Source organism: Pinus tabuliformis, chromosome Q (assembly GCF_031772625.1).
Source record: "Pinus tabuliformis cultivar Carrire ecotype Pingquan chromosome Q, CPIR1, whole genome shotgun sequence".
Taxonomy (NCBI): Eukaryota; Viridiplantae; Streptophyta; class Pinopsida; order Pinales; family Pinaceae; genus Pinus; species Pinus tabuliformis.
This window is the reverse complement of record NC_142296.1, coordinates 695,889,498-695,961,586: the sequence shown is the minus strand read 5'-3', so window position 1 is coordinate 695,961,586 and position 72,089 is coordinate 695,889,498. Positions and strand designations below refer to the sequence as shown.

At 35.6% G+C, this 72,089-nt stretch overlaps 2 protein-coding genes across 2 annotated transcripts; both read right to left on the bottom strand.

The window, feature by feature from the left end:
- Positions 1-53,174: 53,174 nt before the first annotated feature.
- LOC149221445 (small heat shock protein, chloroplastic-like) lies at positions 53,175-54,839 on the bottom strand. Its single transcript, XM_089385115.1, has 3 exons — positions 54,673-54,839; positions 54,227-54,523; positions 53,175-53,805 (listed from the first exon to the last, which is right to left on the bottom strand). Exons 2-3 carry the CDS (start codon positions 54,501-54,503, stop codon positions 53,363-53,365), a joined length of 720 nt encoding a protein of 239 aa, XP_089241241.1. The 5' UTR covers positions 54,504-54,523; positions 54,673-54,839; the 3' UTR covers positions 53,175-53,362.
- Positions 54,840-58,196: 3,357 nt separating this feature from the next.
- On the bottom strand, positions 58,197-60,011 carry LOC149221444 (uncharacterized). The gene is made up of 2 exons (XM_089387381.1): positions 59,456-60,011; positions 58,197-58,939 (listed from the first exon to the last, which is right to left on the bottom strand). Exons 1-2 carry the CDS (start codon positions 60,009-60,011, stop codon positions 58,197-58,199), a joined length of 1,299 nt encoding a protein of 432 aa, XP_089243507.1.
- Between the last annotated feature and the right edge of the window lie 12,078 nt (positions 60,012-72,089).

Below are 72,089 nucleotides of genomic sequence, written 5' to 3'. Positions count from 1 at the left end.
TGTTGGGCTAAATAAATAATAAAAACAAGGACATAATAATAATAATAATAACACATACTTACAACTTTGTAACAATGATATGTAGTCTGCGTATATTATTTTTGCAAAATTTTGGAAACTTGGTGTGGCATATGACAATTTCATTTATCTGGTGGTTGTTTTGTGCTTACTTTTGGTCCAACGTTCACCACCCTACAAGTCTAACAAAAGTATCCCTAGGGTTCAAGCTGGTGCCTACCATGGATTAATGGAGTGACCATAGTTTTCTTATGCCTTTTCTTCTTGTTGTGAAGATTTGCATCTTGTGCCATTAAATTAGCCAGACAGAGCCAAGGGAACTACAAAGGACTCGACTCGATAGGTTTTAACCCAAGACCTTTATCCCCATGTTTTCTATACATGTACAAATAAACACCAAATGAATGCCTATCCAATTTGGAATAGATTTCATTAATTGGGTGCAAAATTTTAGTGATATCTTGAATTTCACAAGATTGAAGTTCTATGTATTGCAAGAGCTTCTTCCTATGAATTTTACCCCATTTTTAATAGACCCATAGGTTCAAAAAATCAACGGAGTTTGGGATTGATATAAAATTTGACTAGTAAAGTTGTCCAACTCAAGTAGGGAGGAAGGAGTGCTACAAGTTTAGCCTAATCCCTAAAGGTAGAGCGTGAGAACTTCCTAAACAACAGTTACATCATATAAAATTTAACATGTTTAGATATCAGAGCCATTTATTATCCCACCTAGTAAAACCCTAGGAACTAGAGATTGTAACAGATACGTGAGAATTAAATGCTCTAAAACCCTAGATCATGTCAACAGACGGGAAGGGGATTTCTATATTAAAGGCATTCAGTATCCTATCTAGTAAATCTCTAAGAACTAGGGATTGTAACAAACACATGAGAATTGAATGCTCTAAAACCCCACATCATGTCAACAAACTGGAAGGGGGTTTCTAGATATGGGCGACTTAGAAAGCCATGTGTGGCATAAATGAAATGTGATACATGCAGTGTGAGGTTTAAGACCTAATAATGTTACCATGACAACATGTCATGCTTATATATGAGACTCTCAAAGCAACATGTCATGCTTATATATGAGACTCTCAAAGTTTTGAAATGAAAATTATAGTTTTTTAATACAATTGTAGAAATGTAAAGATGTTGATGTAGTGAGTTTTGATTTTTCTATGGAGCATAAAGAACCTTATGCTTGCCTAGTAAAATAATGCATTAATTATTCACAGAAAGATTGATTTATAGATACTACCATTAAATGGTTTGCAAAATTAATAGCTTCAGTCATTGAGGTTTTTTTAAAACATGCATTTGTAGGTTTTTTAAAAATGTGTTATTTTGACAAAAGGGTTGGGATGAATCCACAAAATAAAATAAAATTACGAACAAATTGTGACAGACATTCATTGGGATGTTTTCTAAAATAACCTGAATATTTAATATCGAAATGCGAGGATAAGAATAATTAAGCATGCATACATAGTAGTCATTTTCTTTCAATTATATCCATTTCATCTAGTAGATGCATCATTACCCAACAACTTTTCTTCCACCATCTGTACAGAGAAAGTAAAAATTAATTTTGATTATGGAAAAAAAACATTATCCAACATTTATGCCTGTAAAATAATTCTAAGTATGATAAAAGCCAAGAAAAGGACAATTTGTTGGTAATCTTTCCTTAAATATTTTTCTTATTTATATATGCTTATATAACTAATTAATTATTTCTTAATTTTATTGTAAAGACATCTAATTATATATAGTTATAAAATCAATAATTCTTTCTAGATTTTATTATAGAATCAGTTGATTGTATGTACTTATAAAATCAATTAATTTTTTTTCTTACTTTATTGTAATATCATCTAATTGGATTTAAGCATTAATTTTAATTATAGTGCTATTTACTTTTTAAAAGTTATAAATATGTTGACGGTGCTAGAAATCTGTCAAATAAGGGGATCTCCTCGATGTGAAGTCCCAATTAGACCTCACACCATTTGGAATAGGATCATCTGGGATATCGACCTAGCTAACATGTATTCTTATAGGTTTTCCTTGGCTACAAATTTCAACACAAGAGAGTTATGCACAGGTAATCTTGGATCAGCAAGTGAGTATGCCTGGTGAGTGTTTGGTTGTATGTGTGTCAATATTCTTCTACTGTGGAGGGAGAGGAAAGTGAGCCTCTAGGAGAGAGGTAATAGTACCACCCTAGTAGGCACACACACACACACAAAATATGTGTCTAACATCCAACGGAATAGTCCACAAAGATGCGACAGTCATTGCAACCATTATAAACAAGAAAGACATATCTAACATCTAGCGAAATAGTCCATAAGGATGTGACAATTATAACAACCATTACAGGACATTCTCAATATGATAAGTACTAAAATAACCGAAATAGTTAAACTACTTTAGCACATATGAAAGAAAACATGAATTACAAACATCCATGGAATAGCCTTAGAAATATTCATAATCCATGCAAGAATAACGTGTTGGCCATGAGGCTTCCTATATTAAGTAAAAGTCACAAGCCACATGTATACAACAAACACCACTAGCCCCAATAGTGGAGTGTTGGAGCCACTCCTTGCTCCCCAAAAGAACTAGTTTGTCTCTCTAATGCCTTGCAGGAGGAGCCAATGTGCAAAGTGCTTTTCTCATACAATGAGGGTGTATATATAACCAATGGGGAGGTGATGCTTCACCTTCCTTATGACTCTTTGACTACCCTCATGACTGTGTGAATTCCTATGAATCTTCAACTTTACATGACTCTTCATATTTTGTACATGTCCTTTGGACATTCACTTTACAATACATTTTAGAATCATAAATTACATAATCCAAAATAATGATGTGGCATGTGACGACTCATGACATGACATGACACTGCTGACATGTATTTCTTGATGATATGGAAATGTCAAGCCATTCTTGTTGCTCCTTGCTATGTTTCTTCTTAAGGATGCTCTTATATCCACCTCCATATTGCTTAGAGGTAAGAAGTCTTCAATGATATCAAGTCTTGAGTTGTGGTCACAAACTGGTGTCCCTTTGCTTTCTCTTGATTGATAAGCTTTCATAATCAACTACAAAGATGCATTTCAATATGTTTCCCTCCTTCATCTCCTTCTTCATCATCTTGTCATGGTATGATCGGGTACCTAAACCTCTAGTTCACTCATGATGAGACGAGATCAGTCTGATAAGTCCCTAGTCTAAGATGGAGCATGTTGATCCACTAACTGAGTCGAAACCTGGTGGAAGGATGAGGGAGAGGATTAGAGATTGAAAAATTGTGCAGCTCAAGCAGTCAGGGGTGAAGCTTGAGCCTTGATACTGTGTAATGCGCAGTCTAGGATGGACTGAGGAAGAAAATTACACAGTCTGGGAGCTCAGTGAGCTAGGCTGAGGGGTTGGGAATTGATTCAGCCTATTGCATAGTTCTAGAAGGCACATGAGGATGGGTGATTGCTAAATTGTGCAAATCAGAATCTCAAGGGCTGAGATTGAGGTAATATATTGTGCAGTGCACAGTTGATGCCAGGCTGGAGGGTTGAATTGCGCAATTTTGGAGGCCAAGGTCTAGGATTGAGCACTAAAACTGTGCAGTGCACAGTCCTGGGAGGCAGGAACTACACATTAATTAGTGTCAAAAGGCAAGGTCATATCTAGAGGGCTAAGACTTCACAATTCACAGTTCAGGAGGGCCAAATGAGACTAGGTTTCTTGATTAGAGAGCTTTCATACATTGGCTAAGTGTAGGATCGGTGAGGCTGATGTGAATAGTGATAAGAATAGATTGTGATCAAACACTTAGAATACTTGATGACACAACAAAATAGATAATCTAAGACACATGAATACCATACTTCCCTCAGTGTGACAACTTTGTGACAACTTACAACAAGTGCAACACTAAAGATACACTTTGTGACGACCGTGACTACACTTGTGTGACAACACTTACAACTTTGGGAATGAGTGCGTCAAATGTTTACATGGTAGGATTAACTAAGTTTCAAAAATATAACCCCTTGAAACCACCAAAAAAAGCTTATATACATCGTGTGACATTTAACATGCGAAGAGACGACATTTTTCTTTTCTCGCAAAAGGGACCAAAACACTTATAGAAAACACGAAATGGATTTCAATATTTGTGACGACAATATACAAGACCAAGGTATGATCTGAAATTTTGTGCAAGCCAACATTTTGGAGGGTGTTGTAGCAGCGACAACAATATCATTTATAATTAAAATTACTTTTTCATTAAATTACATTACATATGCTTAATGCATTAGCATTAATACATTATGCTCAATAGATTAGTGTTTATTAGTTAATTCTATTGTTAATTAAGTAATTTCCTTTTTCCAAGAAGTAACTGTCTGACTATTTCACCTTTATTTTGATGTTTTATGTTTTGTGTAAAAAATAATAATGTGCAACATTGCTCATGGTATCTTATTGCTTTTGTCCCATCACAAGTGCAACTACTTTTTTTCGTTTTCTTTGAGGAAGGGGGATATCATTACCACGTTCCGAATAGTCAATTATACTGGCTTTTAACATTTATTGCTATTTTATTCGCTTCTTTTAAAAACAACATAGTTCTAAACCTTCTTTTCATAAAACATATTTGTAGTGAAACAATTTACCATAGTAATATAATAGAATCTAGGATATGCAAACAAAAAATACGTTTGCATTAAGTGAGCCAAATATTCAAGAAATTGATTTGGTGCTTTCTACCTTCAATCTATTTTGGTTGAAACATTTCCACTACTATCCAAGAGATTGTCTATTTGATTAATTTTTTGTTCTTTTACAATTTTTACATAGATCGACAAAAATATTAGAAGGCATAATCAACCACTTATGATATTGCTTAAGCTGTGAAGATTATTCGATTATTTATTCAATGCAAAGTGAACTAGTTCCCAGTTATTTGCAACGCCTTCACAATGTTGATAACATCGAAGCATATTTGCAAGGATTGTCTACTCCTTCTTCCATTGCACAAGGTTCATCTACACTTAGCTTAAGATGCTTTTTGCATAGAATGATTCTCCAAGTGGTTGTCAGTCCCTGTCAACATTTGGTTATACACAACCAGAAAAAAATACCTTTGTTTTAATGATGACATCCCTAGTTATGTGTATACTATTTTGTTCCACAACGAAAATCTTGCATGTGGCCACTTTGAACCATTGCTAGTATATCAATCAATAAGGATTGCAACAATGATTCCTAGGCCAATTGTTATGTACCAATGTACATATCATTGTCTATCCAGAAACTTTGACAGGTTTTCTATTTGATAATCGTTGTTTGAACAATTATTTTTAGTCAATGGCATAATTACCAATGATTTCCATGATTCATTGTTCTAATCCATTTGCAAATTTGCAAAAGGGTTTGTCACATATTTTATGATAAAGACAATTGCACAAACCTTTTACAATTGCTATGTTGCTAATGACAATAAAGAAATAGGATATTTGGAATTGCATTCATATACTGAATTCATTCAAGAAGAAGTAGCATTGTCAATTGGCAAACTTACATTATTAATTTGGCAATTCCATATGAAACTGGGCATGTAGAAGGAAAATATTTTTCAATCCAATGGTTTTCTAAAATGCTTGACATCAATATATGTGTTTTGTCTATTGAAATAAAGAACATATCTAAAATATTTCATCCATCAAGTGCTACAAACAATGTACTATACCTGATGCATTTTCCCATATGTTCATCGGATGGGCATTACCAATTGCTTTCACATATTGGCAGTATGGACAACAACAAATGTTTTCATTCTATTTCTGCAATTATTACATGTAGACAAGATATAAAAAACTTCAATAAAATTCATGTCGCTCAAAATCACAAGATAATTGATAATGAGCATGGTCTTGTTGCATCTTACTTTGTTCCATGTCTCCAACTGTCCAAATCCAAAAAATGCAAAACATGAAAAAAACTATTTGAAATACAAAAAACATATACACTATTAAACCAAAATGTAGAAATATCCCCCCCCAACCCCCCACCAACCAAAGTGCAAGGAAAATCAATGTCAGGTACTTGCAACAATGATGACAAATCTTGCATTTGGTTGTGGTGATTAAAAACAAAATATGCATGCATGGCTCTTTATTGCATCAAAAAAAAAAAAAAAAACATGTAAACTCAATCAAATCAACTAAGGCATATTTTCAATCATTTCAAGGAACTCCTACATTTGCATGCTCTATTTGTGAGATATTGCACTTTGTAAAAGATATAAGATCCATCTCCAATAGCACATTGTCCACTTTTATATCCCTTGTTCCTTGCCCAGGCTCAAAGGATATCAATATCAATGATCAAATTTGCCTATCTTGTAACAATGCTATTACTCATGAAAAAAACTTGCTTTTGCATCATCTTTGCATATTCTCCAAAATCAAAGAATTGAATATGTGGCATTAATCACACCTCTAGAAGAAAGGCTAGTTGCACCAAGAATGGATTTTGCACAAATACGCCAACTTGGTTATAAAAGATCCCAAATAGGGCTAACTGGCACAATTATAAATGTGCTTGTTAACTTAGAAAAAATTCAAACAACATTACCTAGAGATATAAATGAAACAATGACTATTGCAATCATGATAAAAAGGAAAATGGAGTACAAGAATGCTTACTTGTCTAGTAACATTCGACCAAATCATGTCATGCTTGCTTTAAGTGACTTGTGCAACACATCACTTTACCAAAGTGAAGGCATAATCATTGATAAGAAATGGGAAAATAATTTCAACCAACATGAAGAAGAATGTAGCAACCAACTAACAAATATACAATAAATTGAGTCAATTTATGATGACAATGATGTTGAACCAGTATCTAAGACTCTTGTGCAAGGATATTCAGAATCACCCTTGATCAATGACCTTCAGACTAAAATATCGCAAGTTGCGCCTTCTAAAGGATTTCATCCGATCCAAGATAGGTTTTCTAAATAGCTAAACTTCCCCACATTATTTTATGGATGTTCTCTACCAACCGACATGATCAAACACTTTCCTTATCAAAAAATAACATAATGGGAACTCTTACATAACTTTAAATACTTTTCGACATATATTACCAACAATTGTTTCAAAGCAATACATGTATTAATAAACCAAGTTTTGATTTTTTCATGGATTTCTATTTGCAAAGGTGAAATGAAGGGAAAACAACTACTTTCTAGAGATGTTAAGAATAGACAAAATCTTCACAAAATATTGCAATCATCAATTTTATATCGCTATTTAAAAGAAATGCATACATCACCTGATTATTTTGAAAGCCTTAGAAAATACATTTTCACAATGATACACCAAATTGGACCACCTACATTTTTTTGTGACTTTCAAAAGTGTCGACCATCTTTGGTGTCCATTGATAGATGCATTCAAAAAACATGGATCCAATAACATGTGTCCAATTAACAATGTTATTCTTCAAACCTCAATTAACACATTTATCATAAATCATTTGTTCATTTGTAGTTGTTACTATAGGCATAGAATCTCAACACTACACAATTTGATCTCCAAGAATGATGAATTCTTTGGAAAAGTACAAGAATTTATTTTCATTACAGAATTCCAAAGTAGACGAAATGAACATGACCATGGCTTGCTTTGGATACAAAATGTACCATTTTTTTGACATTCTTTTGGTCATGGTGTTGTTGCATTTATTGATCAATAGCTATCTTCTTATCTTCTTATTCATATTTGTTGTCTGAAGAAATAAAATCTATACACATCATCATACTACAACTTGCGAAAAATATCATCACTCTACCTATATGTTTAATATCCCATTTCCTCCCATGAATAAAACTATTATCTTAGAAACACTTGAACAAAGTGCTAATAAAAATAAACAATTGAAAAATAACTTTATTTTCGCATGGAAAACAGGACCTATGTTAGAAACAAAACATTTGATATTTTCTTGACAAACCTTGGAGTATCAGAACCTGAATACATTTCCCTTCTTCCTCTTGTGTTTCATGCCCTTTCACATTGCTACAAAGGAAACCATCTGATATTTAGATAAATTCCTTTGCAAAAAAAATCTCGTCATTATGGCAGACAAATACAGATGCACAACTCATCCTAGATGCATACGCTGCAACATCATATTATAGTTCCTATATGAAAAAAATGGATCAGATAACGACATTTGCATTCAAAAAAATTAGGAAAGAGTGTTCTTACAATGAAAATAAAAAAAAAATGAAACTATTTGTATTCATCGTCTCAAAAAGTGATGGTTATTAACACATCTCCAGTTGAAAAGCAAATATGTATCCTCAAAAGACCTATTCTCTTGGAACAAGAGCCCGATGATTATGAAGATATTATGTGCTCATCAACCATTAACAAGTACATTGCATGTCCTCCCGAATTTGAAGATATTTGCTTAGAAGAATATACTTCAAAGAACTTAACTAGAAAACCATATTCTAGTAGAAAGAAGTGTGCCTGTATCATACGATTCATACATTAGAACCAACACAAATACATTGAAAACTATTATAGAGAAAAAATCACGCTATACATTCCATATAGAGAAATTGAAAACAACATAAAAGCAAACCATGCAACATGGACTGAGGCATATTTCACTCAGAAACATGTTATTGACTCCATCGAAAAAAAAATCTTTGTTGCAATTGCGTCATGGGGTGACATTGATGTTATGGCAACTAAAATTGAAATAAAAAATGACAAACTTTTTTCATTTGGAATTTCTACTAATAATCATACTGTCCTCGAGAAAAATGAAAAACATGATATTCAGTATGACATAAAACATACGATGTGTTCTACCTCCATTTCAACAACAATTGAAGACCCCAGGCAACCTTTTGTTTTGGACACAATAACCTATTATGGATATTAGAAGAAAACTTAATGAAGAACAACATGCAATAACAAAATATATTATTATATGTAAAAATAAAAAAATTCATCAATATCAATTTATGTATCTTTAACTGGAGGTGTAGGAATAGGGACAACATTTACTGCGCAAGAAATCTATTATGCATTGTTGCACTATTACAATAAAGCATTGCAAAGTGATCCTCTAAAATAAAAAAATACTCCTTATTGCATTTACTGGCAAGGCTGCATATATTGCAAATGGTCTTACAATGCATTCACATTGCATTTGCCATTTTCATCATGGAGCATGGTTCCATTAAGTTCTAATACATTGGTTGTACTAACCAAGACTTTTTCTCATATATGAGTCGTCATTCATAGGATCTCAAATGCTGACGAAAGGCTTCATGAAATCATGCATACACCAACAACATGATTGAATCTTGATACTATATATGCGGTGATCATTGTTAGGAACAACTTGTGCATGATCAATGAATATTTGAGTAGATAGGTTGTAAGGCTATGACACTTGTTAAATTTTTTGAGCTATGCAAAGTCATGCGACAAGAAACAAATGCTTCATATGAATTCTAAAGAGAACTAGAACATGTTTGCAAACCATTGACGACATTTCTTATTTAAATAAACATTGTTACGGACACCAAATGACCCAACATTCCCATATCTCTTCTATTTAAACAAATATGTCCAAGAACACAATGAAAAATGTTATCTCTCATTGACTTAGAAACAATCACTTTGAAAACAATTGACAAGAAAATAGATTCAACGAAAAAGAATAACCACAAAAACATTAGAATGGATTTTCCTTCTACTATTCTCCTTAAAAAAGGAATCTTGGTCAAACTAATAGGTGGCAGTTATGACATAAAAGATGGATTGGCCAATGGTGCTAAAGGAAATTTTAAGACATACACAAATGATGACAATGACATTGTTTGGATTGAATTTGCGGATCCAATGATAAAAAAAATACAATGAAACAAAATGTATTTCTATTTCAAAAACAATATACCTACTACTTGGACACAGGTGAAAGCACATTGGAGATGGGTTACACTTTTTGGTGAAATAGGGTGCGTTTGTATGGAAAAAAAAGGGCTCGATCAAGCTCCTTGGGTGCTAAGAAAGTAGCATTATCGAGGGTTAAAAACAAACCCTTGATTGAGTTATAATGCTCGATCAAGCTATAATGCTTGATCGAGCTATAACGCTTGATTGAGCATTATGGATTGATCGATATTTAAGGATCGATCGAGCCCTTTTTTATTTATATACCTCTCTTGTGGTCTGCACATGCCATTTTCACAGAGTGCAGGTAAACTAAGAGCTCGACCGAGAGTGTGACAATAACTCGACCAAGAGTATTGGAGCTCGATCGAGCATTTGGAGCATGGAGCATTCAAATCAATCTCACCAATGACTCCACCAACGTCCCAAAATCTCAAACGAAGGTAGGTATTCTATCTTTTTTGTCCTTCTTATTTATTTATTTTTTGCAAAGAAAAAGAAAACATGAAATCCAAATAATTTAAAAAGAAGAAACAACCATACAAAAACCATGAAAACCACAAAAAAAAACCCTTCAAAAGAACTTAGAAAATCACAAAACCAACCAAGAAAAAAAAAAAAAAAAAACCTTCAAAACAACTTAGAAAACCATAAAAAAAACCCTTCAAAACAACCTAGAAAAGCATAAAAAAAAACCCTTCAAAACAACCTAGAAAACACTTTGAAACCACCAAAAAAACTTTAATTTAGGTTTATTATTATTATTATTATTATTTTAATTTAATTTTATTTAATTTTTTAATTTTTAATTTTTGTTGTTGTTTATTAAATGCATATTTGCTAATTTTGAATGGTAAAAACATTTATTTCATAATTATTTTAGGTTTTAAAATTTTACATTAGGAATTTAGTGATTTTTTTTTTTTAATGCATTTTAAATTTCTAGCAAATTTGACCGAAAATATACCCCAAAAAAATCCAAAACAGAAAACAACGAAACTATAACCAATATAATGAGTTAACTAGGAGCTTGAGATTTCCAAGATGAATATGGTTGCTCACAGTGAACCTCTATTTGTAAAATAATAAAGTTTATTTATTTTATTATTTTAAATTTAAATCAATTTATATTTTAAATATTTTTTAAATAATAAATATAGTACGATTCTAATTTTAAAAATAAAATATTAATCTTTAAAGTTAAAAATCTAAAAAAAAAATTGTTATATATATTCATTTATTTTAAATAATTTTATGTTACGTTAAATGGTTATAAAACTATGTTATGTTATATATATACATATATATATATATATATATCAAGTCAGTAGTAGCATAGATGCAACATCAGAGTTGCGTAGCGGTTGGTGGGAAGCAGCAGTCAAACATCAGCAACGTGACAAAGGATGATACAAAGGCAGGGTGTGTTACACAGTATTTTGTCACACTTTCTGCACTTCCCTGTGACATACCTCGAAGTGCCCGAAACATGACCATTATACAGTATACTCATCCATGTATATAGCTCAAATCCCTCCTAAGACTTTATCTGGAAAATACCTTGAGCTTTCCCTAAAGAAATAACTCTTAAAACCTAAAATGAGGATCATCGCTATTATGAGGCTTAAAACAATGATTGTCGCCTGTTGCACTATACTTGACCAGCAATGGCATCGCTGTGTTCCCTTGCATACCCACGATGATCCCAAAAAGGTAATTTTCCCAAAGAAGATGAGAATATTCGTGATCTAGAAGCTTCCAGAGCGGCGATTTGGAGGTTGTTTCGCATAGATGAGGTCGAATTCTCCCAACTTGGCCTCTTTGTCTTATCTCTATGAGCTACCTCCTTGAGATGAGGGACTAATCCTATCTTTGGAGAAGTCCTAACTCCCTTTCCCAACCTATAAATTCATCGTCTCCCATTACCAAATGGTTGGTCTATGTCTATTTGCACCCTTATGCTAAGATTATGCCTAGAGGATATTCATTTGACTTGGAGGAGTGCTTGGAGAGTTCTTGGCTTGGACTTGGATTACCACTCAAGGAGAGCCTATCAACATTAAGACTTTGGTTGTAAGATTCCCCTTATTTTCTAATTATGCACAACTGTTGGTTCATCTTCCCAAAATGTATATGTTCATGTATCATTTAGCTTGACATTCCTTGATCAGTTAAGTAGGTTTCTATTGGATTTTCTATTTGTTTTTCCATGCCTTTTTGTGTCTTGATCATTTGTGCAGGTGCATAAACACTGAGAGATGCAGGAACAAGGCCGTGACACAAGCGGTTTAGGGTCCTTAGCAAAGGAAATTGGAATAACATCAAAACAAGGTAGGCCATCTCCTTCGTTCTTCTTTTCAATTATAACCTAGGAAGGTGTCTAGTTGATTGTCACTTTAGTTTCTAGACCCACTCATTGGGCTAGAGGGATCGTCTCTGTCCACAGAGAGGATTAACCTTGTCAACAAAATGGCGACTCTGCTGGGACCAGAGAGACCACCAGGCATGATGCTAATAGCATGACGAGTTGCTCATTAGATAGTGGGCGCAGACTATGAAGAAGGGGGAGACCCCTTAGCTGAGATGGAGCGTAACCTGGAGGCAATAACTCGAGGAGTCCCAGAGTATGCCACTATTGATGAGGTTCTACTACATTGGAAGAGACACACAGTGGGAGTATCTGCGAAACTGCGTTGGTTGTTAGGTTGAGTAATCAGAGCAGTCTCATGCTGTCATGAGCACCGTGTAGGCTGGTAGCCTTTCTAGCTCTTTTACACATTTTGTAGGCTTAGTTTACACTTTTACAAAAAATCATAAAACTTGAAAAAATACAAAAAACAAGTTTTTACCTATATCGGTCCACTATTCTCCTAGTGGCAGAGGTAGATCTGGATCCCACTTGAAATCTATGCCAACGTAAGCATAATTGTCTACCATGAGTAGTTGGCGTTCTAGCCAAGAGAAAAATTGTGGTGGGTAATGCATATGCTGACCCGTTCCTCCTTGAGGCATGAGTTGACTCCATCTCACTAGTCTCGGATCTCAGGGGGCAGGATTTGGTACGTTTGCCCACTGATATTAGAATAAGGGCACTCACTCTAAAAACAAGGTCACCAGTATCGATCCGAACCCAAATTGCTTCAGGTGTCCATGCTTCCCCTTGGTTAGTTGCCTTTTCATATTTGTCAGAAGGCCTCCACACTAGTTAAATATGGTGGGAGTCAAACATGCAATAACATATTGGAATTGGGATTTTGAAGCCTCATGCAAGGCTTGTGTGTCAGATACACGCGCCATAGTGAGTAAGATCGTTCTTAAGACAAGGTTGTTGGTGATTGTTGCTATCTTCACCTTCCCTCCATTGGTCATTTCAGCACCTAGACAATGTCTCTGGACTAGAGTCCTCATACTTTAACCTCTTGGGCGAGATCCAAAGAGTTGAATCGCTTCCCCTAGCCGGGACAATACCGTGATGAAGTAGATATCCACCTCCTCAAGTTCTAGTTCCTAGCCTTTTATGATGAAGATCTCTCGATATACATCCCAAAGACTGATTAAGTAAGGTAACAATTCCATCTAGGTCCTTAACCCTGTGGTCCTGAAGAACTTTAGCAACCCACAATTCCTCAGAGCATTTGTGCATTCAGGATTCTAATTTGGTTGGTGGTCTTTGGCCTCATGGCCTCTTTCTTTCCATTCCAAGACCATGATCTCCTACAAAACATCATTTAATATCATTTAACGCCAATTAATGCTTTTTTCATGGATTAAAATCATAAATTTTTGCCTAAAAAGAGGCTTTTCCTTCCAAAAATCCACCTTGGCACCATCATGCCTATTTTTACAAACAGAGCGATGTCATCACGTGAGCCTTTGGGCTTGAGCGTGATCATCGCGGGTTCGATGACCATACCCGCGATGATTGCGGTGCCCTAAAAATTGAAAATCCTCCTTTATAGCATATAAATTACCATTTAAAATGCATAAAAAGGTGATAAAATGCAAGAGCAGGGATGGGCCTCTTACCTATTGCAGATGGTTCGTGAAATGGCACCCTGGATCTCCTGTAACAACCACTTGAAAATCGAGAAAATTAGGGCACAAATGCACTTTTAGAGCTTACTATGGTAAAATGGTAAAAAATATATTTACTTTTGGTTATTTATAAGTTTTGCAAATCATTTTTGTCAATATTTTAATAATATTTTAATGTTTTTTCTCGATATCAGTGATGGGTGCATTTCTTTGTGCAGTTACAAGTACCTTCGAATGAACATTGATCATTATTGACTGATTCTTGCGATTTTTATTTGATCTCTTTTTCGAACTCATTAAATAAACAAAAAGGAACCCCCTTGGAGTCATTTTTGAGCTCTTTTCTGACTCTCGAAAACTAAAAAGATTGTCGAGTACTTGTCGTTTTGAACTTGTTAAAGTAAATGAATCAACGCCACCTCAGTATATGTTTACCCCTTTTCGGGCTGAGATTGACTATTTACGAAAAAGTTACAGTTTGATCGACATGGTCAAGAGGATCTCCCAAATATTATTTTCTACCTTTTTGCATTCGAGAGACAAATTACGAAAAGGGACATGATGGAGTTTTCTTTTTCGTCTCCTTTTCAAACTCTCTAAATATGAAAAAGATAACAAGTTATTCTTACGTCGGACTTGCTAAAATTTTACGATGAAAGACTCGTCACCATGATCAGACCGAGCTTCTCCTTCCTAGGGATCATACAACTTAATAGGATGGATCCATTCAAAGAATGAACTTACATGACCAACATATGTTATCCCCTTCAAGATTGTGATAAAAATAATTGGGGTACTCGCTAGAAATAGCAGGGAAAAATGAATATGAAACATCCTTTGTATCGACAACATGTCGCTCTTGAACATGACACTCTTTTGCTCTCGTGTCAGGTTTGGGATATCCTCACCCAGTCACTTGTCCTCCTAGGTTTGGGTGATCCATTTTACCTCTCATTTGACTATTCCATATTGTCATCATGACCTTTAGTCATATGTCGAGTCAGATGCTGCCACACTCCGGAGTCATATCGCCAGCGCTCAAGAGAAGCCCAATCTATAGTTATTTACCTATACACTGTTTGAGTCGCTGTTACAGTCATGAAAATTATTCCACTTTATTCCTTATTTCGTGTCGATGATGGGGGATCCATCATCGCCCTCCTTCGAAGGGTCACTTCTTGTCGACTTCAGCTCGTTATCCAGGAAGATGACTTAGAAACTCACTTTTAGTACCTTAGAGCTTGCATGCCTTAATGGAAATTTCTTCGCATTCGACGACAGGTCTTCATCGTTGGCTTTCGATCGAGTGATTCCACGAATGTTCAACTTCAACTTCATTATCACTTTCACGGATTGTATTGTTGTACCTTGAGGGCCATTGTCATTATTGGTGGTTTCTCTCATACCTGTTATTGGTCTACATCATTGCTTGGTAATCAGGTGGTGTTATAGCATGTTCAACTTCAACACATTCATTCGCATGTTAGAATTCGTACTTTGATTGGGTCAGGATGGAGCGCAAGACCCTAGGTCTTGTCTAATATGACTCAAGTTGCATTGAGTTATATGTTGTTCATGATTGTACACATGTTTCTACTATACAGATGGTTGTGACCATACCGTGGGACTTTATATTTATGATGATCCTCGTTATCTGGATGGCTGTGCCCATACCATGGATCTTTTCATATAGTCTTCATCATCTGGATGGCTGCATCAATGTCATAGATTCATGTCTTGATCTCAGATATGTATGTGTACATGCGTCCTTGATTTGCAGGTCTTTCGACAGTGCGTGTCCTCGTCCTTGCAAGAGCTCGTAAAGCATCTAAGCCATTACTCTTCATTCTGTCTTCATGCTTTAGGGGGCATCTATTACATAGTATTTTGTCACACTTCTTTCACTTCCCTGTGACATACCTCGAAGTGCCCGAAACATAACCATTATATAGTATACCCATCCATGTATACAACTGAGATCCCTCCTAGGACTTTGTTTGGAAAATTCCTTGAGCTTTCCCTAAAGAAATAGCTCTTAAAACCGTAAAATGAGGATCATCACTCTTATGAGGCTTAAAACAACGATGGTCGCCTATTGCACTGTACTTGACCAATGATGGCATCACTCTGTTCCCCTGCATACTTGTGATGATCCCAAAAAGGTAATTTTCCCAAAGAAGATGAGAAGCTTCGTGATCTAGAAGCTTCCAGAGTTGCGAGCTGGAGGTTGTTTCGCGTAGATGAGGTCGAATTCTCCCAACTTGGCCCCTTTTTCTTATCCTTATGAGCTACCTCCTTGAGATGAGGGCCTAATCCTATCTTTGGAGAAGTCCTAACTCCCTTTCCCGGCCTATAAATTCATCCTCTCCCATTCCCACATGGTTGGTCTATGTCTATTTGCACCCTTATCCTAAAATTGTGCCTAGAGGTTATTTCAATTGACTTGGAGAATGAGTGCTTGGAGATATCTTGGCTTGGACTTAGATTACCACTCAAGGAGAGCCTATTAACATCAAGGCTTTGGTTGTAAGCTTCCCTTTATTTTCTAATAATACACAACTGTTGGTTCATCTTCCCAAAATGTATATGTTCATGTATCATTTAGCTTGACATTCCTTGATTAGTTAAGTAGGTTGCTATTGGATTTGCTATTTGTTTTGACATGCATTGTTGTGTCTTGATCATTTATGTAGGTGCATAAACACTCAGAGAAGCATGAACAAGTCCGCGACACAAGCGGTTCAGGGTCCTCAACAAAGGAAATCTGAATATCATCAGAACGAAGTGGGCCATCTTCTTCATTCTTCTTTTCAATTGGGAAGATGTCTAGTTGATTGTCACTTTAATTGTTAGACCCACTCATTGGGCTAGAGGGATCGTCTCTGTCCGCAGAGAGGATTGACCTTGTCAATAGGGTGTTGTAACAAGGTATGTAACACTAAGACATAGTCCTCACTAAGACAAAGTGTTAAATTTTGTAGCATTGATTGTATTCTAGTCACGAAACTTGGTGGAGAGACTAGAATACATGAGATATCCATAATTCATAAATCATTTTTAGAAATTCCACCTAGATATGGTTTAATTAGATTATTAACCTATTTTTTAATGTTTCCTAAGTCTAAACTTATGAAAACTAGTTAATTAATCATAATTAATTAAGTCAAGGTGAGAATTCTCTAGAAACTCACACGGATCGACTCTGATATGATCAACATCATGTCAATATATATAATATTTATCTATATATAATTATAACATAACATATATATAAGTATTTAACTTAACATAACTATATTTAACCATAACATCACATAGCTATATATTATAGTTCTATATATATAATATAACATGACATAGTTTTATAACTATTTAACGTAACATAAAATTATTTAAAAAATATATAGTTCATAACATAACTATATAATTATATATATTTAACTAAATTATAACTTAGTTATAACATCTTACACACACATATATTTCATAACATAATTATATAACAAGATATATAATTTAACTCCTATATAAATAATATAAATATAAATAATGATGATAATTGTAATAATGATGAGTTAATTAGTAATTAGTTATTTATTACTCCATTGTAACAAAAAAATCCCTTTATGAATCCTCTCCCTTTCTTTTTAATACTTTATGACTTAGGTATTTTTTTTTATCTTTGTTGTTATATATATATATATATATATATATACCCTTTTAACTTATAACCTTCAACAAATTTTTAATAAACATTTCTTTTTTCGTTTATAGTTTTGGTACTTCTCTTTAAAATTTAAAATTTAAAAGCATAGTGAAAAACATGACAAAGGTACAACTAGATTGTGTTGTTGTGTCGTTTGATTTACCTGTACGAATCAAAAGGTGGTTATGGTACCAACTAGCAGGGACAAAAACGGTAAGCAAAAGTTTGCAATGTATGGATGGCGACATACAATGAAGCAGAGTGTGTGGTGCTTGGAAGCAACCAACTAGGCAATAGTATGATGATGGAGTACATAGGGCAACGAAAATCTTTGTGTGGCCTGCGACAAAAGGCTATGGTGATGGAAAGCAGACACAGGAAATTGCAGACAAAATAGCAAGCATTTGACAATGGTAGAGGCTATGATCGACTTCAATGGAGGTGAACAAGATAATTGTTGTAGATAGTTGTTCGGTCGGAAACACTACTAACCTAGCCACAAATTGTTGCGGTGTTAGTTGTGGCATCTTTTGACGAGATGACTACAACAGATGTGAGTTGCTTTCGGTTGGACAAAGTCAACAACGGGTGGTCGAGCAAAGTCAACAAGGTCAGGAAGGCAATGGCGATGGAAGGTGGGTCCGTCGAGCCGTCGGTCGAGCGATTGGGCCGCAGTAGGGAGGGCAGCAATGGAGATTTGTCAGAGAAGAATCTGGCCTGTTGGATTTTATAGCCGTGGCGACTATAGGTAATTTTTATATAAATATTTTTTTAAATATATATATATATATATTTCATTGAAGCGTTTAACTATAAGAATTTGGAATTTTTCCATATTGCCATTTAAGCATTTCGCCATTAAAAAAAATTATAATAAAAAAAATAGAAATAAAAAGTCAAAAATATTTTAGAAAAAAGAGATTAAAAAATATATAGAAAAAATAAAATAAAATAAAATAGAAAAAAATATATATAAAATAAAGTTGTAGTAGTTGCGTCTATGTCAAGGGGTATTTTAGTCAAAGTTCAGGGGTTATGTATGCAATAATCTTTAATTTAATAATAATAATAATAATAATATTTATTTTTAAAGTTACAACCAAATCACACCAAATTGGTGTATAAGACCCCTTGTTTATGGGACAAAGAACCCACCTCCGCACAACGATTTGACTGCTAAATCTACGAAAGCATACATATTCTACCCCTATTATTTGTATATTGAATATAGAACTCTAAAAATTCAAGATTAAAAAGAGTAGTTGTGATTGATGTGTGGATTAAAAAGGAAGAAGTGCCAAGTATGATTCATAATACGTAGGATCATTTTGCATTTCTAAGAGTGTTCCCTTTGAAAAGTCAACGATGCGTGAATGTACCAAAGCCTCTGCACAAAGGAGAAAATAAAGGACGTTATAAAGGCTATATTTCAGATGGTGTGTTGGAGAGCTAGTTTGGGAATAATATATCACAGGTTGTGGATTAAATATTATATTAAGGTGTTCCCACGGGAAATGGAGCGATGACATTATGACAAAGGTTGCCAAGAAATTGTGATAAAAACGCATTGAAAGACTTGTATCGACGGCATCGAAGGTCATCAAACACACCAAACTAGGTGATACTTCAACGCATTTAAATAATGTGACTAGACCATAAATTATGTGCAAGATTATGCGACAAAGAGGAAAGAGAAAAGGTGTTGAGAAGTCAAAGTAGCGCATTAAATTATGGTTAAACACATGCGCTCAAAGAAAAGATATACGTACCAACGACGGCATGCAACCATATAACAAACGACATGATGGAATCATTTAAAAAAACAGGCAGGATATAATGTATTAGTCCATGATGGATGCGCAAGGATATCCGTATACACAGTGTGATGAAAGAGATACAACGCTGGTGCATTAAAGGTATGATAAAGATGTGTTGAATTTTTGCATGTGAAACCCAATTTATATAAATGCGTTGAAAAGGAGTATCGGCCATCAAAGGGTGAAATGGAAACCATTCATAAGGCTACGCAAAAGAAAAATTTTGTTGCAGAGATAGGATAACAATAAATATAATGCATCAGAGGGAATATTACAAGTGCGTTCAAAGCAAGACACATAACGCAACAAGGAATAGTTAAACAAACAATGCATTACAATGCTTTGAAAGGCCATAATTATTTTTTTGCGTTGAAATAATGTATACACCTGCCATTGAAAAGAAATGTAAAAGGCATGTCAGATATAAAAGTGGCCTTGAGGATTCACTTCACAACGCTATGCTGAGGTTATACATGGTAAAACATACACCAGCCTTGCCAATGCAATGGGATACAAACAATGCGATGAGGCTAAATAAAGGTAGTGATAAGTTCATTTAAAGGCTACGTTGTGATACCATGAAGATATCAAACGTTGTTGGGCTCTCGTTATCACACCATTGTCATTAAACCAACGCACCGACATCATTGTTGAATCATTATCAAGCAATGTGGTGAGAAGATCAAGTGCATGCACGTCCAAAGGTTTACGTCATATGCTAGTGAAGGTCATATATCTCGATAATACAAGCCAGGCCTGTTAAAAAGAATTTGACAAACGCTGCGCGAAAAAATATATATTGTTTGTTGTCTAGGGATACATATTACTAATTACAAATGGAATAGGTTAAAATGTAGTAAGTAATTAGTAAATGAAAAGCAAGATATGAATGAAAACACGGAGTAATTTAAAATTATTAGAGCATAAATAATGAAGAATAATTGAACAAATTTGTAAGAAATTGAAAAAGAAAATTAGAATCTAGAATGAATTTGATTATCCAATATTGGTTTTAGAATCAATATATAAAGCAACTAAGTTAAGTTTAGTTGTAGATATAATAACTATAGATAATTAAAGCTAAATGAAGTTAAGTGTGTTTTATGTTCTATTAATGTGCACATGTACCACAATCAAGCACTAGAGTTAACTAACTAAAGTGACATGCACACCACATGTAAACACTCGAGTTAACTAAATAAAGCTAAGTGCACACCATATGTAGGCACTCGAGTTAGCTAACTAAAGCCAAGTGCACATCACATGCAATAACTAGAGTTGAACTGAAGCTAATTGAGGCTAACTAGGTGTATGTACACCAACACCGCCCCTTAAGCATAACTTAGGTGAGTGTCATACAAAATGAATGGGTCCCAGAAACAAGGCCATTTTATGTACCCATATACAATGCATGAAAAGAGGAAAGAGGGAAAACCCAGTGGGATGAAACCCCCCCTCAAAATGTCATGCAAAAAGTAGAGAAAAGACAACTGCTAGGCAGTCATGTCCTTCACCCCGAGACGATCTCACAGAAATGAAAACTTTTGCTCAGTGAAAGTAGGTGAATATATCAACAGTCTTCTTGGAACTAGGATAGTACTGAAGATCAATCATCCCATCATGAATTAGTTCTCTAATGAAGAGCATGTGGATCTCGATATGTTTGGTCTGTAGTGACTGCATTGGATCTCTGCAAAACTTTAGCGTACTTTGATTATCACACTAGATGACAGTTAGACGATGGACACTGATACCAATCTCAAATAAGAAATGTTGTAGCCATACAGCCTGAATAGTGTCATTGACTGCTCCTCTGTACTTGGCCTCTACTAATGATAAAGAAATGGCAACTTACTTCTTGCTTGACCAACAAATTGGGCCAGATCCCAAACTAAGTACATAACTAGAGGTGGACTTGCGATCAATGTTGTCGTCAGCCCAATCTGAATCTGTGAACCCAATGAGATCCAAAGAACAATTTACTACATAATGAATCCCATAAGTGATTGCCCCTTGTACATATTGAAGGATGCACTTTGCAGCTTTCTAGTGTAACTCATGTGGCTCCTGCATGTATCTGGAAACTGCCCCTATGGCATATGAGAAATCAGGATGGGAGTGAGTGAGATAAAGAAGACTTCCCACAAGCTTATGATACAATGTACAATCAACCAATGGTGTGTCTTTTTCATTCTCAAGCTTTATCCCTGATAAGAAAGGTGTGTCTGTTGGCTTGTAATCACTCATGTGAAATCGTGCCAAACGATGTCTAGCATACTTTGGTTGAGAAATGGTGATCCTAGAACCACTCTGATTGATCTCTATTCCAAGAAAGAAGTTTAGCAAGCCCATGTATTTCATAGAAAACCGCTTATGCAATCGAGTTTTAATCTCAGCAATGACAGAAGCTAAACTACCTGTTATTGAAAGATCTTCTACGTAGAGTACTATGATCAACAAGGAGTCAATTTTCTTCAAAAAATAAACATTGGAATCAGATTTGTAGTGCAAAATTTTTTGAGATAATAAATAGGAATCCATATTTTCATACTACACTCTAGGTTCCTACTTGAAGCCATAGAGAGACTTCTTTAGTTTGCATACCATAGATGAATTTTGCACATATCCCTATGGCTACTCCATGTAGATTTCCTCCTCGAGATCACTGTGAAGAAAGACATTCTTCACATCCATATGATGCACCTCCCATCCTCTTGCTATTGCAATGGAGAGAGATAGTCGAATGGAATTCATTTTTGCCATTGGAGGAAAAATCTCATCATAGTCAACACCATGTACCTGCTAAAAACCTTTCGCCACCAACTGTGAATTATATCGACTAACTTGGCCATCTGTTTCTTTCTTGGTCTGCAAGACCCGCTTACACCTCACAAGTTTATGATTGGAAGGTAGCAGAACTAGAACTCAAGTCTGGTTCCCATTCAGGATGCCCAACTGCTTCTGCATAAGTCTGTGGATCAGATACATGCATCATAGAAGTGTGCATGGTCATGCATGGCTCCATAGCTAAGAGTGCTTGTAGATCTTCCTCAAACTGAGGTATAGTGGTAGGATCATATAGGATATCACTCATGTTGCGCCATTTTTGTGTTGAAAGTGGTCGAGAATATTCCGAACTACATGAGGAAGTATGATCTCGATGTTCAACAACTGGTGGTCCAATACATGCCACAGGAAAATGCTCATCTAGATCAAAATTCTGATCTGAGGTATCATCTACATACTCATCAATTAATGGTAAGGGCAACTTTGTAACAGGTTCATTTGGTGGTGCATGCAAAGCATCTTCTTCAAACTTTACACTCCTTTCGATAAAGAGCACTTCAGTGTTGATATTAAGCAATATGTACCCTTTAACTTCATCAGAATATCCAACAAACATGCATGCCTTACTCTAAGGCTCCAAAGCCTTTCTCTTCTCTGTAGGAATGCGGGCTCGTGCTCGAGATCCAAAAATGCAGAAATGACTGACTTCAGGTTGCATACCAGTCCAAGCCTCAAAAATGTGTTTTTCTAGTAACAAATTTATGAGGAGATCTATTATGGATGTATGAGGCACAATTGATAGCTTCAACCCACAATTTGTTTGGAAGAGATCTTGCATGCAACATGCAATTTGCCATCTCTTTCAAAGATCTATTCTTCCTTTCGACCACCCCATTTTGTTACAGAGTGTAAGGAATTGCATGTTGCAACTGTATTCCTGCTTCATTACAAAGATTCTTCATATATTTTTAGACATATTCCTTTCCATTATCCGTGTGAAGTACCTTGATGCGTTTCCCAGACTAATTTTCTGCATGTGCTTTAAAAATATTTAGATGTTGAAAAACTTTGGACATGAGTTTCAAGAAGTAAACCCAGCTGAATCTCGTGTAATCATCTATAAATGACAACACATATCTTGCTTTACTCATTGAAAGTATTGGAAATGGAGCCAAGAGATCACTATGTACAAGCTCCAAAGGTGAATAGGGTCTCCATGCATGCCCCTTCTAGAAATTGTCTTATGGATGCTTTCCAAGAGCACATCCATTACAAACACCATTTGAAAATTCAATGGTTGGAAATCCTTTAACCATCCCTTGCTTGCTAAGTTGTTGCATATATCTGAAATTCAAGTGCCCAAATATCTCGTGCCAAATCCCACTTTCTTCATTTTCATGCATAAGTAGCAAAATAGAATCTGATTAAGGAACAAAATCAGAAAATGAATACACACGAGATTGATCATTTACCTTGCAAGATGTAATCTTCAAGTTGGTTTGCATACCATAAATGCTTATAGAATCAGGGGTAAATTCCACTTTCCTTCTGATGCTTGTGTGTGTCATCTGAACACTGAAAGAAGATTCACATAAAGCCTTGGAATATGAAAGACATTCACAAAACTTCCATCTTCAAATTGCACTCTTCCTTGTCCAGTTGCTCCAACTGTAGAATTGTCCCCCATGAGAATAGGAGGTCCCAAGAATGCATGTAGAGAATAAAATGATTCCTTTGAAGAAGCCATATGATGCAAAGCTCCTGAATTGATGAGCCATGCTTGCGGTGTAGAATGAAGGGAAATCAAAGCATGACCATTACCCCTTGTTTCTGATGGTTTTTTCTCCGTCTTCTTCTTGGCACTTTCTGGAATGTGATGACACAGATTATTGTGCTAAAGAGTCTTTGCCATCAGATCTATAGTCTTCTGCATGAAAGAGAATTTAGGATGATAACCTCATTATAATAAGGACACTTGGAGTTTCCTTTATTTCCCTTCTTACCCTTGGAGCTAGAAGAATCAGCTCAAGGTTTTGGATTTCCTCCCTATCTTGGATTTGGATCTCTTGCCTTTCCTTTGCCTTTGGATTGCTAATTTGGTTTCGAGTTAGACTTTCCTTTCTCATGCATGGCAAGTGCATGTGCATTTGGAGACTTTAATGAACCCATTTTGATGAGATTATCCTTCTCCTGAATGAGAAACTCAATAAATGCATCAAGTTTGGGCATTTTCCATTTATCTCCAGTTGCAAGTCTAACTGTATGTAATGTGGAAATGAAAAAAACATATTCAAGGCTTAATTTAGACAAAATAGAAAAGATCAATTGACCTTCCTGTTTGGATTTTATCGATCCCACATTCATGTAATTTTAGAAGCAATGATTTGAATTCGTAAAGAAATCTTGAATGTTCTCAAAGCTATTTGCATCTACGAAATTTTGCTCATTTTCGATAATATGAGCCCGATTTGGATGAATAATTGCACAAACTTGCAAGAAATTGAAAAAGAAAATTAGAATCGAGAATGAAATTGATTACCCAATATTGGTTTTATAATCAATACATAAAGCAACTAAGTTAAGCTTGGTTGTACATGCAATAACTATGGATAATTAAAGCTAACTGAAGCTGAGTGTGTTTTATGTTCTGTTAATGTTCACATGCACCACATGCAAGCACTAGAGTTAACTAACTAAAGGAAGGTTCACACCACATGTAAGCACTCGAGTTAACAAACCAAAGCCAAGTGCACATCACATGCAATAACTAGAGTTGAACTGAAGCTAATTAAGGCTAATTAGGTGCATGTACACCAATAAGAAATAAAGGATAATGTCAATATTTCATGCAAGGAAGATGTTAAAGAAGCCATGCGATCAATGCATATTAAAATGGTTGCTATGTCAAAGAAAATCATAACATCATAGTATTGTGACAAAAACTATATTAAGCATTAATGCTTCATAATGATATTTTTTTCCATATATGCAAAGGCCATGTTAATGTGATAACAAGTTCGTTGGAACCATTCCAAACAATGTGTTAATATTTCAAATGCTGCGTTCACCCATTTAAAGAATCCATGGACACCTTGTTGTGATGAAAGGATGCGAAGGAATATGATAACAATGTTGTGATTAGGCATGTATCAGCGCCACAATAACTATATACTCACCATCGCAAAGATCATATATCCAACATTATGATAGAAAGTTTTGGCACATGCAATACAACAAAGATTATTTTAAGAATGTGATAAATGCTAGGGCATGAAATAAGGCCATTCAGAAATTACAATGAAATGTAATCAACTGATGCAAGAGGTCGATGTCTAATACAATGAACAAGGGGATTGAATTATATTAATGTTGCTCATAATAATGTGCTAAGAACATAAGTGATGTGATGAGAAGCCGATGCATCAATGTATACATGCGATTAGTGTAAGAATAATGTAGAAAATGACAATAAACGGTATGATAAGAAACCATAGTAGTTGTGCACACTAGTAAACGAACCATAGTCACAATCACATGTTGTTATCATAAATACTAAAGTCTACATTACTAAGGTGCACCAAAGTGAAAAGAAGCACTAACTTGCTAACGCTGTCACACTTGCACAACATAGAGAAAAAATCTTGAACTCTCCTAATACTAAAATCCTCACCCCCAGCCCCCGCCCACTGATTGTTATCTTCACACCCATTCTCACTACCATCCATCTCGAAAGTATGATTTTCTCAACACTCTCATCACGTGTGCCTTTAAAATATTTTTTCACTAATTTCTTCCCTCTTTGAAAGTCCACCTGTTCCAACCTTTCAGAGCTAATGAATATACCTCTTCTTAGATTAATAAAGCATTTAAGTCCTTTTCTAATCCCAATTATCATTACCGTGTTTCCTCTCCTCCTCAAGGCCAAGCCTCTCTCACTTACATAGAAGGGACCATTGACCTCATTGCTATAATATCATTAAAAAGTAAAATTAAGACCATGTTAAACCAAATAAAACTTTGAAATTGATGTTCGGGTCAGCCAAAGATGAGTTTGACCCCATGCTAAGTTCATGGGTTTACTAGATTCCTTGTTCGTGTGGGAAGACATACATTGGCCAAACTAAGTGTCCCTTCAAATCTCACCTTAAAAAGCATATTGTTGATTCCAATCATCATTTCCTTTTGAAGTTGGCTATTGTTGAAGACTCGTTTGATTATAAACATTTGGTTTTCATTAATCAATTCATAATCCTTGCCTCCGTCTCGTTTTACAACTCCCAAATCATTAAGGAATCTCTTGAAATACAAAAACATCCCAAAAAATTTAATATAGAAGATTGTTATCAATTAATTCATTCTTGGAATCCCTTTATCCAACACCTCACTTAGTAGTACACCTCCCCGTCCCCCAATTCTCTCATTTTCCTCCTTCCTGTTCCATCCCCCCTGCCCCTTTCTTTTCCTCTACTCCTTCCTTATGCTTGATCTTCTTTTCCTTTACTCCATTCTTATGTGTGCCCCCCTTTCTTTTATTATGCTCCATCCTTATGTTTGATCTCTTCTTCCTTATTTTAATCCATTGATCTCATAATCCATTATTTTATCCTCTTCCCCTCTCTCTCTTTCCTTTTCAATCCTCCACTCCCTTTTTCTAACCATAAATTCTCCAATTCTTAAATTAAATCTATAATTGAGCCAAGAGACTCATTCTACAACCCAATATGATGTGTAAGGGTGTCTGTCTGTCATCAAAGTTGAAATTTTATTCATGTCAGCCAAAATAAAATTTAAAAAAATTCTAAAAATAAAAAAAATTAAATAACTATACAAAACATTTAAATAATGTCAGCTCATAAAAAAATTTGCACCTGAAGAAATTGGATCCCTCTCGGCTCATGTTAGATCCATATTTAAGATGGATCTATGCTGGTATTAAATTAAATTAGTAATATTTAAAGTAAATTTATTTGTATTCTTTGCTCCATCCTTTAAAGGAAAGGAAGAGAATAAATTCCTATACCTATTTTCTCTCTCCTTCATTCTCGTTAGATATTATTATTCTTGTTTAAATTACCAAATATATGTTTATTAATTAAAGTCTTTCCCCGTAATTCTTTTCTCATTATTATTTTTAATATTTTTATGTTTAATTAATTTAATTCCCTTTTAATTTTTAATTAATTTAATCCCTTTTTTTCTTCTCTTTTATTATTTAATCACTTTTATTGATTATTTCCCTTCACCTTATTCTCTTAACAACTATCTTATTAATTTACTATTAATTTTTAACAATTAATAGGTAAAAGTCCCTTTATTTAAGGGTTCAAAGCACTCATTTGTAATCATTCAATTCTCTGGTTCTTGATGATTGGTGGAGTGTCCACTTGAAATGTTGGACATGATCTAAAATCGAACACACAGTGCTATCTAGAAAATTCTCTCATCAATCAAAATATTACCAGACAATGAAAAAGAGGATAATTAATTTAACTTGATCAACATAATAGTGCCAAATAAGTTAAGTTTACTCTCATTCACATATTTTTGTGAAAAAGGATAATATATCTCTCAATCAATACATTTTTTCCAAATAATTTGCATAGTAAGTAGAGCTAATAGAGCGACACGCATATTCCTCTTTCTCATGAACAAGTTACACACTCTAGAAATAATACATACATAGAATAATACACAGTTTTGTAGATTGTTAATTTGAATATAAGAATAGTAAGCAAAAATTAAAAGAATGAAAAGGAAGCAAGTGAAGTACTCACTATCTCCAAGGGTTTGACCTTCAAAGTTATTAGCTTCCAAGGTTGAAAGTTTTTTATTTTCTAAATCTATTGTTCAAGGAAGGAACTAAGAGTCAAAGTCTCCTAGTAGTGTGAAATTATTAGTAGATTTTAAATTATTTTATTAGTTCAAAATTAGAGGTGAAAAGTCGGATTTCTTAAGACGACTAGCTTTCTGTTTTTGATTCCACAAGGAAACCCAACAAATTTTAAAATAATTGAAATGAACCCCAAATTGGTCAAAGACAAAGACAAATGCAAACAAGATCAACATTGTGGTCAATTTGTTAGCAAATGGGTTTCTTAAAACTACAACCTTATAAGTAGAAAATTCTCAAATGCAAGGGGGCAAAGAATGTGGCCCTAGCTACTACGGGCCTTATAAAATATTGGAAAGAGTGGCGCAGGTTGCATATACTTTGGAGCAATTTGAAAAAACTAAAAATCAAGAATAGATTGACAATGATGAACTAATAGAAAATTTGAAAAAACTTGAGGAAAAAATGGAATAGCCTACAACATCTCAACACAATGTTGTAAACGAAGGCTAAACCAATCTATAAAAATATAACTCAAAAGTTGAAAACTGTTGTACCAGCTCATGCATCAAACCCCTAAAAGGGAGAGTAATGACGCTTAAAGATTGGTTAGTCTTCCTAGTTAAGGGTTTCTAGGCTAAAATATCTATTTATTATGCCTATCTTTCTGTGTTTTCCATTGTGTAGTCTCTTCTTTAACCCTGTTTTGTAAAGGTTTATGGTAATTGAGTCTATATTTTGGTTCCTTTGTTCACTCAAATTTTGGCCTAAGAGTGGGATATTTGGTATCTTAGTGCCCAACAAGTGGATATCAAAGTTTAGTAGGACCAAAAATTTGTTGGTAACATCACCAACACAAAACACTCTCATCTTATTTCTTGCGAAGATCACCCAAACATATACAATGTAGTGGAAGCTACCAAATTTGACCTTCCTTAGGAACTTGATATAACTTTTCAAATAACTAGCTACTAATCATTTTTCCCCATTATCATGGATGCATGGAGTTAATGGTGTTCAATTTGTGACTTCCGGAGGTAATGATGCTCACTAGTACTTGACAACTTACTTATAGTTTTGATTCAATTCATGTGGCAAGGCACCTCATCAAGGTCAAAGGAACAAATCAAAGAAGAAAACTCAAAAGAACAAAAAAATCAAATTGCATCTCTTAATGAAGACACATGATTTCATGCAAGGGTGCAACATCATCCTGACAATGAAATAGGAATCAAATTGTTCCTTGTTAACTTTTTAGGCATCATGAGAAGGAGTGACATATGTTTGGTCAAGAAGTAGAAATAATATATTAACCATTACCCTTAAAATGATGAAACAATGCGTGGGGAAAGACCACAATCCCATAAGATATGCAAATCTGAGATCACTAAATTCCAATAGACCCTAGCTAGCAAGGGCACCCTTGATGGGCCACATTAAGTCAACAATGGCGTGGGAGTGGCAGAAAACAATTATTTTGTGCCTTGCAAACAACATCACATGCACTGGTTAGCAAATTGAAATTGAGAAAGCCTTCTGCACTAAAGAAATTGTGTTGTGGCAGGAAATAAAGAGCATCATGGATTTTTACCATTACACAAAAAACATTGAAACTGATATGAAATGAAAATTGATATCAGCTATGCCATATCGTGACAGGATAGATAGTGCCACCTACCGAGAACTATTGTACCTCAAGAGAGACTATGAAGCACAACTAACTTATTAACCATTGCCCATAAAATGTTGAAAGGGTGTTTGGTGAAAGATCACACCCCCACAGGATATGCATATCTAAGATTGTTGAAGTCCATCATACCTTCGCTAGCAAGAGCACCCTTGATGGGCCAGAACAAGTTAGTGATGGCATGAGAGTGGCAAAAAAGGTTTTTTTTTTTTTTCCTGTCCCTTGCAAAGAGAATCACACACACCAATAGGAAAATTGACACTAAGAAAGCCTTTTGCAAGTGGCACATTTTGAAGGTGATTTAGAGCAAATCCATATTGGTTATGGAATTATTTGTTTCATTAATTATTATTTAATTATTTTAGGTTATAATTTAATGCAATTTAGTGAGATATTCAAGAGATAAATGGTTTTCATGTAAAATATTTTTTTATTATAGATGAGGTTTTTTATTGTGAAAACATAACGAGGTGAATGAAATTTATTAGTTTTTTTTTCTTCATGTTTGAGCTTATCTTTATTTAAAATAAAATAAAATTAAAAACTAAAGAAATGATTTTTTTAAAAGAATTGAATTTGGAAAGTGATTTTAATTAGAATGAGTTAAACCAATATCTAGAAGGATATATTCTAACTAATCAACTAAAGTATAGACTAAGAGCCTTTCCATTTCACCAGGAAATATTTTAATTAATAGGAGAATGCCCTTGTGGTTTCTTCAAGTTCTTCTAGAGAAAGACATTGAAAAGACTAGCAACTTGTGTCTCTGACTGCATTGTTGTGTAAGCCTGAACGTAAACCTTGAGTGATGATCTCAAACTAGCTTGTATTAACACTTCAAGTAATTGCTCATTACTCAGTGACACAAAGAAATTCTTTAACACATCTAATATGTATATAAAGGTATGCAATTCTCTTTCCGACCAATATATAAATATCAATAGCCCAACACTCTCAGATAAATAATGTCCCTGGTTTCAAAATAAAACATGGATTTAAGTCTAAATCTAATCTACCAATCCACAAAATGATGAATTTTTACTCAAGGCTTTGGAGCAATACCCATTCAATTCATGTAGTGTGAGGGGTTGTATGACCTAGAGGGGAGAGAAAAAAGACACGAGGAGGCATACAACCCAAGAACTACCAAGCACATAATGTGCAAAGCATATGGAGATAAAAAACACCAACCAACAAACAAAATGCAACCTAGAAGAGGAGTGCAACCCATGGGGATGAGAGAAAGCTCATCCAACAAGAAAATCAACCAATTTTATGCCCCTTTTACTTTGTTTATGCATAATAACTTCCAGTTACAACTAATTTCAGGAATAAATAACATTCAACCATGTACCCAAGGAAACTGTAAGAAGATAGTATGATATTTATAAACGCCAACAAAAGGAAACCATAGACAGGAATAGTATTGTGAATCACTGCGAACACTTTCCTAAAAATTAATGACCTACTAGCTAAAGCAATCTCTTAATGATTTTATTATATTTATGTTTCTTGCATCTTGCTAACAAACTAAAGCCACATCCTTCAAAGAGATAATTGATCCAAGATAAGATAACAAAACACCCATAAATAGCCATATTATCGAATTTACCAATCATTTACTACAATCTAATAAGAGGTCCCTAAGTATGAGACAATAACACAAAGTCTTTTAGGATATTAGATACACTGATAGATAGTCCTTAATGTAGAAAGAAATTCTCAACGAAGGTAATTCCACTTTGGTTTTTAGTAATATTAAAAACTTGAACCTTTATAGGAAAATATCCAAGTCGTAAACTAGCCAATCACATTCTCTCAACTCAGCTAAGGCATTAATCAGTATCCTATGAAAATTGTCTAGAATTTACCTCAAAGACAATGATTTTGTAAGAGGATGTTGTTTTCTTGTGCTAAAAAGATAAGTTGAGTCATTTTATCAAAAAGCATAAAAGAATAAAGCAACAATACATCCTTGGTCACTAGATAAGAGTTTCCAAAGAGATTGACTTGGTCATCTCTCTAACTCTTATGCATTGGTCACAAAAAGTTGAATTCATAGTAGAAGTATAAACAATATAGTGTGGCACAATACCTACCTTCAATATTTGTGAATTCAAGAGTCTAGTTTCATTTAATTTTTTATTAGCCACATAGTTCTCACCTGAATCTTTATAATTTTTGTCATATTAGTTTGGACAATTTTCCCAGTGCATTGAATTATGTTTACACAAAGTTCACATTCAACTCCTATGGTCATGATAATTTGTTTACATTCCATGGATTGTTGTGATGCTCCTATTGGAATCTATATCAGCATGACTTTGATGCGATGTACAATAGGAAGACAACCTTTCTCACCTAATTAAAGATGGAAGGAAAAACCGATTTCAATAATATCAAATATTTTATTTGCTCAGATAACATATCACCCAATACTTTGTTACCGACATTTATCCTAAGCTTTTATAGATCTTTCAAATTGTAGTCTCCAACAACTGATAAGTAGTTTGAATGGTAAGTTAATCTGGTATAAATAATTTCTTCACTTTGGTTCAACTAAAAGTAGTTGTGGCTACCATGGAAAAAACCCCAAGATCACTCAGAGATACGAGGGAACTCCTATAACATCCCAGGTTTCCACCAAAATTCCTTTAATGATGTTATATTGTACAAGTACACAACAATTATTGTGGTTATTATTTTTCAAATGGACTATGTTTTTGAAGGGGTTATCAATGATATTTACTAGTTATCCTCATCCATGAAACTAAATATTACAAGTTCAAAATATTGCTCATTTATGAAATATTCATATCCTGGATTGTTGAGCATGTACTTTATCATAGACAAAGGTATACAAAATCCCTATCCGATAACTCAGTTTTCTTCTCCATTAAATTTACCTTCACCAATAGTCCCCACAAGATGTTAATACAAGACAACAGAAAAATAAACTGAAAATAAAATTTAGCTGATAAACTAACACAAGATTTACATGGAAATGGGGAAAAACCATGGGGAAAGGTATTAGTATATTTGTTTTACAATAACAATGAAAAATTGCATTTCACTCACTTCTTTTTCACCCACTTCTTTTTACTCACACACCTGTAAAAATAGATTTCATTATAGTACGATGGGTGCGAACAATTTTGACTTTGATTTGGTTTTACACCTAACAATCTCTCTCCTTACTACTAATCATTTCCCAATATGTCTTTCATCGCGTTTTCATTACTCCAACCAAGGTTCTACAAATCTCTTGCTTATCTCTTTGAATTGTTTTTGTTAATATATTAGTCTGATTGCCTTTAGTGTGTATTTTAACCAATTGTATTAGCCCATCATCTAACACATGGTGAATCCAAGGATATCAAACATCAATCTTCTTTGTCTTATATTGATATGTTGGTTTTTTTGCTAAATGAATAACACACTAACTATCACAATTTAACACATGTTTATCTTGTTTTATTCCCAACTCTCTTAAAAATTATTGCATCCACAACATCTCTTTGCAAGCTTCTACTGTAGCTATGTATTCTTCCTCTGTTGTGGAGAGGGATACTATTTTTTGTAGTCTATACATCCAAGACGTTGTTGCACCTATAAAAGTATATAAATAACTAGCGGTGGACTTTCTAGTATCCACATCTCTAACCATATTTGCATCTATATAACCTTCAATAAAAACATTATTATTACCAAAACATAAACAATAATTACTAGTAGCTTTGAGATACCTCAAAATCCACTTTACTACTTGCTAATGTTGTTTGTCTATATTTGCAAGGATCCTGCTCACTGTTTGTGGGAAGGTTTTCTAGGGTTAGGGTTGACAACCCTAACAGAGAAAAACATAAAATTCAACCAAAGACTCAAACAATCATGCATACAACTTGAATTAATAAAGTAAGTCTAGAGTGCATACTCATAGGTCCTACATTTTAGGATAATCCTTTTGGGTCCAAACCCTAACTTCTCCTCCTGAAGTTACAAACCTATAAGATGAACAAGGAAACAGCGATGGATCACAACATTCAAAATATATAGGCATATAAATAAGTCAAATCATAAGATTATCCATTAAAAATCCACATTTATAAAGATAAACAATTCAAATTAAAACATAACATGAGTTTCTTTATTGAAACGATAGCAATAAGAGGTTGTTAAGCTACAACCCAATCCTGGATGTTGGCATCGATGGAACATTCCTTTGGATCATTCCTACTTGGGCCAATGAAGAACTCCTCTCCAACAAAACCAATCTTATGCGAGATAATGGCGCTCAACATCTATGCATGGAAATAAGGTATTCCCAAAGACAAGGAAGGCTAGAGAGCACGGGATAACATAGACCTAATTTGGGGATAATTTGGTAGAGTAAGGATGACAATAATTAGAATGTTTACTAAGCCAACCCATAGAGTGTATTTATACCACCAAAAACAAGTTAAGTTGGTTAGGCCATGGGCTTGTGTAGGTGGGTTTCTGGTCTAACTTGTAAACCTTGTATGAAAAATTGATTAATTATATATTTTTAAAATTTTAAAAAGTTGTACGTGGGAAGATTTCAGAGGAACCGTGTACATATGCATTTTTATGATGGGGAGAGTCACATATAGTGTTTTAAAAGTGGTTTTTTTTGTAAGGACATGTCTGCAAGGGAACATGGATTTTCTCAAGCCATTCATGAGCATCTAGCAAAAGGGAGTGGAAAAAATGTTATAGTAAATGCCCCTTAATGTATGAGGTCAGAAAGGGGGTCCGATGGTTGAAATACATTAAGTATACCAAGTAGTCATCAAAAGAACCCTATAGGAGATCACCAAATCTAGGTTCCATTAATATTTGTAAAAGGAGTCAAAAAGAAAAATCATATCCGAGGTAGGCATACCCATGCTCAGAGGAAGGAAAGCATGGCCACTAGTCAAGTATAATGTGGATCCATGATGAAGCATACGCAAGTATGATAATGATCATGATAATACATAATGGATCAATAGATCATAGTCGCGAACAAAATATAGTGGAGCTATGTCTCAGTAACCTATATGAAGATATATGTACAAAGGATGATGTAGAACTAATCCCCATATGAAGTATGAAAGTTATATATAAAGTAGTGGTATTATACAAAAGTTGGGTGCCAACATATAAGACATTGAAACTGAGGGTAACATATAAGAGTGGATGTCACTGGAAAAAATAGGAAGGAACTGTCAAGTGATCATGAATGTTGACATAACCCAAGGTCTTCACTGAATGTCAATGGTGCATTTCTACACTATGGGAATATATGAGCTAAAGTTGACCATGTGAGAAACTGTTTGATTATCATTCATTGATGTATATTGTTAACAAATGTGAGACAACACACCGATAATGATAATGGGTGTCAAGGTACACATTATAATCTAACAAGTGTGAATAAATGATTTGAAGTTAAACACTTGAAAGAATCTATCAAGTGGGGTGCATTGATCTGTTCCCACTGTCAATAGCGAAGGAATCTTCCACTAATGACTGCAAACCCCAAGGTATTTAAAAATGACTCTAGATATTATTCCCAAATAAATGAGTTGTAGTCGACTGGAAAAGATCTATTGGAAAGAAGACATTAGGGAATCCCACATCAACCATCATGAGTGTAACCACAAGTCAATAATTTGGAAGAACTCAGAAGAATAATATTGAAGAAACCACAACCAAGTATGCCTCTTGCATGCACTTGATGGAATAGTGTTCATAAGAGACCCTATGAACCAACCAATAATTAAACATAATAATAGAGGTGAGGAATCCAACAATAGGGTCAAATGAAAACCAAGGTACTACAAAAATCCCAATATGCGATAATGCAAGCTAATGCCGAGCAGAAGAGAAACCGCCCAATCAAATACCAATGATGAGAATCAATCTTGGGCACAAGGTCACCTATCAATGATGGAAATAGGGCCAAGGTGTGACTCTAGATCTGCTCTTAGATAAATTCGTCAGAGTCGATAAGTGCAGACCAATTAGAAAGAAGTTAATGGGGACCTTCTATACTAACATGTGTATATGACTAAGATGTTAATATGATACTGAGAGTAACTTGACGAACTCAGTATGGTTAACGCAATGAGGCAAGAAACATTGTAGAATGGCTAACACAAAGTTTTACTTCCCTTGAAAAAAAGCACGATACATTTTGTGAATTAGGAAGCATGGACTGTGATGAAATTTGTATAAGTCTAGAATACATGAGGCATCAACATACTATCCATGTGATTGGAAGAGTAACCAAAAAAAGGAGTACTGACTCTAAAACAAGGTTTGGCTACTTAAGGCCATACTAAATCCCAACCTGATGAGGAAAAGACTCATAATTGGGTACTTTGTTCAAGGGAAAAAAAAATAACTCTACTACCAAGTTAACAAAATAAACTTTTCTCGTCCCCTCTTTTTTTCAATATTTGATTTTTTTTCTTTCTCATAATGTAAAAAACCTGAAAAGAAATAAAATAATGTGTATAGTACAGTGAAGGGAGTGAGTGCTGCTGATAAGAAGACTAGTTCTTGCACTAGGAACATTCCTATGCTTAATGTAAGGAAAATCATGTAGGATATGGACACTCGGGGGATGTTCCCTTGAGGGATAAGGGTGTAAATTCGCAAAAGAAATAAATGCAAGGCTCACACTATCAGAAATCGCAATCGACAAAAATGGCTTATACAAGAGCAAATTAGAGCTGGAATAAGACCAAAAGTTTTGAGAGCTCAATATGCAATGCAATAGTACAACTCAACACTTGGGATCCCTTGAAGTATAAGATAAAATAAGAGAAAGGAAGAAGAATGCGGGTTCAACACACAATCATGATGGGACTAAAGAGGACTCAAAGCATATAGAAGAACACTTCAACATGGGTTTCAAGTTACAATATGGTACTATATAGAGCACCCATGATAAGGTAATCTCTACCACACAAATTATGACACTTTTAAAAAGCAAGAAGGTTTTGAATCACAATTTGGGGGGATCGATCCTAAGGAAAAATGGAAAAGGAAATTGATAATGCATAATGAAAAGTGGTGAACCTAACCTATATGCCAATTTCGGGATCCAATACCTATCATAGAATATCAATCATGAAAATGCACAAAGAAGGTGTCTTCAAAGTCCTAGATAGACATAATTAAAAACAATAGGGAAGAAGTTAATACATCCCATATATAAAATTCAAATAAAATATTGTGTTATAGAATAAAAAACTTGAAAACATGTACCTTATATGTACAATATGGTACAAGGAACTATGCATCCTTATAGCTTACACATAATATTTCTTCAAGACAAGCCCTTCACAAGGCTCATGCTAAGGACTCCTTAAGTAGCTAAAACCCATACTTTCTAGTTCTGGAATGAAATATGATAAATCAACCATAATCACGGCTTCAAGGAAATCCTCTTATGAAGGAAATTAAACATCTAAGAAATCATGAAAAATAGAAGGATCAATAGGGGGAAGCAAGGGATTGCATGCCCCCATTGGAGAGATCACTCGATCAACTGTTGGGACCAAGTCCCGAGAAGGAAAAAATGAGTTCAAAGGACCCTTCTCAGAAGCAATTGAACATTGAGGATACGATGCCACATAATTCACCATGGCAAGGTAGAGTCTACTCAAACACTAGGAACATACCAATGGGTATTCTGAGCTAAATTTGAGTTAGGATGGTGGTTGTTAGATACAAACTAATTAATAGTGATAATGATATTGTTGTGAGGAAAATACATCACTCAAAAGATCATAGACACAAAAATTCGTGGCATAGACATAATCACACCCAAGGATCATATTAAAGCCCAAAGGGTCATTGAACACCACCATATCAACTAAGATAGTCTTCCCACCTATTGTGATAGGTAATTGAGGAATAATAACCAAATACTCACGAGGTCTTCCATCATAGACCAATGATTGATTAGCAGTTGTTAGTAGCTTTGGAGAACCCAATTTTTTTTAAGCCAAGGAAGATAAAATACTTGCAGAGGAACCTTCATCCACTATACATCGATACACATTTGTAGAATTGACTCTAACCTCTATTTAAAAAGGTGTAGAAGAAGGAATTTTAGGCTCAAGAAGATTACCCCAATCAAAGGAAACTATTTTAGAACTTGGAGGGGGTACACTCAACGAGACCATTACCCCCCCAAGTCCAGAAGATTCTGAACTAGAAATGAAGAAGACTTAATTAGTAAACACTTCATCCCCCAAAAGAGGAGTGGGATCCTCTAAAGATTGCATCGGATTGACCACTTCATCAATAAATGGTTGAATAGATTGCTAAGAACCCGTAGAAGTTTCAAGAGTAGAAGAATCTAATTTAGAGTCAAACCACAACATTTGTACCGCTAAAATCTCTGGGAACAAATAAGTAAGGTGATCTCCCTTCAAAGCCTACAAGGGAAAATAGGTTTTAATATTCTATGCCTAGGTATCTTATTAGCATTTATTCCCCCAACATGACTCATAGTGGTTAGTGGTAAGTCTCCAACATGACTTACAGTGATTGGTGACTAGTCTCCAACATGACTTGCAAATGTTGGTGACTCTTCTCTAGTAGAGATAGGATTCATGCTCCCATTACTCCCATTGAATGTGCAATATCTAGATAGGTACATACCATGCATACATAAATCTACCAACATCTAAAACATAATGTATTTTACTCATTTCCTCCTTATTCTCATCACAATGGCACAAATCAATGCTTTAAAGTTTGACGTTTGACGCTAGGGGTGTATCTAATGGTTTGGCATCCTTCATATTGAACCTGTCTAAGACCTTCTCAATATATTTTTCTTATGAAACCCACAACTTTTTGCTATTTCTATCATGTATAATCCTCATGCCCAATATTTGTTGTGTTAGACATAAATATTTCATTGCGAATTGACTGCCCAAATATTTCTTCAACCTATTAATCATGTTTTTATCATGTCCAAGAATTATCATATCATCCACATACGAAAATAGTATAATATACCTTTCTTCATCATAACTCTTGATGTAGACACAACGATCATATTCTAGTCTTCTGAAGCCATGCTCCAACATAAATGAATAATTTTTTTGTACCATTGGGGAGATGCTTATTTAAACCCATAAATTCTCTTCTTCAACTTGTAGACAAGGTTCTTTTTACCTTTTACCCAGAATCCTTTCGATTGTTCCATATAAATTTCCTCCAATTCTCCATGAAAGAAATTTATCTTCACATCTAATTGTTCACATTCCAAGTCTAAACCAACAACAAGAGCAAGGATAGCTCCTATGAATGACATTTTAACAATAGGTGAAAACATTTATGTAAAGTTAATACCTTCTTTTTGGGAAAATCCCTTCACCACCAACCTTTCTTTGTATATTTCCTTCTTTTCCTCACCATCATGTTTAATCCTATACACCCAATTGTTTTGTAGGGTATAAATCTTCCTTTTGGAAGCTTCACTAACTCCCAAGTTTTTATTTTCAACAAAGAGTCCATTTCTTCCTCCATTGTTTTTTTCCACTTTTTGCTAGTTTCCACTTCACAAGCTTTCTAAAAACAATGAGGTTCACCTTCATCAATTAGAAAAATATAATTTGAGGGTGAATATCTTTGTGAGGGCTTATGTGGCCTAGTAAACCTGTGAAAAAACTATGGTGGTGTGTTTTTCCAATTGAATCTCTTATAATGGCTACGTCAAGTTTTCTTGTTCATGTTTCCCATTATTTTCTACTTATTGTCCATCCTATTTTTGAATTTGCTTCCAATATTCATGCGACTCTTGGATATTTTCTTGTTGTTCTATAACCCTATCAATAATTTTCTTGACCTCCATATCATATGTAGGCTTTTTATGTCTCAAATTCATTAAATATTACATCCATGCTTCTAGAAATTTTGTGATTAACTGAATCTCATAGATGGTAACCAAACTCACCATCCGCAAATCCTAGAACAATAAATTTCCTTGATTTATCATCGAATTTGGTTCTATACTCTTTGGCAATATGCATAAATGATTCACATCCAAAAAATTGTAGGTGAGAATAATTTACCTTTTTAATGGCCCAAACTTCTTTAGGAATACCACAGTCTAGGATTGTAGAAGTTGAGTAATTGATGAGATAACAAGATTTCCTTAATGCCTCTACCCATAAATGCTTTTCCAATATGAAATTTGACAACATACTCCTCACGTTATCTACAGTAGTGTGATTCATCCTTTCTGCTGGGGAGTACCAGGGTCAATATTCTCATGTTTAATGTTAAAGCTATTAAAATAATTCTTGAATGCATTGGATCAATACCCTCCAACATTCTCTATCCTCAACTACTTGAGAAATTTATTAGTCTCCCTTTTGAAAACAACATGAAAATTTTAAAATATTTCAAATACCTGACCTTTACTTTTCATGGTGTATCCCCAAACGTTCCTGGATGCATCATCTATGAATGTGACAAAATATGAGGCTACTCCTAAAACTTAACATTCATCAACCCAAACACATCAAAGTGTATAAATTCTATATATATATATATATATATATATTATTTTATTTTATTTATTTATTTTTATGACCACCTCTCATAAAAGAAACTTTTTGTTGCTGACCATGAATATAATTCTCACAAACATTAAGTTCATAAGATTTCAAAATTGGAAGTAGATTTTTACCAACAAGAACTTTAGGTCGTTTTCACTTGTATGGTCCAAGCGCTTATGGCATAACTCCATTGAGTTTTCTTTTGCAATAGTAGTAGCATCTGGTATCTTTGTTGTTTATTTTATTGTTTACAAGGTTCATGTCTTGAATCCTTTAGCCAACACCAATGAACCTTTACTAACTTTCTAGCCACCTTTTTCAAAGGTTGTGGAGCAACCTTCAACATCCAATCATCCATAGAGATCATATTCATATGCATCTCTGGAAAATGCTTAATTCATTTCAATAAGATACCCCATCCATCTTTTATCTTGATTCAAACATCTCCCATTCCAACAATATTACAAAAATTATTATTTCCTAAATGTACTCTACCATGATCACTTGCTTCATATGTAATAAAATTAATTTTTCATGGGGTCACATGGTGAGATGCCCCAGAATCAAGTGCCCAATCAATGCTACTGCTAAATGTATATCAACATGCTTCTTCTACTAAAACAATAAATAAGACATCATTTTCAAAAGCTATGATAGTGGTTTCACCTTCATTTGTGTTGTTTGACTTTTGATTTGTGTTGATTGAATTTTGTTCCTTATGTTCCTTCTTTCAAAACCAATAATCATTTTTCTTATGTCATGCTTTTCCACAATGAAAACAAATAAGTCATTATGTTCTTGATTTTGATCTACCTCTTGATTTTGAATGCCCCTATCCGTTACGTTCAATTTTCCTTCCACAATCAACTAAGGCTAGAGCTTCTCCTCCCGATTTTATGCAATTGATTTATGTTGCAACTCCTCATTCATTAAACTACAACTAACATCATCAAACTCTAGGGTCCCAATAGGATCTGAAGTGATCATAGCTACTGTCAAATCCTCCCAGTTGTCTATCATGGAACACATAAGTAGAATGTCCTTTATTTCATCATCCAAAACAATGTTGAAAAAGGCAAGTCGATTGATAATTATATTAAATTCATTCAAATGCTCTGCAACTGAAGCACCCTACTTCATATTGAAGTTATCTACCTTCTTCATCAAGAACAATTTTTTGGAAGCCATATTATTCTCATACGAATCATGCAACTTCTTCCATATCCCTTATGATGTCTTCTCACCTACTAAATTAAAGTAGACACTCTTTGCTAGGCACTATTGAATTGTTGCAATGACCTTCTTTTCAAACGAAATCCAGGCTTCATCTATCATTATTGAGTGTTTCTTTGACTCTCCTTCAATTGGAAAACAATGGTCCCTCAAAATAATAATATCTTCCATTTGTTATTTCCATAGGGAAAAATTGGCTCCACTTAGCTTCCCCATATCGCTTATTATATTTGTTGGAAATAATACTGAGAGGGGGTTGTCGGGGGGGTGAATCAGCATTAGCAAATAAATAATCTTTTCATTTCCATTATCAAATTCATATACACTATTTTAGTTAAGGCAACCCACGTGTACGTAACTGTGTTTAATGCAACTAGCGTATATCCAGTAAACTTATGATTCAGTTAGTTGATCTTTAATGAGTGCATCATAACATTATTAACCAGATAAATAGTAAAAAGGTGCAGTAAAATAGAACAGATCATCACACATAAGAAGCACACATGAATACCATGATATAAGGTGGAAACCCAATGTGGGTGAAAACCACCTGCTGCAATCGTCTCTAACTTCCTTTTAATAAGAAACTTCTTTTTACAATTTTGTATTGACACAGACTCATACCAGTATGCAAGCACCCACCTACAGAAGGTTACAACCTTCTCTCGTTCTCCAGCTACCACTGGAAGGGAGCTACAATGCCCTAGCTCTTGTACTAGCTGATGTACTAGTACGTAGGTGCTGACCTACAGAAGGCTACAACCTTCTCTTTTCTTCTAAGGACCATGTTTCATAAATTTTCAGACTAGATCCATCAATACAAAACAATCACTACTGCAATATAACCATCAACTTTGAATCACCCTACAACTGAATCACTGAAACCCTATCATCAAAACACAGTCACCATAACACAGAGCAGAACACAGAACTCTGCAACAACCACTAGAACCAGCAACAACATCAAATATCAAATCTCATAAAGTATACGCTACTTGACTGTGTCAGACCAGCGTGTATATGCTCTTTCACCAATGGGAACCCGCATACAAATTTGAAAATAATTACTTATACCTTCGCTACAATTTTCAACTTCAGATATATCCAAAACATAAGATATAAAGGATAAGACATGCATCAATATTAAGATCTATTCATGATCATACCATAAAATGATAATGCATTTTAGTCTTCATGATCCCGATCCATCAACCTTCATCAAACACATAGGTGCACCCTTGGTTCAGATCAAGCAAAGCATCACAAACCCATATTCAGCATACTAGATCTCACACTTCATCAGATATTCATTACTTGAATACTTGCACCTTGGCCTAATGATCTTCTTCTCCTTATATAGGTTTAGGCCTCTCTCAATACCATGGTCCAAAACCACATAGGACCAATACCTTAGAGCCAATACCTGGGGTCAATACCTCAGACCAAATACCATGGACCAAATACCATAGACCAAAACTTAGTTTCCGACATGTACGCGTCTTTCCTTCTGTGAAAGTGCATGTACGTTATACACGCCTTTGTATATAGTGAACCTGCGTGTATACACTACTTGGTATATAGTGAACCTGCGTATATACACGACTTGGTATATAGTGAACTTACGTATACCTTTCTTTCTTCATTCTGTGAGTCTGAACTGTGATCTGTCATCTGAGTGAGTTGCCACCAAGGACAACACTTGAGTCATACCTGTATCATAATGCCAACAATATCCCCCTTTGGACTTGATGGAAACAACCACACCAAGTCACTCTCCCCCTTTGACATCAAGGGCAAAGGGCGGACCAAGATATTTTCTCCCTTGATATACATTCTGCTGTCCATACTCCCCCTGAGTACATGCTGAAATCTCTGATTGAGCTCCCCCTTTGTGATGCCAAGATGTATCAATCCGTCCATGCTCCCCTTGAGCACATTTTGAATTCTTTGATCGAACTCCCCCTTTTTGTACATGCCAAGATGTACTAATCCGTTCATGCTCCCCCTCAGCACATGCAGAGTCTGCAAAGATATTAAAGAATAACATGACTCTGCAACTCAACTAAGTGAGTATGACCTTCCTATCACCAATGACTCATACATACATCAATCTCTCAACCAAGTGGGGATATACCAAATGTTTATACATGATTGAGATATACATTGTTACATCGTCCTTCCCATGCATAGTGGGGGTACAAATTACATCATATGACTCATGGGTCTTTAAAAGAAATGCATGACATTTTTAACAAAGACCAACGACCTAAACAAGACCATGATAGTCATCATCAATTATCATACATCATATGATCTGCACCATAAGAATCTCTCATCAATATTAGCAACTTGTAACCTGCAATACCATTCTCTTGACCAACCAGTAAGATGTATGATTTAGCCACATAATCATTATCACCAAAGACTTCTAACCATAATGCCAACAATGCATTATTCGAAGCATATGCTCCCCTGAACCTGTGCCATCTATTCACTGTCAGATCTGATCATGCATATATCAGCAAGAAGTATCAAGGCATCATCATCATTAAGTTAGGATGAAAAGAACTTCTAAACAACATCTTATGAGTACCAATGCATTTCCACACATCATCAACCGATTGTAACCATCATCAAACAGAGAAAATAATTGACTGAACCATATCAGACCCTTTTTCTTGAGTCTGTCCCACTGCTTTTCAACATATACGCGACTGTGCAGCTTCGAACTCGCATATACACGCGACTTGTCTTCATGAAACTTGTATATGAGATTTAGAACATTGAGGTTCCACACTTTCAGCTCCATTTGAGTCTGTCAAGTCGTATACTCTGCTATGCCACATCTTTCTGACTATACTTCTTTTTTCTTCCATATCTTCGACTGTGATGATGTTTTCTCCTTTTGGTATGGTGCCCATACTTTGTTCCTGCATTCCTTTGCTATATGTCCAAGCTTGTTACATGTATAACATCTTACATGTTTCATATTCCTTTTGTAGAAATCAACAACTTTGTGACTAAACATATTGCAAGAAAAACAATATCCCTTAAAGTACCTGGAACGTGATGATCTTTCTGTGTGGTGGTCTTGAACACGTCCATAATTATGACATACATAATATTCAACATTATTCATCGGAGGAAATAACCGACTATCACTTCCATAGTTAGGAGTAAAAGATTTTCTTTGAAGATTTTCTTTCTTTGGTTGTTGATGGGATTGACCTCTCATCTCCTTTTTGAGCACTTCAGATTTTTCATTAGAGTTCCTTGTCTTACTTTGTGAACTAGATTCACCTTCAACAGATTCATGAAAACCAAGACCAGTTTTGATAGTAGGAGACCTTTGACTACTAAGAATATCATCCAAGATCTTAATACTATCTTGAAATCGTAAGAGCTTATTCTTTTCTTCTAATTTATCTTTTAGAATATTTATCTCAACCTAATGTTGCTCTTCCTTTTCAAGATACTGCTTCTTCATGATTCCTTCAGCTTTTTTTCCTTCTTCCAACTGATATCTTAATTTAAGAACTTCGTTTTCTTGTTTTTCAAGAGCTTGGAGTAGTTCTTTATTCTGATTATTTGATTCTTCAAGATCTTCTTTTAACGAGAGGATCTTAGCTTCAAGACTTTCATAGTAACTGGATCTATCTCAGAGTTTCTTGATTGTTGTGCTCCTTTCATTTACTTTATTTCTTGATGATGTCACTTCATCCTATAGCTTTTGACATTGATCTTCCTTTTCCTTGAATAGCTTCCTTACCTTGTTTCCTTCCTCTAGTTGAGCTTTTATTTTGGTAGCTTCTTCTTTGGAGGCACATTCCATTTTGTCCAATAGATCTTGTTGATCTCTAATTTTGTTCGTAAGCCTTTTAAATTTTGCCTCTATTTGATATCTTTCTTCCTCACCCATAAGAGAAAATTCAGTTGTTTTGCTATCACTTTCATCATCTTCAAATGGATGGAGAAATATATCACCAGAGGATAACAATTTCATACCTGATAGTTCTTTTTCTTGTTCATCTTCATTCTAAGGTGATTTTGAATCTGAAGTGTTGCTTCCACATATTCCCCAATCAATTCTCCCACTATCATAGTTCCTCTGAGATGTCTTCTTCTTCTGAGGCGCTTTCTTCTTTAGCTTCTTTCCCATTGTTCTACAGATCTCCTTCAAGCAAGCAAGCTCCTACCAAAGGACCTACTTTGATACCAATTGTTGGAAATAATACTAGGGGGGGGTGAATCAGTGTTAGCAAATCAATAATCTTTTTATTTCCATTATCAGATTCATATACGCTACTTCAGTTAAGGCAACCGATGTGTATACGCAACTGTGTTTAATGTAACTAGCGTATATCCAGTAAACTTATGATTCAGTTAATTGATCTTTAATGAGTGCATCAAAACATTATTAACCAGATAAACAATAAACAGGTGCAGTAAAACAGAACAGATCATCACACATAAGAAGCACACATGAACACCATGGTATAAGGTGGATACCCAATGTGGGTGAAAACCACCTGCTGCAATCGTCTTTATCTTCCTTTTAATAACAAATATATTTTTACAATTTTGTACTGGCGCAGACTCATACCAGTACGTAGGCACCCACCTGTAGAAGGCTACAACCTTCTCACGTTCTCCAACTACTACTAGAAGGGAGCTACAAACCCCTAGCTTTTGTACTAGATGATGTACTAGTACGTAGGTGCTAACCTACAGAAGGCTACAACCTTCTCTTTTCTTTTAGGGACCACGTTTCATAAATTTTCAGACTGGATCCATCAATACAAAACAATCACTACTGCAATATAACCATCAACTCTGAATCACCCTACAACTGAATCACTGAAACCCTGTCATCAAAAAATAGTCACCATAACACAAAGCAGAACACAGAGCTCTGCAACAACCACTAGAACCAACAACAACCTCAAATATCAAATCTCATAAAGTATACGCTACTTGACTATGTCAGACCAGCGTGTATACGCGCTTTCACCAAAGGGAACCCGCATCCAGATATGAAAATAATTACTTATACCTTCGCTGCAATTTTCAACTTCAAATATACCCAGAACATAAGATATAAAGGATAAGACGTGTCAGTATTCAGATCTATTCATGATTATACCATAAAATGATAATGCATCTTAGTTTTCATGATCCCAATCCATCAACTTTCATCAACCACATAGGTGCACCCTTAGTTCAAATCAAACAAAGCATCACAAACCCATAACCGGCATACTAGATCTCATGATATTCATTACTTGAATACTTGCACCTTGGCCTAATGATCTTCTTTTCCTTATATAGATTTAGGCCTCTCTCAATACCATGGTCCAAAACCACGTGGTCAATACCTCAAACCAAATACCATGGATCAAATACCAAAATACCATGGACCAAATACCACAGACCAAAACTTAGTTTTCCAACATGTACGCGCCTTTCCTTCTGTGAAAGTGCGTGTGTACATTATACACGCCTTTTTATATAGTGAACCTACGTGTATACACTACTTGGTATATAGTAACCTGCGTATATACGCGACTTAATATATAATGAACCTGCATGTGTACACGACTTGGTATATAGTGAACTTACATATATACGCAAGTTGGTATATAGTGAACCTGCGTATACATTTCTTTCTTCATTTTGTGAGTCTGAACTATGATCTGTCATCTGAGTAAGTTGCCATCAAGGACAACACCTGAGTCATACCTGTATTTTAATGCCAACAATATTACTCTCCATACCACCTAGCTTACACCACCTACAACTCTGATACCAACTATTAATAAAAACAGAAGATAAATAAACTAAAAAATAAATTTTAACTCATACATTGGACACAACATTTATGTTGAAAACCACAAGAAAGAAATTATTAACTTTTTTGTTACAAGAACAATGAAAATATTACATTTCACTCACTTCTTTTTCACCTGCTTCTTTTTACTCACACCCTTGTAAAAATATATTTCATTATAACACCATGGGCCCAATACCATAGGACAATACATGGGTTACCAATACCATGGGTGCAGACAACTTCAACTTTGATTTGGTCTCAACACCCAACACAAGAACACGATTCATTCCTAAAATGATGAAAACGATCTGCATCTCTAACAATGATTTCTCATGTAGTAATTTTGGAGATGAATTTTATGGCAACATGGAAATCAAAACCAATCCAAAAGGTTTTTACTAATGCAAATAGGTATTCTAGGACGTGTTTTCATGAGCCCAAAAGCAACTACAAGCTTTTCAATATGGTCATATAGTACATTTTCCTTCTCTTCCTCCTCAACATCTTGTAGCACGAAGTTCATATCAGGCATATAACCTACCTCCACCATCTACCCAACCAAACTATCTAGCACTCGACAAATCTAAACCTTCATCGGGCCTTCCAAATACAAATCTCTTCAAATATTTTTGAATTACAAAGAGGCAAATGATTAACAAGAGAAGGAAGCCACCAAGAGTGCCTAAAGCTATGGGTATTTTGTTGGTAGACTTTTTTGGTGGATGTGCAAGATTTGAAGATTTTTCTAGTGGTGTCGTTGTTGGAGGTACAAGATTAGAGGAAATTCAAACAATTGTTTTGCCACATGTTTGGCTAACTCTATGTTTGTAGTGAGTTCTATAGGCACCAAGTAAAAATTCCCATACACTTATATTAGGTTCGAAGGGAATGACTTTTACAAAGTCACAAGCTTCAGTGAATTTCCCTACATAACCAAGGTGGTCAACCATGCAGGCATAGTGCTCCAAGCCTAGTAGGATATATCAAACATTAGAATTCCTTTTTAATATTCCGATTCAAATAGGGAATAGTACTTTTGAGCATTTTGACAATATTCACTAAATAGAACTGATAGCTAAGTTACTAGTAACTCGGGAAAGGAGCATACAACTACTAAAATAGACACATATTTAAATGTTTGGAATTACATATAAGTGAACTGAGAACTAAATGGATCTAGTTAGCTTAAATAGTCTCTTTATGGAAAGTAACAATAGTGAACCTAGAGATTATGAATCTCAAAAGTAACTAACTGAAGTGACCTTACAAGCAACTTTTAAATTAAGAAGACATTTATTCGGTGGTTTAAAAATCAGATTTCTAGAGAGTACCCAATAAAATTGGGGATACTCTAATATGGAAGAAAACCAGGCTGGAAAAAGAATTTTGTGGCTTCAGGTAGTGTGGAAGTTAGAGTTCTCTTTAAAAGCCATAATTTTCCTCTAGTTAGTTTTGTAAGGGCAATGTGTACACTATTGATCACTTATTTATTTCTTGTGAGCTATTTAGAGTAATATGGGTTGAAGTGCTTCAAATAAATGAAAAACAAATGGGATCAAAGGACTTTGCTAAAATGATTTCGTTCTTGGAATAGAGACCTGTATGAACATATTTTCAAGACTTTACCATATTATGTGTTTCAGGTATTTGGACCTTAAGGAACAAAACCATATTCCAAGGAGAAAAGTTCAATTTAACACAAATAACTCAAATCTGAAATGCATGTGACAATAGTTGGAATCATTGAAAGAAAATTGTGCCAGGACTCAAAAAAAATCTTTTGTAAACTATGATAAGGCTTGGGGCCTTTTTTAATGGAGCTTGCCATGGATTTCTAGGTGTGTGGGGGGTTGATGTTTTGTTATTTCTCAATTATTCACAATTTAAAGCTAGATGCTAGAAATGGTACATATAATAGGGCTTAGTTATTTGCGAGGTGGCTCCTTCTAAAGACAACAAGGAAGCTTTAAAAAATTGAGAGTTTTTAAATATTCCAAACTAATGCTAAACTCGGAAAGGAAAAAAAAAAAATGAATACAAAGTTGAAAATCTAATCTTATAACCTATAATGGCCCAAGTGTGTGAGGTTAAGAGGATTTGTTCCTTTTCAAAATTGAACTCGCTAGTCCATCATTTAACTAAAAAGGCTAAAAAGGCTATTTCTTACACAAGAGAGCCTCATTTATGAGTTGAAGATCAAGAAATTTTTACTAGACTCAATTTCATGATAGTTATATAGTAACAGAGGGCCACTTTTCTAGTTGAAGTTCATTTACAATGGTCTAGATTTAGTGCTTCCATTAAATACCATATTGGATAATATTTTTTTTTGAAAGGGACAACCATTTGCAAAATTTCGAGAGTAAACATTTTAAAATATTCAACACATCTAATCATGCTTACATTTTGTTCCAAATCTTAAGGAAGCGAGTGAATGATTTCATAACAGGGGTCTTACTAAGTTGTAGAATAAAAAAATAGGATGAGCTTTGGTAAATGTAGCACAAATCGGAAAAAAATTGGTTTATAAAAATAATTAAAAAAACCATAACAAAATTGATTTAAATGATTAGAAAAGCTACAAAAAAAATTGATATCCTTTCCTAAAATAAGAGGCAAATTAACTAGTGCAAAAATTATTGAGCAAAGACACAAATAATAAACATGGTCATGAAAACAACGAAACAAAGCATGAAATAAATTCAACTAACTATAAAGAAAGATGATGGTGAATTTATGTTGTCAGAAAAGCACACTAGGTGGTTAGATATTCAATAGTTTGAAGCAACCAATTAAGCTCTCACTGGAGCACCAAAAAAAAGACTCAATAAGTTGGGAGCATGGCAACAAATGGGTTTGCAACCACAATCACAACACTCACTTTACAATCCAAACGGAAATGAGTTATTTTCTATTATGTATTTTTTTAAGCTTTTATGGTCTTGTTACATAGACTCACTCCCTCATTGCAAAAAGAACATGCTAGAACAAGTGGCGAGCATGGATCAACATTTCAAATAAATTGTTAGTGGCCATTATGGAGGGATGACAATCTGATTAGGAGCACAATTGGTTAACAACCATAGTCGAGAAGACCAACTAGTTTTCGCAATCATGTGCATGACAATCCCACTAGAAGCACAAAAGTTTCCTCTATATAAGGGTTTACGAGAAGGCCAACTAGTTTTAATGACCATGAACATAGCAATCCCAGTCAAAGCACAAAGGTTTCCTCCACAAGGATTTATAGTGGCCATAGTTGAGAAGCCCAATTGGTTTTGGCAATCATCAAGGCCTAACAGGTGCAGGAGTTTCTTTTGGCATTGGTGGAGACCCTACAAAAATTCCAACATAAATTTTGCAAAAGGAACACATTGTGTGAAAATTCCTCATTAAAAATGCAACCACAATCACAATGTTTATTTTCTATAATCCAAACACAAATGAGTTGTTTTCTCTTTTGGTTTCCTTTCAAGTTTTTATGGTCTTCTTACAAGACCTCACTCCCCCAATGCTTAAAAGACATGATAAAAAAGTGCCAAGCATGGCTCAACATTTCAAATAAATAGCAAGTGGCCATTGTGAATGGATGGAAATCATGTCAAAAGCACAACTAATTAGTAGTGATAGTCGAGAAGGCCAACTAGTTTTTGGCAATCATGTGCAAGATAAAAAGCACAACAATTTTGGTTTTCGAAATCATGTGCATGGAAATCTTGCAAAAAACCACAAAGGTTTCAGTTTTGACAATCATGTCCATGACAATCCCACTATAAGCACAAAGGTTTCCTCTAGAAGGTCTTGTAGTGGCCACAATCAAGGAGGCCAACTAGTTTTAGTGATTGTGAGCATGCCAATCCTGCAAGAAACAGAGAGTTTTCCTCCACATGGGTTTATAATGGGCATAATTGAAAAACCCAATTGGTTTAAGAGTCATGAAGGCCAATAAGCGTGCAACACCTTTTGGTGGTAGTGGAGACCCTGCATATTATGTGACAATTCCTCATTGTCTACGACATATTGTGTAACAATTCCTCATTGTCTACTAAAAACCCTACATATTATGTAACAATTATCTACTAAAAAGAATGTCTACTTAGCTACATTCCAATACATGTCATTCTATTCGTTGTAAACTAAAATAACACCTTCAAAGTGATTTTTCCAAGTTGTAGATAATTAGAATTTTTTTTATTAATATTGAAATATAAATAAATAAATAGATAACAAATTAAAAACCGTGTAAGCAATGGATTATAATTGAACTAATTATTTTCAACAAGTAAATTGATTGAGGTCAACCCTAATAAGAAATTTCTACCACCATTTCAAAAACAAATTATTTTGACTAATAAGAAGTTTCGATAAGAATTTTAAAACAAATTAATTTGATTAAAATAACATTATTATAGTAAATGTTCTATCACCATTTCAAAAACAAATTATTTAAACTAATAAGAAGTGAGTTGTCCCTAGTGCGACTTTTTGGAGATTCTGATAACGGAATCCGACAGAGAAAATTGAAGTTAAATCTTGATTTGTAAGATTTAAAATGGTTTTTTAACTGCATATTTGGATTCAGCACCCTAAACACCCTTGGGACGCTTTGATTGTGCAGAAATTAGCTATCAAACTTGCAATTTCAATAAATTGCTGCCGGATTTTGACCGGAAAAACCCACCAGAAAAACTTCCAAAAAATCTCTTTAAAGAGAACTCCACTAAGAAGTTTCAATAAAATTTTTAAAACAAATTAATTTGATTAAAATAACATTATTATAGTAAATGTTCTTTATCACTAGGAAATGCATTAAACCTTGAAATTCTTAAAAAGAGAGCAATAGGATATCCCGTTCATCTTGTGAGATTGAAAGTTAAACATTGAATATTAAAACTATCGAGGAATATATTATTAATATTGAATATTAAAACTATAGAGGAATATAATATCTTCATTATCCCTGAACTTTTGGGAGTAAATATGTTCCCTTTTGATATAATTTTGTTTTATTGGGATTGAAAGTTAAACATCGAATATTAAAACTATCGACGAATATATTATTGATATTGAATATTAAAACTATAGAGGAATATAATATCTTCAACATCCCTGAACCTTTGGGAGTAAATATGTTCCGTTTTGATATGATTTTGTTTAATTCCATAAAGTAATAGCCAAATGCTCAACCATAAATGGTGAGAATGTTAAAACATTGAATATTAAAACTATTGAGGAATATAATACCTTAAATATCCCTGAATTCTAGGGGTAAATATGTTTTATTTTGGTATAATTTTGTTTAATTCCATAAAGTAATAGCCAAATGCCCAACAATTAATGGTGAGAACAGTTAGGAGTTGAGTTTAGTTCACTCATGATTTTATCAAGATCAGAGTAATTTTGCCACGTATCTTACTTACCATGTTGTTAAAATTTAAAACACTACACTTTATACCATGTATTTATTATTTTTTAATGTAAAAGATGCAACATGAATATAACACAAACCACTAAATATATTAAAGGCACAGAAAGGACCCTGAACAGATAGAGCTCTACAAAATCAACCTTCATAATTTTCTTGTGATCAGGTCTTATTTTAGAGTGAAAGCCAGTGCAAGATATGCACGAATTTCAATAGAGACCCGCATTTGTTTTATTCATTACCAGTATATAAACAAAAAGGCAAACAAATGCGTTTTAACTGTACATTTTATCATCCGCTGCAAGTAATTACCAGACACTTATGCTCAGTCATAAACCAAACAGAGGCCGCATTACATCTAAAGGATTCATCCCCATTAACAGGGACTTAACATCTCACTCAATATTAATATCCATCACCTTGGATTCCACCTTGCCCTTCGGGATGGTGATGTTCAGGACACCATTTTTCAATTCCGCCTTTATTTTGTCCATCTCACAGTTTTCAGGCAACGCCAGCCGAGTATTGTAGCTGCTGTAACTTCTTGCCGACCAAGAATCTTTATCGCCTTCCTCTTTTTTGTGGCTACCTTTGATCACCAGAACACCGTCCTCCACAGAGACCTTCACATCCTCCTTTGACAATCCGGGCATGTCGAACCTCATTTTGAGTTCAGTCTCGTTTTCCATCATGTCCCACGGGGTTCGAACCGACGACTTGTTGTCTCTGGATACTCCCCGCGAAGAAGAGGGAAACATAAAAGCGTCGTCGAAAAGCCGGTCCATCGTGTCAAGCATCTGCCTCATCGTCCTCATTGGCGATAATGGATCGACAAGACCTGTGAAACCCCCAAAAATGTTCCCGATCCATCAGTCAGATGCCAAACTAAATTGTACGCATAGTTAAAGCTCAGGCTTGAATTAGCATGAAAGATTTGGGCGTTTTCTAACTATCCTACGTTTGGGAGTTTTTGAGGTAAATTTTGGTAGGATCTTATTATTTAAAGTTTGCCATTTGAAAATTTCGAATTCTTACACATGATTTGGACACTTCACTGGTATAGAAATTATTTATAGAATTCACAGATCAAACTTGCTATTCAAAGCAATCTTCACAAATCCTTATAAAATTAGGAACAAACTTTACAAATCCCTGCCGAATTAGGGACAAACCTCACACATCCCTACCCAATTACGAACAAATTCAATTGGACAATAAAGTTCAAAAAAGACCTTCAAATTATAGGATTATAAACTTACCGAAGGGCGAAATCTCTGTCGCCCTTTCCACAGCCCTAGGCCTCTGTTCAGCAACATTTTTGGTGCTAGTATTTTGCACATCTATGGCACCTTCCTTGCTGCTTTCTGCTCTCACAACAGCCGCCTTTGCACGCCGCTGGTTAGAAGAAGAACTCAAACTCACTTTAGACTTCAGCCGGTTACCAGAGGGAACGAAAGCTCCATTTCTGCTGGCTGTCGGAATCGAACAGGCAGAAGCAGTTGCCGGAATGTACAAACTAGAAAGAGGGCAAGCCATTACTATTTACAGAACCGAACCTGTGGAAATACAGAATGAAAACACAAATTAATACAAAGTCAACACAATTTCCTAAACCTAGCTTCGCACATAATTCGCAATCGCAGAATTGCAGAAATTTTCTTCGAAATCCATGGAAGTAGCAGATGTTGAAGACACAGTACCCTACCTTTGAAAGCTTCGCAGTTGTTAACAGACGAAAGCAGGGCAATGCCGCGAATACGAATGCACTAAATGCGGAAAACCAGAAATGTGCGTATAAAACCGCCGAGTGTCAATGGGCTATATAGAGAGAGAAGCGATGGTAGGGGAGATTTCCAGAAGAGCCCCGAGAGTGTCCTCACGGGAATGAACATAAACTCGAGACTTCTCTAGATGTCGCTAGTAATAAGCTCTAGAGTTCTCTCGATATTTCCCACCACTTAATAATTATTTAATACGTCCATGAGGATTGTTTATGTCACAGGGGTGGGGCCAACTTATCTGCCATAGTCTTTGTTGGATCGTTATACATTCAGGGCCCTCGTAAGAAAAACTTTGGTTCATGGTTCAAGATTGATGCTTAAATCACTCTATATTTATTTATTTAATTTTGAATAGTAATTTTTTTGTTTCCGGATAGAATTTTAATTTCTGAATTCAAGTTTCTGTGATCTATAATGAATTAAATAAAGTATTTCCGTAAAAATCACATGATAGAATTGTTTATTTATCCAGTGATTTAAATTTTTTTTATGAACTCATATTATTTAAATGTTTTGTATAGTAATTTAAATTTTTTCATTTTTTTCATTTTTTATTATATTGGTTAAATTTCAACTTTGATTACGATGGAAAGACACTCTTACACATCATATTAAGTTGTAGAATGCATCTCTAGACATAATCAAGCCAACCCCAATATCATAATACAAATTTATTACTTGGCATTTTTGAAATGATAATCAATTAAAAAAATAAAAAATTATGTATTTTATATTATAAAAATGATTGTAGTGTAGCAAATACTATCTATTTTTTTTTTCTTAATTGGTCTACTCCTATATTGATACAAAAATGATATTACAGAGAGGCAGATGCCTCGAGAGTTCTAGCCATGGAGTTGGCATTCTTACAAAAAACTCTTGACGTACTTACTAGAGAACCTGCGTATTGACTTACATCAGGATTTGTAGTATCTGAAAACATAAGATTCCAAATCTTGACAGTGACCATACCAAAATTAACCCATACAGTGACTAAAAACTGACCCATATAGTAACCAAGACTGACTTGTGCATAGCTAGCTCTTGGACAGATTCCAACATAAACATAAACGTAAACAGACACCAACATATTAGAAAAAGCTGCCCTCATAGTGGAGACTGACATATAGAATTGACAAAGACCTGATTCAGCGAGTTTACAAGCATGAAAACTATGTATCCAGAGGGAGTTGAACTTCTTTCTTCGGCAACTGACCAAAAAACCAAAGGTGCAGACTAGTTCAATCTTCATCCGAGGTTAATGGTTGTTCTTCTACAATTCGGCACCCAAATTGATCTGAGTCTTTGGATTCAAAAGGATGGGCCGCAGAACTTGAAGGGTCACCTCCCACTGGCGCACTTGGGCCAGCATTAGCATTTGTATTCATAGTTTGCAAGCCTCCTGAGTCTTGGCGCTGGGAGACGTTCTGGTCTGCCATCCTATGTTCCAGAGGAGCCCCATGATTAACCTCCCCCGAACCCACAGCGTCCTCACACATTTCGATTGTCACTAAAACGATGAATGATGAGTTTCCCAGAGAACAGGGAATGCGGAATTGGGCTGCATGCGAGTGAGAATGATGTGAGAAAACTTTAGCTGTTACTTGCCCTCTTCCCCTGCCCCTGCCACTTCTTGTAGCAGGATATCTGTTGCAGGAGAACTTCGAAGCATCCGACGAGGGGTCCAAAGTGGTAGAGGATGGCTGGCGGGAGACTCGACCACGAGAATTGCCCCGTCTGCACCCCATTCTGGGTCGTTCTCTTGGCATTTTGTGAAGAGAAGGACTGACAAACGGAGAGGGAATTGTAGGGAAGCGACTGAGGAGAAAGCACACCGAATATAATGGAGACTGAGCACGCTGATCACTGTCAACACCATGAACCAGAGCCGAAGGGAAACAGAGGATGCAGTTGGCGCTTGAGGAACAGCAAGGAGCTGCCACCTTGTTGAACCTGAAAGCGCGCGGAGGAGAAACAGGAGTGAGGACCAAACCAGGTGCCATCGCACATAAAACGAACTCCCGGGAGGGCGGCGTTAATGCTGCAATTAATAAGTTTGTGCGAGACCATGTCTCCGGCCTGGTGCAATTACATCTGGCGCTTGTGAGCGGCCACGCGCCCACCCTCCACGCTACCTTCGTACCCTTGAGCCAACTATTCACCCGCATTCGAGAGAGAATAATCTTGTTGCACCCAAGAAGTGCACTCATGTTTGAGTTGTGCATCATCTGAGTCGCAAAGAGGGCCTGAGAAGAATGGGAGCTGCTGGTTGACCCCCTGATTGGCCAATCTGTCTGCTACTTTGTTGGCAGTGCGCCTTATATGCTTGAAGGTGATGCTCCGGGGGGTCCTGAGCCATTCCTCAATTTGTTCCAGTCTACTGAGCAACCTCCAGCTTGAGGCAATCTTAGCTGCCGAGGTGCCTGTTTGAATCCTTGTGGCTGCTGTTATTAAGATAAGAGAGTCCCCTTCTACCTCAAGAGGGAAAAAGTTTTTCTGTTCTGCTATGCAAATACCTTTCCATAATCCTTCCAATTCAGCAGCGTTGTTGGTATCTTTGCCAATTGTTCCATGATATATATGCAATACTGTGCCCATTTCGTTCCTGAAGACACCGCCATAACCAGCCGGCCCAGGATTGCCCTTGGCTGCCCCATCAAAGTTCAATTTGTATGAGTTGGATGCAGGAGGGGACCAATTGAGGGGAGAGGCGGAACTAGTTGGGGGTCTGGACTTGACTTGAGCCAAAAAGGTGAGGTCTAGGTTCCAAGCTTTCATGATGAGGCGTTCCTGAGGAGAGTCTGGCAGGTCTGAGTCTTGCCATTGTCTAATAGCTAGAGTTTCTTGGAGATTTTGCTTGAGAAGAAGCCACAGAGTGTCAATTGACCTACTGATGTTGTTGAAGACTCTATTGTTTCTCTCCTTCCATAATATCCAGTAGATAAAGCATGGGATGAGGTTCCACAGTGAGCTTAGGAGAAGGCTTTGGAAAGGGTGCTTTGGCCATTTTCTGATGGTGTCTGTAATATCTCCCAATCGTTTGCTCGATCTTCTGTTGCATTGGTCAATTCTCTCCCATAATTGAGTTGCTAGAGGAAGTATCCATGAGATGCAGGATGGATTCAGAGTTGAGATTACAGTTGGGGCATCTAGAAGGTCTAATGAATCCATGTTTTTGCAAATTGTCCCAGGTAAGGATTCGCCGCTTGCTCAAGAGCCATAGAAAAGTGGAAACCTTAGGCCAAATTCCTGGTTGCCAAACCTGGTCCCAAAGCTGATCCTTATCTGCCTGCGTGGGTGGATAGCGAAGTTGGTATGCTTCGTTGGTAGTAAACATTCCTTTTGGCGTGTTTCCCCATCGCAGCTTGTCCTGTTGAACCGAGTATTTGATTCTTCTGTGATTTAACTCCTGATCGATCTCTGTGTAGGTTTCCCCTTTCTAGTTTGCCTACCAGGTGCTAGCTGATTTCCAGTGTTGAAAGTCTTGGGGCGTTTGTTGCTGCCAGAACTGATGAACATGGATTAGATCAACTTGCTGCATAGAAGCTTGCCAGATGGGCTTGTGAAAGAGTGAGTCTAGTTTTGGGAGTTGTTGCCAAGAGTCCTCCCAGAATCTCGCTGTAGTGCCCGAATGAATTTCCCAAAAACTATGCTCTTGGATAAAGACGCTGTGAAGCTTGGCGGCATTCCAAATCAAAGAGCCTGGAGTTGTGGTACTGATTCTGATAAGGTCGTCCCATTGACTGCCTGGTGCATATTTTGCTTGCCATAGCCGTGCCCAAGGTATATGTGGTTTGGAAATACAGTTCCACCAGATGCAAGCTCCCATTGTGTTGTTGCTTTGGAGGGGGTCCATTAATCCTAACCCACCGGCAAATTTTGGCTGACAGACCTCATTCAAATTGACAAGAGCCCATTTCCTATTGCGACCAGAGGATCCCCAAAGAAAATTTATTTGTAGATTGCGGATGATCTTGAGTACCCATTTGGGCGCTGCCAGAATAGAAAAGAGATAAAGAGGCATGGCCTGGAGAACTGATTTGATCAGGATGAGTCTACTAGCAATATTGAGCGAGCAGAAAGTCCAGGAAGAGAGTTTGGATTCCAACTTGTCGAGGAGGGTTCTCCAGGAGGCGTGTTTTATGGCTGAGTCCAAGAAAGGAGCTCCCAAGTATTTCGAGGGAAGCACGGCTATAGAGAACCCCAAAATCCTGGCAATGTTCCTTTGAGTGATGGAAGGGGTATGAAAGAAGAAAAGCTGGGATTTGGAGGCATTGATGGAGGTCCCAGAGGCTTCAAATAAGAGAGAGAGTAGGGTCTTGAAGGCAGATGCCTCTTGAGCAGACGGGTGGCCGAAAAGCATAGTATCGTCTACAAACTATTGGTGGGATAAGGGTTGAAGACCATGGAGAGAAATGCCCTTTAGGGTGTGAGAGGAGATGGCAGAATGAAGCAGGTGACTGAGGCCTTCTGCCATGAGAACAAAAAGGAAAGGGGAAAGGGGATCCCCTTGACGGATACTGCGGGAAGGACGGAAGGGCGCGGAGGGTGAACCATTGAGCAGGATCGAAAAACAAGGAGAAGAGATGAGATTCATGATCCACCTTGTCCAAGTTGCGTTGAAGCCAAAAGCCAATAACATCTGATGGATATAGTTCCAGCTAAGTTTATCAAAAGCTTTGGAGAGATCTAGCTTAAGAATCATACCTGGCTTTTTTAGAAGCTTCAGAGAGTGGATCACTTCATTTGAAAGAATAATGCCGTCCATTATCTGTCGCCCTTCTACGTATCCAGTCTGCTCTGGCGAGATGAGAAGAGGGAGAAGAGGTTTGAGCCTGTTCGCCAGTACTTTGGATATGAGTTTGTAGATGACGTTACACAATGCAATTGGCCTGTATTTTTCGGGCGTGTTTGGTTCATCCCCTTTAGGAATTAGCGCTAAAAAAGTAGCATTTAGGGAGGGGAGAATCCAGTGCATGGATCTTGATTCCTCCACTAATTCCCAAACCTCTGTGTTGATGAGCTCCCAAAACTCCTGAAAGAAGTTGGCGGTGAAGCCGTCAGGACCAGGTGCCTTGCCATCCTTGAGTTGGGCCATAGCATCTTCCACTTCCTGCATTGAGATGGATTGGAGCATCTTGTTGTTGTGGTCCTCCGTTATAATTTTAGGGATGTGCTGCATGATTGATCGAATGGCTTGTTCTCTACTCCCTAGTTGTTCCCTGAGAGTTTCCTGAAAGTACTCTTTGAATTCCTGTTCCATTTCTTCATGCGCTTCTAATTTTTCCCCTTGACAATAATTGATGAAGGCTATATTATTGTGCATTCTTCTTTGGATGGTAGATCTATGGAAAATTTTTGTATTTTTCTCCCCTTCCTTAAGCCCCCAGATTCTAGACTTTTGTCGCCATAGTATTTCTTCTTGCTGCCTGCGTGCTTTAATTTCGGTCAAGAGGGTCTACTCCTGTTGCGCATGCTCTTCTGTCCTTCCCTCCAAGATGATGTTTTGTTGGAGTGAGAACATTTGCTGCTCCAGCTTTTTTCGATGCTCAAAGATGTTGCCAAACTGAGTTCGATTCCAGATTTTGAGAACTTGTTTGAGGTTTTTTAATTTTTATTGGAACTGGAACATCTTGGCTCCTTCAGGGGGGATAAAGGATTTCCAAGCCTCATTAACCACTGCTTTGAAGTTGGGATGTGAGAACCAAAAGGCTTCAAATCGAAAAGGTTTGTTGCACTTTGTACCTGGGCGCGTCCATTGTAACATAATGGGCCAGTGGTCGGATCCCACTTGAGGCATGATGGAGGCATGAAAGTCCCCACCCAGGTGTATGGCATTATCTGAGATGAGGAAACGATCCAGCCTGGAAGCAATATGCTGAGGTCTCCTCCGTTTGTTGGTCCAGGTATATATACCATTTGAAGTCTGAATGTCCATTAATTGGTTGCTTTGAATGAAGTCTTTGAAACCAATACTGTCACCTTCTAGCTTCGGTCTGCCGCCTGTTTTTTCCTCCAAAGCTGCTATGATATTGAAGTCACCACCACCAATCCATAGGGGAAACTGCCTATTATAATTGAGAGCTGTGAGTGTATCCAATAGATCCAATTTTTGTTGTAAATTTAGCGGAAAATAAACATTGGAGAGATGACCGTGAATGTTTTTCCCGATGAGATGGAAGGTGGCTTGGATGAGGAAATGAGAGGCATGAAAGTCTTGAAGGGTGAGTACCTGCGGGTTCCACAAGATTGCTAGCCCTCCGGAAGCACCTGAAGCATCCATTGAGACTGAGCGACATCCTAACCAGACCTTATTAAGAATCCTTTTTATAACAGTGCTGTTACTTTTTGTTTCTTGAAGAAAAACTAATGTGGCCTTTTCTTGCTGGATCAAGTTTTTTAACATTCTGTGTTTTGAGGGGCTATTAAGCCCTCTCATGTTCCAGGAAATGAGCTTCATGAGGAACAGTGGGGTTGAGATTTGTAGAACTTTGTCAGCTTGGGGAATCTCCTAGATTCGACTAGCATTTCTCCTATAATAATGGTCCTTTGCAGATCTGTTTTGCGCCCTCTTTTCTTCATTTCTTTCAAGATTTTCTTTCCATCCCATGGACTTCCGGCTTGGATACCTTGACATTTATTATGCTAAGCCCTGGTTAGAACTCCTTCCAACCTTTCGATTTCCCAGGGGGTATTGTATTGTATTCTTTCTGTTTTCATGCTGTTTCCAATTTGAGAATGTCCAAACCTTCCAGGCTTATGCTCTCTGGATCCTCATCCATATTTGTCGGAGTGTTCTGATCTTCCTCGATAGTATTATCTTGAATACTGAGGGCTAGAGCAGCATCCAGCTCCATTGAAAAAGACTGCAGGGCGATCTCTGGAACAATTTTCTCCGATGAGGTCGAGTTGGGAAGGCTAGAGAGAGCGGTGGTTGAGGATGGCAGAGAAGCTTTTGGAATCTGGGAGGATGAGGAGGGAGAAGGGTTCGCTGGAGGATCTGCATGATGATCCTCTGTAGTGTCTTGAGAGGAAATAATGATAAATCTGTTCTGGGTATCAGGTCTTTTTGAGCTTTCTAGGGCTGCGGGAGTTTTCTTTGCATGCCGGTGGTGATTAGGGACTTTAGCAAATCCTTCAGAGTCTTTACTGGTATCATTAACTGGGGTTTTGGGCTAAAGATTCAGAGGACAATCCCTGAAAAGATGGCCATGTTCATGGCATTTTCGGCAACGAAAAGGAATATGCTTGTAGTCCATTGTTTGGATCCATTCATAATCATCATGAAATAGACTTACCGAGTCTGCAAGAGCTTTGGTCAGATGCATTTGAACACAGATCCTGGCGTATGAGGTGTATCTTCGAGTTTTGGTTTCCTCAGCAACTTTGATGAAGACCCCCAGGCTGTTGCCTATGTTCGTTAAAGTCTCCTCGTTCCAGTATTCCAAAGGAAAGGAGTACAAGCGTATCCATACTGGAGCCCAACTGAAGTCCTCGTTATCTGGGTTGAACCTTTCTTTCCATTCTCGAAGGTACAGACCTGAAGAGTTAAAGAAATATGGGCAGCCCTCAAATATGCGAGATTTATCCTCCAGACAGTTGAAAGTTGCAGTAAAGAAGCCTTTGGGACCAAGCTGCAGAGTGACTTGTCCTTTAGGCTTCCATTTTGAAGCAATCCAGCCATGCAAGGCCTTTTCAGTTGGCCAGAATCCGAGGAACTTTCCTATGAGTGCATGGTCCCTCATAAATTGGATTTCGCTGTTGATTCTTTGACTTAGGAGATTGAATTTGATTCTTTTTGCAGTTTTCGGAATGCATGTTGCCGAAGACACCTTTGGCTGTGATGTTGGGGACTTTTGGTTCATGCCTTTGTCATTGGCAGTCGCATAACGTGCCGCTGTATTCCCAGCTTCATCGTTGGCAGGTTCTGTACCCTGATCTTTCCCTAGGAGATCATCTGGTTTGAACAAAGAATCTGTGGGTTTGGTATTGTCAGAAGAGGTACCGATATGAGGAGGGGGGGATGATCCCGCCCCTCCCGAGTGCGCATCCATGGTTAAGAACTCAATGGGAGTTCTGTGGCTAAGTCGCTGAAGGCTGAGAGGAAGCAGGGGTTAGGGTTAGCGCATATGGAACAATGTGAGTTGCATTACAGAGCTCCGTTCGTCAATTAGCCCTAATGCCTTCGATGAGCAAATACTATCTGTTAAATAAGTAGCATTATGTAATTTATATCATAAAAATGGTTGTAGCCTAGAAAATATTATCCTTTAAATATATAATGGATATAGCCCATCTTCCTTCATCAAAAGAATGAAAGAGAAAGATTCAAACCTTTGTAACTTGGAGCAAATATTATTCTTTAAATATACAATAGATATAGCCAATCTTCCTTCATCAAAAGAATGAAAGAGAAAGATTAAAACCTTTGTAACTTGTTTTATTGCTTTGTGAGTATAAAAATAAATTTTAGCAATATGTTTGCACCAAAAAAATGCACAAATAAAACATAATTCTTTTTTATGTAATGTTATTTTTTTATTAAATATTATAAGGTTTAGAGTTTCCTAACTAGCAATTGCACCACATGTTGCAAAGGAAATGTCGCAAGGTAATAGCGTAGGAAATAGTAGCATTAAATTGTTACTCTTCCATGATAACAATGAAAGTGTCAGCTGCAACATTTGGATCAAAAATCATTCATGTGGTTGATACTCAAAACCAATTCAACAATTTCAAACGATGTGAAAGCATGCAAAAGATTAAGATCTTTTTTTCCCTGTTGTATAAGCCAAATACAAAACAAAATGGAAAAATACAAAAAATGAGTAAATTGAAACCATAATGCATATGGGTCAACAATATTGTAGTCTACATCTTGTCATCTACAGTTGGAATATGAGTGTTTTGTAGAATTTCATTTTCAATCCTCATATGAGAGAAATGGTAGCGTTAGCAAATTCATTTCCTTCTAACCCAAGTTATAACATATGAGAGATTTTAATAGTAAAATCAAAAATCAATTATCTTAAATTAAAGCACTCAAATTATTTTTGAAATGATGGAATTGAACACAGGTTTAAGTCTTTTCACAAAGCCTAATGAGATTATTAGAAACTGCTTGGATCACATGCATTTCCATTGTTGGGGATGAGAGTTAAGAAGGTTGCATTTAATTGATTCCTCTACCAATGCATGGACTTCCTTACTAATAAAATATCAACATTATTTGTAGAAATTTATTGTGAATCCATCTGGACTCGGTACTTTATTGGTTTCAACATTTCCTTAACTACTTCCTCGACCTCTCCAAATGTTATCTCCATCATCAGTGCTAAACTTTTCTCCTCACTTATCAATTTAGGAATATGGGCGGTGATGCATGTGATTGCTTCATCCTTATTTAGATCCATTTCCATGAGTAGGTCTTCATAGTAAGAGATCATCTCATTCTTAATTTCCTCATGCTGAAGAAGTCTATTCCCATCCCTTCAATTAATAGAGAAAATTTGGTTGTTATGTTTGTGCTTAATCATGGCTTTATGGAATAATTTGGTATTGCGCTCCCCCTTTCACAACCACTAAATTCTAGATTTTTGTCTCTAGAGAACTTCTTCTTGCTTATGCCTTTGCTCTATTTCTTGTGTAATGTGGCCTTCTTCCTTGATTAGTACCTCCAATTGTCTTTCTCTATTGATTTCTCGTTGGATCTCCTCCATATGGGATTCTAACATGTGCTTCTCAACCAAAAAACTACCAAAAAACTCCTTGTTCCATTGTTTGATCCTAAATTTGAGGTCTTTCAACTCAAGTTGAAATGTATCCTTCAGATTTATACCCTAGACTTCACTGTTCTATCGCCATTTTTTAACTAAGGGCAAGAAATCCTCTTTTTCGAGCCAAAAGATTTCAAACTTGAATGACTTATTTTTGGGGATCATATTAAGACCGGTCTTCAATCTGATAAGACAATGATCTGAGCATAGACACATCAAAAAAATTACTTCTACAAACACATCCCTTCCTAATAACCCCTTTGAGAGGAAGAACCAGTCCAAACAACATGCCACTTGGTGCGTTCCTCCATGAAAATTACTCCAAATAAAGGTCTCATTGTTAATATCTATGTATGTGACCCTTTTAACTCCTAGATAATGTCTATAAATAATTGAGAATATTGATCCAGACATCTAACTCCTCCCCTTTTCTCCTCCAGGTGTTTTATTAGATTGAAGTCCCCCCTAGATCCAACAATCATCCTGGTGAATGATTCTCAAACTAAGCATGTTAGACAAAAAATCATTTTTCTCCCCTGGGATTGAGGGGCCAACCATCTAGAATTTCCTCTTGCATCTATGGCCATGAGCTCACATCCTCTCCATCATGTCCCCATGATTTATTCAAACTTTACTCCTGATACCTTTGTTTCTTGCAACAATACTAACTTTGTTTTCTCTTTTACAATACTATCCTTCAGGTACCTCAATTTACCCATATTATTGAGGCCTTGTATATTCCATGTGATCACTTTCATTAAGGATTTGGAGAAATGAGGTGGAGATACTTTGTGATCTCATTAATCTACCCTGAATTTATAAAAAATCCCCTAGTAGCTCTTATTACCTATTGTGTGGCTTTTTACCTTTGTGGCTCCACTCTCCTGGTGCATGGCCCCTATTGTTTTAAGTGTGTGAGGTATCCCCCCTTGGGACTATGATTCCTTTGTGTTCCCATTTTGATTGTAGCTGGGTATGCTTTCATTATGCATAAAAGTGAAAGAAATTCTTGAGCTCCTCTATGGGGATGTTTATAAGCTCTGCTTTTTCCCAAGTTTTAAGAAGCTCAGCCATTTTTTTCTCCTTCAGGCTAAGTTTTTCCTATCAATCTGCTACATCTAGGATCTTACTAGTGCTAGCAAGAAAATCCTTTAGATCTAGTGCATCATAAGATTTCTAGGGGTTTTCACTTAGGGTTTGGTTTATCTCTTAGAATGATTGCAATCTCCTCAATTCCATTGGTTGATCTGCATGCTTGGCCATCATTGTCTCTTCTTCTGCTCTGCGTGAAATTGGTTTTGGTTTGGGGGGCCTTTCTCTAACTCATTCCTCTCTAGATACGACTTAGGAATCTGGCTACATTGGTTTCAGTTTCTTCAATTAACTACCTCCTAAAACTTGACATTAGTTTGGGGGCTAGATTGTGCCTAGTTTTGTTGCAAAACCAATAAGAAGTCATAATACAAGTGACCATACTCATGGCAGCTTCTAAATTTGAACGAGACATGCTCATAGTCTAGTGGCTCATTATAGATCTCATCATTATATTCTAGACAAATGGATTTTTTTTGAAATATAACATTCCTCCTTGAAATGCATGAATAATCCAACATTTTTCATGAAATAAGAGCCATTTTCAAACATTATCTTGTGGTCTTCCAGATCTACGAAGGTCAATGTGAAGAATCCCTTCACCCTCAGTTGAAGTTATGTTGGACCCGCCAACCTCCATTTCTTTTGGATCAATTGTATTATATCTTGCTCCTTCGACCAAATGCCCAAGAACTTACAGATTATGGCATGATCCTTCATAAACTTCCATGATTCCTTTAGTTGATCATTGGGAATGATGGGCCAAGAAGGACGATATGCACATAGGATTTAGCAATATCTGGTTGCTTGTCATCTAGGATTACATCATCCGAAAAACATCATTTACTGGATCATATATCACAGTAATGTGTGACTTTGTCTTCAATCTAATTCTCATGTATGTAAGCCTCGATTTGTTAACATGAAGTTTCATATATTCCAAGTTTGGTCCTCGCTTCTCGTTTGATGGAAGAAAATTGGAATCATTGACTATTTGTGAGCTATACCATATTTTTCTCTTGTTTTCTTCATTTCATTTTCTCAATATATGGTTTTTTTCGATACATGTTTTTCTTACCTCTTTGTTTCACTCACTCATTTGGTTTTGTAGCTAAAATTAACGCTGATAAGCATCAATGTTGTTTGGAATATACCTATTTCTATAGCAAATGAATGCCCAATCCTTCCAGCAGTCTATAGTGAAGTAAAATACCATGAATCAGAGATAACTATTTTCCTATCTTCCATCAAAGACCTATATAACTGGTGAGTTCCATGATCTAACTAAGTTTATTATATATTTGAAAAGTCTTTCTCCTAGAGAAGGAGATGAAGATGAAACAAATTTTCATTCTAACACCATAAACTCTTCAGGGGCATTTCATGAAAGTAATTTGAAGGCAATGTTGAGATGGATGTAAAATGATATTCTCCTAAAGCATAGTCAAATAATCACTCTGGAGAAAGCGATCAGGAAGCCACCATAGAAGAGATATCGAAAAATCAGAAAGGAGTGGGGAACGATGTTAGAGTCGACCGTGATATCAGTGTAGGATCTTCTCAGTATATTTGCGCTCATGCTTCTAAGGCATTGAGAGTTGGATCTTATACAACTAAAGATCTTCATTGTACGTCAAAACTTCCAAAGGACACCATAATCAAAGGGTGAGGCTTGTTGTATCCACTGCCATTCAATTGTATAGCCTACAAGATAGATTAGGCATTAAACAACCAAGAAAGTTATTGGAATGGCTCATTAGTAAATCAAAATGTGCGATAGATAGACTGCCTATACCATCCTCTTTATCTAACTTATACTGCAGGTCATGTAATACTATTCTAAACAACGATGCAACAGTTGTAGATGTCATTTCAACCTCAGGAGGAGCAAATGGAATATTTCAGTCTGTATCTAAAATTTTACCATTCTCGATAGAGAAAGAAAATGAGATGGGTTCTAGAGAAATGTTTATAGAAGAAACAAATGGGGATATTTGAATGTTTATACAATGAATGTTCTCTGTCTTTCAATGCTCCAAAATAGGACAGAAGCAAGTGCCCTTGTTCCTATATGCATTGAACGAAAGAGGCTCCATCCTTCAATGCTTCTGAAGAAGGGAAACACACAAGAGGGGATCACATTGACAAGTCCTTTTCAGGAACAAGAAGGGATCACAAAGACAAAAGTCCTTTCCAAGAAAAATCAAATGCAATTTTGGAAGTCTATCAATGGTAAAAACTAGTGATTCTTTTGCCATGAGAAAATGCTTTTGTTTAATGACGTGTAAATATAACTCGGTTTGTTCTTTAAACATTTTGAAGAAAAATTTGCACCAATAGAAGATTTGTTATTAGATATTCTTCTGCTTTCTTTTCTTTAGAGTTTGGCATTGTTATCTTAGTTATTTTCATGGGCGGATATGCTTCTTTGTGGCGATTTTGTTTTGTATCAATTGGCGCAGTTAGTTGTCTGACAATTTCGTTGTTCCATAAGTTTTCAACACAAACTCTGACCTAGACCTTTGGGTAGGCGAGTCAATGGTTGGGCGTGAAGAGTAGTTAGACCGAAAGTTACAGTGGAAAGAAAATAATGGTACCGACCCCGGCCAACCTATAGTCAATTAGTCAGCCTTTGAGCACCTGTGGGACGTTTTAATCTCGAGCACTGTGGAATCTGATTGCCAACCTGTTTGGGCAAGAACTTGTTTTATTCAAATAAGAAATAGTTTTATTTTTTTAATTTGTTTTTAATTAAAGCATTCATTTGAGATCTTATTGGCCTAGCAAGTGTGATGCAAGTTTGATTCGAAGGTGTCGGCCCTGCCGTGGGCCTCGTGCACTTATATCTTGTTGCGAAGAATTTTTTATTGGTGGGATTAATTTACGAGAAGAATGAATGAAACTATAATGTAGTAAAGTTATGTGTATCATGGTAGGAATTTGTTGTAAATATATGTCTAAATTATAAGTTTAAATTGTAAAATCTACATAATTTCATAGACATCGATAATAAAATTAAACTACATCCCAATATCAAAATGAGGAATAGTCTCATGGTAATTCGTATATATATATATATATATAACTTTTTGAATAATTAAATTCTAAATTTATGTGATAATGATTTTATGAGAAAAATGTCTCCATTTAATCAATTTTATACGAAAAAAAGATTATTTTTTAATACATTCAACTCGCTTTCACATTTATATTATACCATTAAATAATATTTATTTATATAAAAAATAAATCTTTTTAAAATATTAATAAAATTTGAATTAAGAATCATATTTTGCTCATTCGTTTAAAATGGAATAATACATTATAACCTTATTCTAAATATTAAAATATCGTTACCCAATATTTTATTTTTCCAAATGAAATGTGCACAATAACTTAAGTAGAATTAAATTAGTAATAAGACTTGAGGTTTGGGATGACTTTGAACATAATTGCCTTCAAATCTTACCACTTACATGTAGCTCCACAGTCCACACACATTCTTTTTAAAACACGAAAGCTTTGACCATCACCCATTGACAATCAATCTATTGGAATCAATATAGCGCGACTTTATAAAATATGGTTACCCCAATAGTAATCTGATCTTGAGAAATGAAGAACATGTGTTTGTCACTTCCAGTTTTTGTTGTCTTGTCAGTGACAACTTTCTTTTATGATACTCATAATTGCTGTTATGGTTGAGATACCGTAAGGTTCGAGGAGGAAGCGCCATTAGAAAGGGCAAGAAGGTGATATATATAGATAGATATATTTATATTTATATATAGATAGATATATCTATATCTATATATAGATATAGAGAGATAGATATATTTATATATACAGAAATATATATATATATAGATATATCTATCTCTCATATATATATAGATATATCTATCTCTCTATATCTATATCTATATATATATATATATAGATATATCTATCTCTCTATATATATAGTTAATTAATTAATTAAATATATTTATTTTGAAATTTCATCTAAGTCAACAAAACAAAATTAAGAGATAAAATTCAATTCAACTCAGTAAAAAATGAAATTTCAAAATAAATATATTAATTTTTATATCATTTATATATATATATATATATATATATATATAGATAGATATATATAAAACATACTAATCTATAAAATTTTAAATTTAATATGTAATCTGTTACTTTATAAATATGTATGAAACAGGTTTATGTTATAATTAAATTTAAGAAATAAATCAATTTTGTTAAGCTATAATATTAAATTTACAATTCAGATGCTTCAAAATTTATTTATAACATCCAATTTTTTGTGAAACTCATGGATCTATCATCCAATTTACTATATGTTCCAGATTATATCAAACTCGTAGAATCTATCATTCAATTTCCCCATCATTCAATTTCCCTTACACTTTAATCTATGCAGTCCAGATATATTCAAACACCGAATTCTAATAAAATTAATTCTAGTGAGAGATGCAATGTGGAAAAATGGGAAAATTTGTGAAAAAATTTCAAACAAACACTGAATTAATTAAACCCATCAAATTTAAAGGGGTGTTTAATTTCAAAATTCCATCCCTATTCCAACAAAAAATACAGTCTATCAACATTCACTTTGACTTAACTTTACAATATGTATTGCAATTTGAGACAAAGTACAAGATGATCACTTTGTTGGTTTTTTCTCATGATGTGGATCCTGAGAGAGAGGGCGAATAATGATGAAAGTTCGATTAAGAGAAATATTTTTATAAGTTGCATAGAAGTAATAACTTTAAAATTGAATTGGTGCACACACACTTTGAATTGAAGATTAATAAAGATATATTCTGATCACGCTTGGACACCCATCCAAAAATTTTGAATGTGCAAAATATTATACCAGTACATATTATTTCAAAATTCCAGACAAGTTTTTACAACTGTTTCTCCAAGACTTCACACTTACAATTTGGACATTTTACTCTGTGATGACCATTGAAGCCCACATTGAACACAATATGTTTTACAATGTGCCTGACAAGAAGACACCACCAAATGTTTTAACCCCAATTTCTTGAGTGCCTTACTACGACATCTACTTTGAACGAGGCCATTGATAGTTCGTCTAGATAGTTTCAACATTGCGATCTCTTCCAGATATTTGAATTTCATTAAAAATCCAAGTATTTCAATTGGAATTAGAAAGTTAAGTTCCTTCTAGATCCATGTGAATTATTTCTTATAACTAATTAATAATAAGCTTCCCAAAAAAAGCGTTTTCCTTGGATATTGTTGTTTTAATGAGTTAGCAGAGATGGTCATCATTTCATAGAAATAAAACAAGAAGTTAAATTTGGAGCATTTTAATATAAATTTGGAAACCACAAGTCTGACCTTAAAATTTTTAACTGATTGCTGTTAAGATTAGCATAATTTTGGGTTTTGAGGTTTACGCCACCTTTTATCAGGAACGATAGGCAATATCAAGGTACATTCATTCGTCCCAGTCAACATGTTTGTTATGAAACCAGCTCACAAAAATATAGAAAAGAAAGATAAACGCCTTAGAATTCAGCCTCTTCGAGGGGGCAACCTCCTTTACATTACACAAATGAAAAATTATTGGATGATACAAATGACAAGACCTCCTTTCTATATATAGGAGTCTAATGGGTCATAATATAATTAGAGCCGACATATCAATAGTAATGTAAGGGCACAATAATAACAATAGTGGGCTTCTATGGGGTACAATAATAACAATATGGGGACTACATGGGCACAACAATATAATAAGGGGATTGTATTAATAACAATAAGGGGTTACACTAGTAGTATAGGGACCTAACATGCCCCTCTCCTTCAAAAAGTGTTGTCCTCAACGCTTGAGTAGTTCTTGATTCTTCTGTATAAATTCTTGTCCTCTAATGTGGAATCTTTAGCGGGTAAGTTCTTCCACTTGATGAGATACTCTGAAATTGATCTATTTCGTAGCTGTCAATTTCTCGGTTCTGTGACTGCTTCAGGTTCCAATATGATTTTTTCTTCATTGTCAAGTTCTCGCGATACTGTTTGAACTGGGACCTTTTACAACTTTTGAATGAGTTCCCACTCCTTTGGGCATATGGATATCTGTAAGGCCTGATGTTTAGAGGAACACTTCCTGGAATCAAATGAATGGCATGATCATGATCACGAATAGGTGGGAGGCCTTTGGGAGTCTCAAATACCTTGGAATGATTGTCCAAAACTTTTTGGAGATATGGAGAAATACATGATTTCAATGTGGGATCCTCTAGTGAACATAATTGTTCAATTACACCCTATTGTTCTTTATTTAGAAGCTTTTTCATTAAGTTAGAGTTGATTATCTTTCCCGGTTTCCCTTTGATACCCCTCAATTCAACTTCCTTTCCTTCCTAAAAAAGTTTCAAGAAAAATTCTTGAAAATTAAAAGTTATCGTACCCAAAGATCGTAGCCA

Bases quoted from the DNA above. Each gene is read 5' to 3' on its own strand.
- LOC149221444 (XM_089387381.1), bottom strand. From the start codon at position 60,011: ATGGAACAGGAATTCAAAGAGTACTTTCAGGAAACTCTCAGGGAACAA. The intron at 58,940-59,455 runs GTATGATTCTTA...GGTTCTCTATAG, and splicing joins GAAGCTTCTAAAAAAGCCAG to CCGTGCTTCCCTCGAAATAC.
- LOC149221445 (XM_089385115.1), bottom strand. From the start codon at position 54,503: ATGGCTTGCCCTCTTTCTAGTTTGTACATTCCGGCAACTGCTTCTGCC. The intron at 53,806-54,226 runs GTAAGTTTATAA...GGGGTTTCACAG, and splicing joins GACAGAGATTTCGCCCTTCG to GTCTTGTCGATCCATTATCG.